This window comes from Bombina bombina, chromosome 7, assembly GCF_027579735.1.
Source record: "Bombina bombina isolate aBomBom1 chromosome 7, aBomBom1.pri, whole genome shotgun sequence".
Taxonomy (NCBI): Eukaryota; Metazoa; Chordata; class Amphibia; order Anura; family Bombinatoridae; genus Bombina; species Bombina bombina.
Window position 1 is genome coordinate 462,658,726 of NC_069505.1, and position 72,089 is coordinate 462,730,814.

Consider the following 72,089-nt stretch of genomic DNA (forward strand, 5'->3'; position numbering starts at 1 on the left):
CTGTACTGTGTATCAGGGTCGAACAAGCTGTCTTATGATCGTACAAGTATACACCAAGCACTATTAATTTCCTTATGTCTAATTTATACACACCGAGAAATCCTACCAAAAGTCATCCACTGTTATTTTAGTTGATAATTCCTATTTGAATCTATGGACCACAATAGCCTCAGTCCATTATCTAAGACTTAATATAAGTTATATGATAATAGCAGCATGACAATTACTGTTCAAAATAATAACTTATATAATTTACTGATTTAAGTTTCTAATCAGCCAGACTGATTTGGTACAGTGCAACTGGTACACCTATAGTACTGATTATTTCTATCTAGTATTTTCAGTTACTTTAACATTATTGTGCTAATATGCAGTATTAGGAATAAGGGATTAAATGCTTACCGGATCCTTCTTCACAGAGGAGAGGATTAAACATAACTTAATTAAATAACTATGTACATGAGAATGTAGTGCGAAATAACCACAGACAAACTTTTTATGGGAAAATTTTGTGACCGTCACAGGCCATAAAATTTTATTAACCTAACAAACTAGATAGAACTGATAGAACTGAAAATATATATGGCAGCATAGAGATCAGCTACCCAGAACAGCAGGAGATCACCGGCCCAACGGGAACAGCAGCAGAGGGGTCTCTGCCCTAAGGAGATGACGCTGAGGGGTTGCAGAGATCACATGACCATCCCTCAAAAGGGAGGAAGGAGGGTTACCGTCACGTGCACGTGAGGGCCTACCCTCCTCCCCGGAAGTCTGGCCATCACTCACCCCTAGCGACCTTCTCCTGCGCAACCGGACCGAGGATCTCCCGCCGCCAGGGTGAAAAGAAGATCTTCCACCTAGATAAGGATTCCCTGTTACCAAGCCGTGTAAACCGCATAACAGGGAGAGGAGATCCATATCCTACAGTAATGGCTTATTGGGCCTAGGGTGAGTAGCCATAGCCCTGCCATTAAGGTGCCGTCGAAAATACAACATCATTAAAACATTACAAAAGGGGAAGGGAGGGAGGGGAAAAACTGCTTCAGCCAGGATCCGGAGAAGAAGAGGAAGTTGCAAGGGAGAACTTGGCTTATCTACTGGTAAGGAGGGGCCTACCCTAAATTGCAACAATGTTGCACCCAGCACCTTCCCTCTCTCTTCTAACCCACTCTCCTACAGGCTTAACCCTTAGACTGCTCCAGGCTTATACTAAGCCCTACACTGCATTAAGGGATTAAATGCTTACCGGATCCTTCTTCACAGAGGAGAGGATTAAACATAACTTAATTAAATAACTATGTACATGAGAATGTAGTGCGAAATAACCACAGACAAACTTTTTATGGGAAAATTTTGTGACCGTCACAGGCCATAAAATTTTATTAACCTAACAAACTAGATAGAACTGATAGAACTGAAAATATATATGGCGGCATAGAGATCAGCTACCCAGAACAGCAGGAGATCACCGGCCCAACGGGAACAGCAGCAGAGGGGTCTCTGCCCTAAGGAGATGACGCTGAGGGGTTGCAGAGATCACGTGACCATCCCTCAAAAGGGAGGAAGGAGGGTTACCGTCACGTGCACGTGAGGGCCTACCCTCCTCCCCGGAAGTCTGGCCATCACTCACCCCTAGCGACCTTCTCCTGCGCAACCGGACCGAGGATCTCCCGCCACAAGGAAGCATTTTAATGGTACCCTTGCCGCCAACCCACAACCCGATTTACAGGAGGGGTAACAGAGCTCTCTGAATGTCCCCTATGAATAAATCCAGCCCCACATCTGAAAGGTGAACTTTATCCCTTCTATATAGCTCGGTTCTATCAGCCGAAATGGCTTCGTGCCGTACCACGAAGCCACCTGACCCAGTGACGGTTTTCGCTACAGATGCATTGATCTTCTTCCTAACCCGGTATGCCGCCGTATGGGCCGACATATGCCTCCAGTGGAGACGGGGTATTATATGGGACCACCCTATCATGACCCCCGGAATGCGTACTCTTAGCCACCCAATGTCTGCCTGCATAACCTTAATCAACTGTAAAACTGGTATGGCCCCCACATCGTTACCCCCTAGGTGAAGAATAATAATGTGAGGCTTCCCCCAGCGTACCAGGGCCTCAGATATGGTTCCTGCTAATTGGGGCCAGCACATCCCCCTATCACCCAACCACCTAACGGATGCCTTGTTGGGAGGGAGACCTAGGGATTGGCCAAATGGGAGGGACGCACAGCGTAGGGAGGCCCAGTGGACAAAGGAGTGGCCCACAATCCAGATTCGCTTCACCCCGGGGGTAGTGCCTGTGGAGACAAACATTTTAGTATCCTGAATTAACATCTAAACATTAAACAATTGGACGGACATAGGTTCTGAAACAATTGGACCGCCAACGCCCAATACGTTTTATGTCCTCGCACGAGGAGGCCGCTTGCGCAGCGTTAGTCGCGGCCCCTATGCGAAAAGAGTGCGGGGCCAGTCTGCTAGCGTCCAGCCCCGCCTGGACTGCCGCCAATTTTAGGACCCTACCGAACTGAAATTTGGAAAGGGATCTGCCGTCCGCATGGACCAGAAATTGCCCCGGGCCAGGCGGCCTTTGAGCCAGGTAAAGGTTAACGCAGTTAACCGCGCAGCATGCGCTGTTCACCTGAGGGTGAACGGGGATCCAGGTTCCCTTTCCCTCCTGATCTGTCTTTGATCGCGGCAGAAAAAGAAGTAAGGAATCAGGGGCAGCTCTAACGTGCTGCAGTTGTATACCTGCCCCTGACGCCTGCTTGGAGGGTGCTACTACCTCACTAACTCTAAGAGCGACGGCAAAGGCCAGATTAAACGCAGTTTTGAAGAGTAGGGCTTCAAAATCTGATCTACAGACCACGTCGAGCGCCAAGAGCAATCGCTCCAGGCGGTCGCGGGTGATGGGTTCGCGCGTGTCTATTTTCCGCTGCTGCGATCTGCCCCAACCCTTGATCACCTGCCTAATAAAAAAGGAATTGGTTGGGTCAGGAATGGCTAATGCCCTATAGAAAAATGAGAGGGCGGCCAATTTGGATTGTATTGCCCCCTGACGGGCCCCAGAGGCATGCAAACTCACCAGCCAATCATGTAAGTTGTCCCTAGACCCCTGAGCAGCGTCGGCTCCCCTGGACGCACAGAAATTGTCCCATTCAGACCACATGCGGGCATAGGCGTGCCAAGTGGATGGTGCTAAGGAGGAGCGGACCAACGGCAGTAAGGCTATCCAGGAAGGACGAGCTGCCAAAGGAAATCAGGACAGCGTAAACCCACGGCTGCAGCTTTGGGGGCTAACTTGCGAAATGTCACCCATTCGAATCGTGACAGGGCGTCAGCTACAACATTGTTAACGCCTGGGACATGACGGGCCTGGAACTGGATGTTAAGGTCCAGACAGCGCAACACCAGGTGGCGCAGCAAGGTAATGACCTTTGCTGAGGTGGCTGACAAGTTATTGATCGCAAAAACCACACTGATGTTGTCTGTCCAGAACACAACAGTCCCGTTCGACAACTTCCCACCCCACAGCTCGACCGCCAAGACCACGGGGAATAGCTCCAGGAGAGTCAGGTTTCGAGTAAGGCCTGCTGGGGCCCAGGACTCCGGCCAGGGCTCCGCGCTCCACTCTCCCTGGAAATAGGCCCCGTAACCGTGCGATCCAGCTGCGTCAGTGAAAAGGTGCAGTAACTGGCTAGACATGGGAGGGGTACGCCACACCCGAATCCCGTTAAATCGCGTGAGAAACTGTTCCCAGACTACTAGGTCAGCCAGCAATTCACTCCCTAGGGTTATCTTTGATTTCGGGTTTGACCTACCACTAAGCTGTCTTTCCAGTCTACGGTTAAAAACCCGACCCATGGGGATAACTCTGCAAGCGAAATTAAGCAAACCTAACAGGGATTGTAACTGTTTCAGGGAAATAACTGCATTAGAGACTGCCGCTCTGACCGCCTCAAGCATGCCCTGAACTTTATCAGGTGGCAACCTACAGAGCCGAGCCTGGGTGTCGATTTCGATTCCCAGGAAAACTAAACAGGACGCGGGGCCTTGCGTTTTGTCCTCTGCCAGGGGCACCCCGAAATGTCTCATGACGCTGCGCATGATGTTCATTGTGGATAAACAATCATCGGAGCCTGCTCTCCCTACAATGAGAAAATCATCCAGGTAGTGTGCTATGGGATCGCTGCCCACTTCTGAAGCTACGACCCAATGAAGGAAACTACTGAATGCTTCAAACAAGGCGCATGACAAAGAGCAGCCCATGGGCAGGCAGCGATCCACGTAGTACACACCTGCAAACTTACAACCCATTAGATGGAAAACTGAGGGGTGGAGTGGAAGAAGCCTAAATGCCGACTCAATGTCTAGTTTCGCCAATAGAGCACCATGACCCGCCCTCCTGACCAGGTCTAGTGCGCTATCAAAGGATTGATAGCGCACTGAGCTGAGTTGGGGGTCAATGGCATCATTGACTGAGCTACCTTTTGGGTACGACAGGTGCTGAATGAGGCGAAACTTCCCTGGCTCTTTCTTGGGAACCACCCCCAACGGGGAAATGACCAAATCAGGTAAAGGTGGGGCAGCAAAGGGGCCAGCCATTCGCCCTAAAGTCACTTCTTTATTAATTTTATCCCTCACTACTTCGGGGTGTTGGTATGCTGAAATAAGGTTCCTATTAAATCTCTTACCCTTGATTTGCCTAAATGTGGGGATATGAAAACCAAATGAAAAACCCTCCCATAACATACGTGCCGCCGCCTGGTCTGGGTAAGCCCACAACCATGGTGCCATGGCATGTACCTTAATTGGCGTTTCCGCCTTTCTGGCCCAAGTTTGCTGAAGGGGGCTTATTGGTCTGGTCCCTTCGCTTGATGCAGTCACTGCCAGGGTGTGGACCAGAGCAGTACCTGCAGACGTGTCTGAAGGTGCATGCGCTACCCTTGTCGCATTTTTTGTCCTGGAAGGGCCAGCAGGTTCCCCCCCGTTTCCTGCTTCTGGTATTGCGAAAGGACTGCTGCGCTGATTGCTGAGTTGAAGTTACAGCAGCGGGTGCACCCCCTTTTGGGTCCATTCGCTGCCACAACTGGTTATCAGTAGAGTCAAAAGTCAGGGAAGGATTTCCTGCCATTTTCCTCCTGAACTCAGCATCATATTCCCTCCACACACCTTCACTGTGATTACGCTGAATCCAGTGAATAGTGTCCGTGTATTTTAGGATAGGCAAACTCTGGGAGGGGTACTTTTCAATATAACAGGAGGAAAAAACCCTGAAGCACTGGAGCCACTCATCAAAAGTGTCTGGGCGTTTAAATTTTTTAGGCCCTGTTCCCTCAGCGCTCCTCTCTCTCTGCCTATACGCCTCCACCGAAAGGTCAAATATATTAACATATTTTCCACGGTGAATCCTACTGACCACCTTTTTGCGCAGGTGTCTATGCAATGAGTATATTTTTCCTGGGCTTGCGTCCCCATAAAGGGCTGCTCGCCTTTCGGAGATGGCCCTGGTAGGGAGAGGTTCAGCTGGCACCTCTGTAGATGGGTTTTGCGGGGCGGTGTTACTGGCGCTGTCCTGCTTATTATCTGGCTTGACCCCCCTCTTTAAAATTTTCTTAATCATTCTAAACATTTTCTTCTGACCTGCCCCTTGTAAACCCAAGGAAGAGTCAGTCTCAGACCCTGAGTCAGAAGAGGATGAGTCAGAGGAAGAATGGTCATTGTGTGTAAATAAAGCATTCTCACCGTGACTAATGGCAGGAGGTCCCTGACCCATGCTGGAAACGGGCTGGCCTGCTTGCTGGTTTTGGAGGGCGAGTCCTGAAGACCCTTGCTGTGCAGTGGAAGTGGTGGCTGCTGTAATGCTGCCTGCTACTCCTGCATCCGCCCCACTCATGACTGTGGCAGTGTTGGTCCGTGTTTTTGCTGCACTTTGTGATCCAATTGCCCCCTGCAAAAGAGAAAGAATTTGGCGAGCACTTTGCCCAATGGATGTGTCTGGATTATCAGTAGCAAGGGGTGGATGAGCTATATGAAGCGGTGTATGAAACCCCTGACTCGCTGACTGTCCATTCGCAGATGTCTGAGCATTCACACCCTGCTGGTCTACAATAGGGTTATGGCTTGCCTGGCTTATTGATTGTGCATGGTTTAATGAGTGTGCATGAGCGCCCTGCGTGGCTGCAATGGGGGAGTGGATACCCTGAGCAAGGGGTTGTACTCCATGTATGCCTAACATAATGGGATGTTGTAGCTGGCCTAAAGATTGCACATTTGCATTATGTATGCCAACCAGGGGTGTATTATATCCCTGAGGTGCTGCTTGTACGTTCACACCATTCAAAACCGCATTCACACCAATGGGGGATGGTAAATGATGAGACGGTAAATGATGCTCAATGTTTTGATTCACATGCATACTGCGATCATTGCCTTGATTCACATGCAGACTATTATCAGACATATGTGTATTAATGACCATATCATGCGGCTGAGCGGCCGCTTGTACTAAACCACTATCAGCCCTGTGTGGGTTAATAATATCGGGAGCGGCCTGCTGAACGGCATTTGCGTTATCTCCCATTTGTAAAAACTGTAATGGCCTCATTGCCCTGGAAGGGTTAACTCTGCGTGTCCCCCTACCCCCATCACTGGCTATCTGCCTGGTACTACCTCTTATGATGGAGCGACCCCTTTGATGCCCCTGAGGATTAACATTCAAATGTGCTGTTCGCTTGCGCTGTTTGCTTGCGCTGCTAATGCCCCTCCGACCCCCCACTGATAACCCGCCAACGGCCAAGGACGGCTCTCGGTGCTCACCTGCAAGTGGCGTTGCCCCGGGAGCCGATGCCCTTGCGACCGCGCGGGAATCTGCCAAGCTGGAAGTGCCCATGTCCGCTTCCGGTGACGTCACTAACATGGCGTTGACACCGGAAGTCGGACCCGGACCACGCGGCTGGCGAAGGAGATCGCTAGGCCCCGGGGGGAGCAGCATAGGCCCTGGGGTGGCATGGGCCTCGGGTATGGTGCGCCTAGGGGCAAGTCCGGGTGTTGAGGGCTGAGGGGCCGTTACAGAGGCCATGTTCCGGCCGGGCTGGGGATCGCGTGTTGCCACGTGTGGTGCCTCAATGAGAGGTGTGAAAGGGCGATGGCTGCTGGGGGTAGTTAAAGCAGGATCCGGATCCTGACTAGAAGGATCAGGAGGGAAAACAGCTGGTGTCACACTGGGCCCTGGGGAGGCTGCAGCCATTGCGGATATTATGTTTTTCAATAGGTCAGAAACTGCTGACATAGCAGCAGGGGGTACAGCACTAAGAAATGAGGCCTGTACACTATCAAGGGGTAAATTAACCTGCTGGGTCTGCAATGCTTGCGGTGTGGGGGATTCCTGAGCTAACTCAATATCAATAGGTCCCTGCTCTTCCACATTATGAACCTGGGCTGACACAACAGTAGTATATTGAGTTGGGGGAATGATATCTAAATCATCCTCAGAAATAGATTGAACACTTATCTTTATTTTTTCTTTTGCAGGTGCAGGAGGTTCCTGTTCCGACTGGTAACGTCTGGGAGGCAGAGTAGAACGCCTGGAACGATGCATAGCTGCACTGGTGATGACAGAACCGCTAAGGAAAAACTGCTTCAGCCAGGATCCGGAGAAGAAGAGGAAGTTGCAAGGGAGAACTTGGCTTATCTACTGGTAAGGAGGGGCCTACCCTAAATTGCAACAATGTTGCACCCAGCACCTTCCCTCTCTCTTCTAACCCACTCTCCTACAGCCTTAACCCTTAGACTGCTCCAGGCTTATACTAAGCCCTACACTGCATTTAGTGCTGCATTTGCTGAGATCATATATTTAGTTATACCACTATTGGTCTAAGTTTCTCTAGTGGCTGCTAATTATCCTTGTCGTTGGTAATTACCAGATCATATTATTAAGTGGTTCTAGTCTCCTATATTCAGTCGTTGTACTGGGAACACCAGCATTTTAGTTTTAAATCAACCCATATTTTAATATTTCTAATAAAGATTAATGTTTTAATTTGTGTGAATCTTTTTTCAACTCCAGAAACTTTGGGGTCATGTGAGTGCTTATATAGTATCTTTTTTTGTTAGTTTCTTTAACTAACATATTTGGAATGCACATTATTTTTATTATAATATACCTTGATCATGAATCAAGGTATATTATAAAATAAAATAATGTGCACAAATAATAGTTATGTAATGATGCTTTTGGTCCGTTTTGCTTTTCTTTTTTTAATATACCATGTCCAGAGAGAGACTAGTCCTGACTGACATGATGATCAAGGGATAGAATAATAAAATAAATGTGCACTGCAGAAATAATATAGCACTGTATTTAACTGCCTTTAATAGATTATATAATCTTTCTATACATATTTCTGTGAATTATGTAATATAAATGTGACCAGTTATGGCTCATGCATCTATAATGTAAAGAACATTGTCTTTTTAAAGACATCTTCCTTTTAGATGCAACTTCCTTTATGTGTTTATTTTCTGTTTAATGTTAACCCCATTACACACCTGCATTTTATAGGCAAATACCTAGGAGCTTAACCCTTACATTCTCAAAACTACAAATTGTATGAACATAGCGCCCTCTTGTGTACCAATGGGTATGAATGGAAAAAATTAAAAACAACTATTTAACGCACAGTAAGAGGTGTCCAACTTGGTAAGGAGACCACGAAGATAGCATTGTACGCGGATGACGTGACACTATTCCTAACAAACCCAATAGGCTCCTTGCCAGCTCTTTTTGATATCATTGACGAGTTTGGAGCTCACAGTTACTACAAAGTAAATGTCTCCAAAACGGAGGCCCTACCAGTATGCATTCCAACATTTGAATTGGATGTATTACAAACATCGTACTCTTTCAGATGGTCGCAAACCACTATTCGACATTTGGGGGTGCAACTTGGTCCAGACCCGAAAGTAGTGATTGCTGTTAACTATTCGGATCTTATCAGAGAAGTCACTGAGCTTACTTCCTCCTGGAGTCTTAAGGAGATCTCCTGGTTGGGCCGCATTGCATCTTTCAAAATGACGATCTTGCCTAAAATCCTATACTACTTTCGCTGTATCCCTCTCAATGTCCCCAAAGCTCTAATAGTTAAGCTCCAATCTCTTGGACAACACTACATCTGGGGCAGGTCTAAGTCTCGGGTTGCGGCGAAAATCCTCCAAAAAAAGTATGAACATGGAGGGGTTGCAATGCCTAGCATACGCGGATATTATGAGGCAGCCAGGCTTTCTCACATTACGGCATGGGCGAACAAAGGGGAACCGCAGGGATGGAAAAGCATAGAAGCCCTAGCCCTTCCTCTAGGCTTAAAACTGGCAGATCTACCCTGGATTCCTGATCATTGCCTTGACAATTTAGGACTAAAAAATGCCATTGTCAGAGATAATCTGAAAGTTTGGCATAGCCTTAGAAATCTACGCGACATTGCCCCACATCCATCTCCCATTCATTCCCTACCAGCCTTACTGGCAGCCCTACCTGACACACACATACAGCAATGGAGTGAATGGGACCTGCAATCGGTCTCTCACCTTTACCCCTCAGGCACCTTACTCACTCCCAAGAGTATTAACATAATCCTTCCAGAATCTCCCCCTTGGGCCGCTTTTGAATATTCGAGACTCTATGCCTTCTTGACATCCTGGGGATTCACCAAAACCCTAAATAGACCCCTGACTAACTGGGAAAAATTGTGGCAGCTTCCTATCAAGACTCCCAGACTCATATCGTTCCACTATGACCTCTTACAGATGTCTACTAACAGCGATAGACCTTGGCAGTTGAGGGCCTGGGAGGGAGACTTATCCAGACCAATTACAGATAGAGACCTACGTACAGCTATGACATTAACTAAAAAGACCGTACACTGTGCAAACACTTTAGAGGCCTACATGAAACTATTCCTGAAATGGTACTATACCCCCTCGAGATTGTCACAAATGTTCCCTACAACGTCTCCTTTATGCTGGAGAGAATGTGCGCAGAGAGGCTCGGATATTCATATATGGTGGGACTGCCCAAAACTCGCACCCATTTGGAGTCAGATAGCAGACCTCTGTACCCACCTCGGGCTCTCTATCCAACTCACCCCTGCAATTGCTCTCCTGCACATCTTCCCAAGAAGTGTCCCAGCCCACGTTTCTAAATTGATCATCTTTGTCCTAGCGGCCACGAAGTTGGCGATAGCAAGAGCCTGGAAGCAGGCCTTACCCCCATATATTATGACCATTACATCTGTAATACAGGTATACGCCAAAATGGAACAAAGTTTCTATTTTAACATGGATAAAGAGGACCTATACTGGCAGATTTGGGAGCCTTGGTTTAACTACCAGGGTAACCATAGCTAAATATGTAGACATGATAGAGCCCCTGACTATTTCCATTCACATAATTAAACTTTCGTACTTAATTAGACTGTGCTAAGTAACTGATGGCTCCTGCCTCTCTAAATTTATGGTCAAACTCTGTTTCTCTCCTCCTATCTCTGACCCTATTCCCCCCCCCCTTACTCCCCTACCCTCCCCTCTTCCCCCTTCCCCCCTCCTACTACATGTGACCCACCCTCTGCCCTAGCCCGTACCTTTTCCTCTCCTTCACCCTCTCAGAAAAAGCCTCCCCTGCCTGGAGATGCGCACTACGTTTATTGGAAGAAGTGTGTTGACAGACATTTCTGAGCTGGCTTTCTGAAGTCTCTAGAAAGTTATGTCCATGTGTGGGACTGGAGTATTACCCTAGTCCCTATATTTAAAGTTTGTTTACAATAACAGAAAATGAGGTTTACGTAGTTGTTATTTTACTTACTTTTGATATGTTTGATTTATATGCTTTGCATCATCATCAATATCTATGCACACTATGTAATGGTAACAAAATAATGTATATATACATGTGAACTTATTGGTCATTCATGCTGTAACATGTGTTGTGATGCATAACCCTCAATAAAAATATTTACAAAAAAAAAAAAAAAAAGGGAAAGTATTTAGAAATCTCTGCTGTTTAGTAAAACAATAATTACAGAACGCATAACAAAATCCTAATTTCATAAAGCTGTAATTTGGAGGCAAATTAAGACATGGATTTCTTGTAACAAAAAATTCTATTGCCTGTTAGGTCTTACAATTATTCCACTATAAAAGGTTACTGAATATAATTGCAGTTGTTTATTCTTTAGTACACTTTGTTGATGTTTAAAATGTTTATATTTGGGAACATTTCTAATGGAGGGTTTGTCATATAAATATACATATTTTTATGGAAAAAAAAGCAAAGTTAGGGCAACACTATTGCATTCAATCAGTTTTAAACAGAATGAAAAATGCAAATAGCTTGAGTTTTTTAATTTTGAAAAAAGTTGCAATTTGAAGTGGATGCATTTTTACTTAATACTATTAAAAGGGCATGCTACCAAAAACAAACAAACAACTATTTAGAGGCCTCAAGCACCTGAAATATACTCAAATTTATATACTTAATATTGAATTAATAATGTATATTGCAATGTTGTAAACAAAATCAACATTGGTGAATTTACATAAATTGATGTTATAAAGAATGGCTCATTATTACAGCTGATAACATGAATAACCAACAATAAAGGCAAAAAGCAGACAAAAAAATACACACAGGGTCAGTAAATGGAGTCACTGTGCCCTGACACTGTATAATATCACATTCCCCAGCAGTGTCACCTCTCCGATCAGCTGCTGTGTGATAATTTTACTGAGAACATGCAGAGACACAGACAGAAGGTAGGAAATACACAAAGGTTCAGATGGGTCAGTAAAGGGGGTCACTGTGTCCTGAAACTGTATAATGTCACATTCCCCAGCAGTGTCACCTCTCCGCTCAGCCAGTGACTGCTGCTGTGTGATAATGTTACTGAGAACACGCAGAGACACAGACAGAAGGTAGGAAATACACACAGGGTCAGTAAAGGGAGTCACTGTGCCCTGACACTGTATAATGTCACATTACCCAGCAGTGTCACCTCTCTGCTCAGCCGGTGAGTGCTGCTGTGTGATAATGTTACTGAGAACATGCAGAGACACAGACAGAAGGTAGGAAATACACACAGGGTCAGTAAAGGGAGTCACTGTGCCCTGACACTGTATAATGTCACATTCCCCAGCAGTGTTACCTCTCCGCACAGTCAGTGAGTGCTGCTGTGTGATAATGTTACTGAGAACATGCAGAGACACAAACAGAAGGTAGGAAATACACACAGGGTCAGTAAAGGGAGTCACTGTGCCCTGACACTGTATAATGTCACATTCCTCAGCAGTGTCACCTCTCCGCTCAGCCGGTGACTGCTGCTGTGTGATAATGTTACTGAGAACATGCAGAGACACAGACAGAAGGTAGGAAATACACACGTGGTCAGATGGGTCAGTAAAGGGAGTCACTGTGCCTTGACACTCTATAATGTCACATTACACAGCAGTGTCACCTCTCCGCTCAGCCGGTGAATGCTGCAGTGATGTGCGGTGACTTCAGAGGCTGGTGAGGCAGTGGCTAGGAATCGGATACGCCTTCATTCTTTAGATATCCTTTGAAGAAATAGCAATGTACATGGGCGAGCCAATCGCATGAGGTATCTATATGCAGCCACCAATCAGTATCTATTGAGCATATCTAGATATGATTTTCAACAAAGGATATCTGATTTTCTTCATTCTTTTGATATCCTTTGTTGAAAATCATATCTAAATATGCTCAGTAGCTACAGAGCATATTTAGATATGATTTTCACCAAAGGGTATCTGATTTTCTTCATTCTTTTGATATCCTTTGTTGAAAATCATATCTAAATATGCTCAGATGCTACTGAGCATATTTAGATATGATTTTCAACAAAGGATATCTGATTTTCTTCATTCTTTTGATATCCTTTGTTGAAAATCATATCTAAATATGCTCAGTTGCTTCTGAGCATATTTAGATATGATTTTCAACAAAGGATATCTGATTTTCTTCATTCTTTTGATATGCTCAGTAGCTACTGAGCATATTTAGATATGATTTTCAACAAAGGATATCAAAAGAATGAAGAAAACCAACAATGTAAGAGGACAGTGACTCTAGGTGTGCAGGGTCCTACTGTGTTATGGTTTAGAAAATAGCATGAGAGGGGATGAAGCAGATGTCAGATTTGTATCTGGTCAGACAGTAAGTAGGTGGGTTAGGCAGGCTTTATATTTATGGTTTTGAGGCATGAAGTTCTACAAAATGTCTGGAAAAGAGAGGCATCCAAATAGCTTATGGTGAGTAAGTAGTGAGAGAAAAGCCTACACAGTATATATCAGATATAATACAGTGGCATATTTAGGTTTTGTGCTGCCCTAGGCACTAAAAATTCTGCTGCCCCACCCCACAGGTTTTAGGCTTTTTTTAGCCATAATACTTTTTGGTCAGGGTGCAACATGCTTTTTTTATTTTTCATGCTATTTTTAAACTAAATCAGAATAAAAGAGGGAGAGCAAGGAAGAGAATGAAGACACTCACACACACTAAGACACACAGACATAAAGACACATTCACACACAAAGTTACACACACACAGACACAGACATAAAGACACTGACATTCACACACAGTTACACAGACATAAAGACACTTACTTTCACACACACAGTTACACAGACATAAAGACACTTACATTCACACACACAGTTACACAGACATAAAGACACTTACATTCACACACACAGTTACACAGACATAAAGACACTTACATTCACACACACACAGTTACACAGACATAAAGACACTTACATTCACACACACACAGTTACACAGACATAAAGACACTTACATTAACACACACAGTTACACAGACATAAAGACACTTACATTCACACACACAGTTACACAGACATAAAGACACTTACATTCACACACACAGTTACACAGACATAAAGACACTTACATTCACACACACAGTTACACAGACATAAAGACACTTACATTCACACACACAGTTACACAGACATAAAGACACTTACATTCACACACAGTTACACAGACATAAAGACACTTACATTCACACACAGTTACACAGACATAAAGACACTTACATTCACACACAGTTACACAGACATAAAGACACACACACACACAGTTACACAGACATAAAGACACACAGTTACACAGACATAAAGACACACAGTTACACAGACATAAAGACACACATAGTTACATAGACATAAAAACACACACAGTTACACAGACATAAAGACACTTACATTCACACACACAGTTACACAGACATAACGACACTTACATTCACACACACAGTTACACAGACATAAAGACACTTACATTCACACACAGTTACACAGACATAAAGACACTTACATTCACACACAGTTACACAGACATAAAGACACTTACATTCACACACAGTTACACAGACATAAAGACACACACACACACAGTTACACAGACATAAAGACACACAGTTACACAGACATAAAGACACACAGTTACACAGACATAAAGACACACATAGTTACACAGACATAAAGACACACACAGTTACACAGACATAATGACACACACACAAAGACAGACATAAAGACACACACAGTTACACAGACATAAAGACACACACACACAGTTACAAAGACATAAAGACACACAGTTACACAGACATAAAGACACACAGTTACACAGACATAAAGACACACATAGTTACAGAGACATAAAGACACACACAAAGACAGACATAAAGACACACACACAGTTACACAGACATAAAGACACACACAGTTACACTGACATAAAGACACACAGACACACAAAGACACAAACTCTCTCACAAACACACACTGGGCATTATCCATTTGGCACCATCACAGTTTAACTTGTGTAACAGAAAATAGTGCTATACTATTCTTTCTTTTCTTTTTTTTAAGAAAGGGAAACAGTGCACACTTATAAGTCCCTTATGCTCACAGTATCAGTTATCTGCAGCGGAGAAAGGCCATAAAAAATGGCACGGGGAAAAAAAAAAAAGATAATTTTTAAAGTCATAAACTTACCTTGCCTGACGGTGTGGTCTTCTCCGTCCTGAAAGCCCCAACCCCCGTTGTCTCTTCACTGCTACATTCCAGCAGTTAGGGAAGTTAGACAGCATGTCATAAACAAGCCCAGCTGTCAAAGGTCCCACAGCACCGGCAGAAGTATCACTCTGATCCCTGCACTTAGTGCCTAAAGTTTAATCATAGCTGAGTCATGGCACATGGGGCAGAATAAAAAATACAGCCTTTTTAATGTGCTCAGTTTGTGTGGCTAATATACAGCTGCAGCCTGCAGTATATAAGCCACGCAAACTGAACACATTAAAAAGGCTGTACTTTTTATTATAGAGCCAGCCAGGATGTATGTTACCTTATGTTTCTCTGCAGGTTGCGCCCTGTGTACCCGTTGCTCCCCAGGCTAGCGGCTACTGCCGGTTTGCCCGCCACTATGAGGCCCTGATTTCAACACAGTCAGAGTGAGGTTCCATTCCCACCCATCCGTAGCAGCCGCTGCCTCATGCATTAGTGTGGCAAGTTTTTGATCTGCTTGTTGTGTGTCTGCGGCTATGATGTGGATGTGTTGCCCCTGCCTAGACTCAGACACCAATAAAGGGCCAATTCTTGAGTGCCCCGGCCCCAAAAAGTGCCGCCCCCTCAAATCTGCCGACCTAGGCCATAATATGCCCATGCGCCCGGCACTCAGCACAACAGACTCAGACTTGCTGTCGTCTGATTGGCTGAGAGGCGGCAATGGCTCCCGAGGCTTTCAGAGTCAAGCCTCCGGTGGGAGCAGTATGGGCCGCAAGAGAGCACTGCAATGGCACCTATTCTCCTCCTGGTGGCAGTGTCTCAGCGGCCCATAGACATCCATAATACCTTGCATTCATATTGCGCAATAGAAGGATAGCTGGCAGGACTCTAGTTGCGCAATATGAATGTCAATGTATTTCTGTTACGTTTTTTTTTTACAGTAACACATCAAAATAATAAAGTACTGATTTTGGTGGAGGGGTGGGGGGTAGACGGGGTCACCTTTTTATTAAAAAAAAATGAAAAAAAAAAAAGATTTTTTTTATTTTTATATAAAAAAAGGCTGTAATACCTAGATTGGCCAAGGGAGGCACTGCCTCACCTGCCTCCTATGAGTGCACGTCACTGCATTACCCAGCAGTGTCACCTCTCCGCTCAGCCAGTGACTGCTGCTGTGTGATAACGTTACTGAGAACATGCAGAGACACAAACAGAAGGTAGGAAATACACACAGGGTCAGTAAAGGGAGTCACTATGCCCTGACACTGTATAATGTCACATTACCAAGCAGTGTCACCTCTCCGCTTAGCCGGTGACTGCTGCTGTGTGATAATGTTACTGAGAATATGCAGACACAAAAACAAAAGGTAGGAAATACACACAGGGTCAGTAAAGGGAGTCACTGTGCCCCAGGGACGTGCACTCATAGGAGGCAGGGAAGGCAGTGCCTACCCTGCCATATGTGGCCAAACCTTAATTTTAATTAAAACAAAAAAAAATGAAAAAAAAATATATTTTCCCCCCATGTAATGCTATGGAGAGGCAGGTACAGGAACGCTTCTCTCCATTGCAGTACATAGGTCAAAGGAAAAGCTGTGCTGCAGCGCCACCTTTGTTCTGTCAACATATTAGCAGCAAAAATTGGGACCAATAGGAGGCACCCCTCTTGATGCCTCCTAGCAAGTGAAGGATATCTAGATTAATCAGAAGGAGGATGCAGTATCTATTTTTATTTTTCTCTGTGTCTCCATTTATTTAAAGACTGCTATTAACTTGTAATTCACAAATCAATTGAAAGATGTTGCATTGTGTTTTTAATATGTGCTGCTTTTATACAAGTTTATATTAATAAAAGGAGATAATGAGTCATTTAAAAAATTTATGTAATTATTGCAGTTGTTAAATGTTTTTAGAAATAATGCCACTGTAAAGTAACTGGTTAAACACACAGTCAAAGGGAGACATTTAAAATTAAACTTTCATGATTGAGGTAGAGCATGCTATTTTAATAGACTTCTAGTTATTTATATTTTGAGAATTAACATCAACTGTTACTGGCCCCATGTCAGCAAATCAAATTAGTTTTTGAAAGGAACATGAAAGTCATAATTACATTTCCATCATTCAGAAAGAAATTGCACAAAAAAATAAATAAATAAACTTTCTATTTTACTTTTATTATTATGTACTTCATTCTTTTGGTATCCTTTGTTGAAGAGCATACCTAAGTGTGATGTGCACGTGCATTTCTTGAACACCATATTGCAGCAGCTGTGTTGGCAGTATTGATAACTTGTCCTTTGTGTAAAACTTGTATGGTAAATTATTTCTATTTTTACAATACAGTAGTGAGTATAGAAGAGATTGTGTATCATTCTAATTGCTTAGTAACTGGCACTGTGCCACAGAATTGTGTGAGTGTGTATGTGAGCAGAGTGTGTGTGGGTGTCAGTGAGCAGAGTATGTGTGCTTAATTCTCCAGGTAATCAATACATTTCCGATGAGCTAGTGCTTTAGTGCAGTGTTTCTCAACAATGGTCCTCAAGTGCCCACAACAGGCCAGGATTTCAATATAGCTGAATCAGTGCACAGGTGAAGTAATCAGCTGATCAGTAACTCTGTGGTTACTAACTTGCTCTCACCCATCACCTGATTATGTCACATGTGCAGTGGTTTAGCTATCATTTAAACCTGCCCTGTTGGGGGTACTTGCGGCCCTCTGTACATGTGTTTCTCCGGCGTATCATATCTAGTGCCTCACCAGCCTCTGTCCTCACTGCACGTCACTGGGGTAATGTGACATTATACAGTGTCAGGGCACAGTCACCTAGATTTAGAGTTCTGCGTTAGCCATCCAAACCAGCATTAGGGGGTCCTAACGCTGGTTTTGGCCGCCCCCTGGTATTTAGAGTCAGTCAGGAAAGGGTCTAACGCTCACTTTCCATCCGCGACTTTTCCATACCGCAGATCCCCTTACGTCAATTGCGTATCCTATCTTTTCAATTGGATCTTTCTAACGCCGGTATTTAGAGTCTTGGCTGAAGTGAGCGTTAGAACTCTAACGACCAAACTCCAGCCGCAGAAAAAAGCCAGGAGTTAAGAGCTTTCTGGGCTAACGCCGGTTCATAAAGCTCTTAACTACTGTGCTCTAAAGTACACTAACACCCATAAACTACCTATGTACCCCTAAACCGAGGTCCCCCACATCGCCGCCACTCTAATAAATTTTTTTAACCCCTAATCTGCGACTGCACACCGCCGCAACCTACATTATCCCTATGTACCCTTAATCTGCTGCCCCTAACATCGCCGACCCTATATTATATTTTTTACCCCCTAATCTGCCCCCCCCTCAATGTCGTCGCTACCTTACCTATACTTATTAACCCCTAATCTGCCGACCTGACCTCGCTGCCACTATAATAAATGTATTAACCCCTAAACCGCCTCACATTCCTTCCTCAAAAACCCTATAATAAATAGTATTAACCCCTAATCTGTCCTCCCTAACATCGCCGACACCTAACTTCAAGTATTAACCCCTAATCTGCCGACCGGACCTCGCCGCTACTATAATAAATTAATAAATGTATTAACCCCCTAAAGCTAAGTCTAACCCTAACACCCCCCTAAGTTAAATATAATTTAAATCTAATATAATAAAATAAATCTTATTAAATAAATTATTCCTATTTAAAGCTAAATACTTACCTGTAAAATAAACCCTAATATAGCTACAATATAAATAATACTGCTGTGTAATGTGACATTATACAGTGTCAGGGCACAGTGACTCCCTTTACTGACCCTGTGTGTATTTCCTGCCTTCTGTCTGTGTCTCTGCATGTTCTCAGTAACATTATCACACAGCAGCAGTCACCGGTGAGCAGAGAGGTGACACTGCTGGGTAATGTGACATTATACAGTGTCAGGGCACAGTGAAACCCTTTACTGACCCATCTGACCCTGTGTGTATTTCCTACCTTCTGTCTGTGTCTCTGTATGTTCTCAGTAACATTATCACACAGCAGCAGTCACCGGCTAAGCGGAGAGGTGACACTGCTGGGGAATGTGACATTATACAGTGTCAGGGCACAGTGACTCACTCTACTGACCCATCTGACCCTGAGTGTATTTCATACCTTCTGTCTGTGTCTCTGTATGTTCTCAGTAACATTATCACACAGCAGCAGTCACCAGCTGAGCGGAGAGGTGACACTGCAGGGGAATGTGACATTATACACTGTCAGGGCACAGTGACTCCCTCTACTGACCCTGTGTGTATCTCCTACCTTCTGTCTGTGTCTCTGTATGTTCTCAGTAACATTATCACACAGCAGCAGTCACAGGCTGAGCGGAGAGGTGACACTGCTGGGGAATGTGACATTATACAGTGTCAGGGTACAGTGACTCTCTTTACTGACCCATCTGACCCTGTGTATTTCCTACCTTCTGTCTGTGTCTCTGCATGTTCTCAGTAACATTATCACACAGCAGCATTCACCGGCTGAGCGGAGAGGTGACACTGCTGTGTGATGTGACATTATACAGTGTCAGGGCACATTGACTCCCTTTACTGACCCATCTGACCCTGTGTGTATTTCCTACCTTCTGTCTGTGTTTCTGCATATTCTCAGTAACATTATCACACAGTAGCACTCACCGGCTGAGCTGAGAGGTGACACTGCTTGGGAATGTGACATTATACAGTGTCAGGGCACAGTGACTCCCTCTACTGACCCATCTGACCCTGTGTGTATTTCCTACATTCTGTCTGTGTCTCTGCATATTCTCAGTAACATTATCACACAGTAGCACCCACCGGCTGAGCGGAGAGGTGACACTGCTGAGGAATGTGACATTATACAGTGTCAGGGCACAGTGACTCCCTTTACTGACCCTGTGTGTATTTCCTACCTTCTGTCTGTGTCTCTGCATGTTCTCAGTAACATTATCACACAGCAGCAGTCACCGGCTGAGCGGAGAGGTGACACTGCTGGGGAATGTGACATTATACAGTGTCAGAGCACAGTTTCTCCCTTTACTGACTCATCTGACCCTGTGTGTACTTCCTACCTTCTGTCTGTGTCTCTGCATGTTCTCGGTAACGTTATCACACAGCAGCATTCACCGGCTGAGGGGAGAGGTGACACTGCTGGGGAATGTGACATTATACAGTGTCAGGGCACAGTGACTCCCTTTACTGAGCCTGCGTGTATTTCCTACCTTCTGTCTGTGTCTCTGCATGTTCTCAGTAACATTATCACACAGCAGTATTCACTGGCAGAACAGAGAGGTGACACTACTGGGGAATGTGACATTACACAGTGTCAGGGCACAGTGACTCCCTTTACTGACCCATCTGACCCTGTGTGTATTTCCTACCTTCTGTCTGTGTCTCTGCATGTTCTCAGTAACATTATCACACAGCAGCAGTCACCGGCTGAGCAGAGAGGTGACACTGCTGGGGAATGTGACATTATACAGTGTCAGGGCACATAGACTCCCTTTACTGACCATGTGTGTATTTCCTACCTTCTGTCTGTGTCTCTGCATGTTCTCAGTAACATTATCACACAGCAGCAGTCACCGGCTGAGCAGAGAGTTGACACTGCTTGGTAATGTGACATTATACATTGTTAGGGCACAGTGACTCCCTTTACTGACCCATCTGACCCTGTGTGTATTTCCTACCTTCTGTCTGTGTCTCTGCATGTTCTCAGTAATATTATCACACAGCAGCATTCACCGGCTGAGCGGAGAGGTGACACTGCTGTGGAATGTGACATTTGACATTATACAGTGTCAGGGCACAGTGACTCCCTTTACTGACCCATCTGACCCTGTGTGTATTTCCTGCCTTCTGTCTGTGTCGCTGCATGTTCTCAGTAACATTATTACACAGCAGAAGAAACCGGCTGAACGGAGAGGTGACACTGCTGAGTAATGTGACATTATACAGTGTCAGGGCGCAGTGACTCCATTTACTGACCCATCTGACCGTGTGTGTATTTCTTACCTTCTGTCTGTGTCTCTGCATGTTCTCAGTAACATTATCACACAGCAGCACTCAGCGGCTGAGCGGAGAGGTGACACTGCTGGGGAATGTGACATTATACATTGTCAGGGCACAGTGACTCCCTCTACTGACCCTGTATGTATTTCCTACCTTCTGTCTGTGTCTATGCATATTCAAGGTAACATTATCACACAGCAGCAGTCACCGGCTGAGCGGAGAGGTGACACTGCTGAGGAATGTGACATTATACAGTGTCAGGGCACAGCAGTGACGTGCAGTGAGGACAGAGGCTGGTGAAGCACTAGATATGATACGCCGGAGAAACACATGTACAGAGGGCCGCAAGTACCCCCAACAGGGCAGGTTTAAATGATAGCTAAACCACTGCACATGTGACATAATCAGGTGATGGGTGAGAGCAAGTTAGTAACCACAAAGTTACTGATCAGCTGATTACTTCACCTGTGCACTGATTCAGCTATATTGAAATCCTGGCCTGTTGTGGGCACTTGAGGACCATTGTTGAGAAACACTGCACTAAAGCACTAGCTCATCGGAAATGTATTGATTACCTGGAGAATTAAGCACACATACTCTGCTCACTGACACCCACACACACTCTGCTCACATACACACTCACACAATTCTGTGGCACAGTGCCAGTTACTAAGCAATTAGAATGATACACAATCTCTTCTATACTCACTACTGTATTGTAAAAATAGAAATAATTTACCATACAAGTTTTACACAAAGGACAAGTTATCAATACTGCCAACACAGCTGCTGCAATATGGTGTTCAAGAAATGCACGTGCACATCACACTTAGGTATGCTCTTCAACAAAGGATACCAAAAGAATGAAGTACATAATAATAAAAGTAAAATAGAAAGTTTATTTATTTATTTTTTTGTGCAATTTCTTTCTGAATGATGGAAATGTAATTATGACTTTCATGTTCCTTTCAAAAACTAATTTGATTTGCTGACATGTGGCCAGTAACAGTTGATGTTAATTCTCAAAATATAAATAACTAGGAGTCTATTAAACTAGCATGCTCTACCTCAATCATGAAAGTTTAATTTTAAATGTCTCCCTTTGACTATGTGTTTAACCAGTTACTTTACAGTGGCATTATTTCTAAAAACATTTAACAACTGCAATAATTACATACATTTTTTAAATGACTCATTATCTCCTTTTATTAATATAAACTTGTATAAAAGCAGCACATATTAAAAACACAATGCAACATCTTTCAATTGATTTGTGAATTACAAGTTAATAGCAGTCTTTAAATAAATGGAGACACAGAAAAAAATAAAAATAGATACTGCATCCTCCTTCTGATTAATCTAGATATCCTTCACTTGCTAGGAGGCATCAAGAGGGGTGCCTCCTATTGGTCCCAATTTTTGCTGCTAATATATTGACAGAACAAAGGTGGAGCTGCAGCACAGCTTTTCCTTTGACCTATGTACTGCAATGGAGAGAAGCGTTCCCGTACCTGCCTCTCCATAGCATTACATGGGGGGAAAATATATATTTTTTTCAATTTTTTTTGTTTTAATTAAAATTAAGGTTTGGCCACATATGGCAGGGTAGGCACTGCCTTCCCTGCCTCCTATGAGTGCACGTCCCTGGGGCACAGTGACTCCCTTTACTGACCTTGTGTGTATTTCCTACCTTTTGTTTGTGTGTCTGCATATTCTCAGTAACATTATCACACAGCAGCAGTCACCGGCTAAGCGGAGAGGTGACACTGCTTGGTAATGTGACATTATACAGTGTCAGGGCATAGTGACTCCCTTTACTGACCCTGTGTGTATTTCCTACCTTCTGTTTGTGTCTCTGCATGTTCTCCGTAACGTTATCACACAGCAGCAGTCACTGGCTGAGCGGAGAGGTGACACTGCTGGGTAATGTGACATTATACAGTGTCAGGGCACAGTCACCTAGATTTAGAGTTCTGCGTTAGCCATCCATACCAGCATTAGGGGGTCCTAACGCTGGTTTTGGCCGCCCCCTGGTATTTAGAGTCAGTCAGGAAAGGGTCTAACGCTCACTTTCCAGCCGCGACTTTTCCATACCGCAGATCCCCTTACGTCAATTGCGTATCCTATCTTTTCAATTGGATCTTTCTAACGCCGGTATTTAGAGTCTTGGCTGAAGTGAGCGTTAGAACTCTAACGACCAAACTCCAGCCGCAGAAAAAAGCCAGGAGTTAAGAGCTTTCTGGGCTAACGCCGGTTCATAAAGCTCTTAACTACTGTGCTCTAAAGTACACTAACACCCATAAACTATCTATGTACCCCTAAACCGAGGTCCCCCACATCGCCGCCACTCTAATAAATTTTTTTAACCCCTAATCTGCGACTGCACACCGCCGCAACCTACATTATCCCTATGTACCCTTAATCTGCTGCCCCTAACATCGCCGACCCTATATTATATTTTTACCCCCTAATCTGCCCCCCCCATGTCGTCGCTACCTTACCTATACTTATTAACCCCTAATCTGCCGACCTAACCTCGCCGCCACTATAATAAATGTATTAACCCCTAAACCGCCTCACATTCCTTCCTCAAAAACCCTATAATAAATAGTATTAACCCCTAATCTGTCCTCCCTAACATCGCCGACACCTAACTTCAAGTATTAACCCCTAATCTGCCGACCGGACCTCGCCGCTACTATAATAAATGTATTAACCACTAAAGCTAAATCTAACCCTAACACCCCCCTAAGTTAAATATAATTTAAATCTAACATAATAAAATAAATCTTATTAAATAAATTATTCCTATTTAAAGCTAAATACTTACCTGTAAAATAAACCCTAATATAGCTACAATATAAATAATAATTACATTGTAGCTATTTTAGGATTTATATTTATTTTACGGGCAACTTTGTATTTATTTTAACTAGGTACAATAGCTATTAAATAGTTAATAACTATTTAATAGCTACCTAGTTAAAATAATTACAAAAGTACCTGTAAAATAAATCCTAACCTAAGTTACAATTAAACCTAACACTACACTATCAATAAATTAATTAAATAAACTACCTACAATTATCTACAATTAAATCAAATAAACTAAATTACAAAAAAAACAAAACACTAAATTACAAAAAATAAAAAAAATTACAAGAATTTTAATAATTACTAATTATACTAATAATTTAACTAATTACACCTACTCTAAGCCCCCTAAAAAAAATAACAAAACCCCCCAAAATAAAAAAATTCCCTACCCTAATCTAAAATAAAAAGTTTACTTTACCTTACCAGCCCTTAAAAGGGCCTTTTGCGGGGCATGCCCCAAAGAAAACAGCTCTTTTGCCTGTAAAAAAACAATACCCCCCAAGATTACAACCCACCACCCACATACCCCTAATCTAACCCAAACCCCCATTAAAAAACCTAACACTAAGCCCCTGAAGATCTTCCTACCTTGTCTTTACCACGCCGGGTATCACCGATCCGTCCAGAAGAGGCTCCAAAGTCTTCATCCTATCCGGCAAGAAGAGGAGATCCGGACCGGCAAACATCTTCATCCAAGCGGCATCTTCTATCTTCATCCATCCGACGAGGAGCGGCTCCATCTTCAAGATCTCCGGCGCGGAACATCCTCTTCTCCCGACGACTAGACGACGAATGAAGGTTCCTTTAAGGGACGTCATCCAAGATGGCATCCCTCGAATTCCGATTGGTTGATAGGATTCTATCAGCCAATCGGAATTAAGGTAGGAAAAATCTGATTGGCTGATTGAATCAGCCAATCAGATTCAAGTTCAATCCGATTGGCTGATCCAATCAGCCAATCAGATTGAGCGCGTATTCTATTGGCTGATCAGAACAGCCAATAGAATGAGAGCTCAATCTGATTGGCTGATTGGATTTTAAGATCAGCCAATCCAATTGAACTTGAATCTGATTGGCTGATTCAATCAGCCAATCAGATTTTTTCCTACCTTAATTCCGATTGGCTTATAGAATCCTATAAACCAATCGGAATTCGAGGGACGCAATCTTGGATGACGTCCCTTAAAGGAACCTTCATTCGTCGTCTAGTCGTCGGGAGAAGAGGATGTTCCGCGCCGGAGGTCTTGAATATGGAGCCGCTCCTCGTCGAATGGATGAAGATAGAAGATGCCGCTTGGATGAAGATGTTTGCCGGTCCAGATCTCCTCTTCTTGCCGGATAGGATGAAGACTTCAGAGCCTCTTCTGGACAGATCGGTGATACCCGGCGGGGTGAAGACAAGGTAGGAAGATCTTCAGGGGCTTAGTGTTAGGTTTTTTAAGGGGGGTTTGGGTTAGATTAGGGGTATGTGGGTGGTGGGTTGTAATGTTGGGAGGGTATTGAATGTTTTTTTACAGGCTAAAGAGCTGTTTTCTTTGGGACATGCCCCGCAAAAGGCCCTTTTAAGGGCTGGTAAGGTAAAAGAGCTGTAAACTTTTTATTTTAGATTTGGGTAGGGCATGTTTTTATTTTGGGGGGCTTTTTTTATTTTTTAGGGGCTTAGAGTAGGTGTAATTAGTTTAAAATTTTTGTAATCTTTTTTTATTTTTTGTAATTTAGTGTTTGTTTTTTTTGTAATTTAGTTTAGTTGATTTAATTGTAGATAATTGTAGGTAATTGTAGGTAGTTTAATTAATTTATTGATAGTGTAGTGTTAGGTTTAATTGTAACTTAGGTTAGGATTTATTTTACAGGTAATTTTGTAATTATTTTAACTAGGTAGCCATTAAATAGTTATTAACTATTTAATAGCTATTGTACCTAGTTAAAATAAATACAAAGATGCCTGTAAAATAAATATAAATCTTAAAATAGCTACAATATAATTATTACTTATATTGTAGCTATATTAGGGTTTATTTTACAGGTAAGTATTTAGCTTTAAATAGGAATAATTTATTTAATAAGATTTATTTTATTTCGTTAGATTTAAATTATATTTAACTTAGGGGGGTGTTAGGGTTAGACTTAGCTTTAGGGGTTAATACATTTATTATAGTGGCGGCGAGGTCCGGTCGGCAGATTAGGGGTTAATAAGTGTAGGTAAAGTAGCGGTGATGTTGGAGGGGGCAGATTAGGGGTTAATAAATATAATATAGATGTCGGCGATGTTAGGGGCAGCAGATTAGGGGTACATAGGGATAATGTAGGTTGCGGCGCTGTCCGGAGCGGCAGATTAGGGGTTAAAAGTGTAATGCAGGGGTCAGCGATAGCGGGGGCGGCAGTTTAGATTTTAATAAGTGTAAGGTTAGGGGTGTTTAGACTCGGGGTTCATGTTAGGGTGTTAGGTGCAGACTTAGGAAGTGTTTCCCCATAGGAAAAAATGGGGCTGCATTAGGAGCTGAACGCTGCTTTTTTGCAGGTGTTTTTTTTCAGCTCCAACTGCCCCATTGTTTCCTATGGGGGAATCGTGCACGAGCACGTTTTTTAAGCTGGCCGTGTCCGAAAGCAACGCTGGTATTGAGAGTTGCAGTGGCGGTAAATTATGCTCTACGCTCCCTTTTTGGAGCCTAACGCAGCCCTTTAGAGAACTCTCAATAACAGCGTTATTTAAAAGGTGCGGGGGGAAAAAAAACACGCGTAGCTAACGCACCCCTTCTAACGCAAAACTCTAAATCTAGGTGAGTGACTCCCTTTACTGACCCATCTGACCCTGTGTGTATTTCCTACCTTCTGTCTGTGTCTCTGCATGTTCTCAGTAACATTATTACACAGCAGCAGTAACCGGCTGAGCGGAGAGGTGACACTGCTGGGGAATGTGACATTATACAGTGTCAGGGCACAGTGACTCCCTCTACTGACCCATCTGACCCTGTGTGTATTTCCTACCTTCTGTCTGTGTCTCTGCATGTTCTCAGTAACATTATTACACAGCAGCAGTAACCGGCTGAGCGGAGAGGTGACACTGATGAGTAATGTGACATTATACAGTGTCAGGGCACAGTGACTCCCTTTACTGACCCATCTGACCCTGTGTGTATTTCCAACCTTCTGTCTGTGTCTCTGCATGTTCTCAGTAACATTATCACACAGCAGCACTCAGCGGCTGAGCGGAGAGGTGACACTGCTGGGGAATGTGACATTATACAGTGTCAGGGCACAGTGACTCCCTTTACTGACCCATCTGGCCCTGTGTTTATTTCCTACCTTCTATTTGTGTCTCTGCATGTTCTCAGTAACATTATCACACAGCAGCACTCACCGGCTGAGCGGAGAGGTGACACTGCTGGGGAATGTGACATTATACATTGTCAGGGCACAGTAACTCCCTCTACTGACCCTGTGTGTATTTCCTACCTTCTGTCTCTGTCTCTGCATATTCAAGGTAACATTATCACACAGCAGCAGTCACCGGCTGAGCGGAGAGGTGACACTGCTGGGGAATGTGACATTATACTGTGTCAGGGCACAGTGACTGCCTTTACTGACCCATCTGACCCTGTGTGTATTTCCTACCTTCTGTCTGTGTCTCTGCATGTTCTCCATAACATTATCACATAGCAGCACTCACCGGCTGAGCGGAGTGGTGACACTGCTTGGTAATGTGACATTATACAGTGTCAGGGCATAGTGACTCCCTTTACTGACCCTGTGTGTATTTCCTACCTTCTGTCTGTGTCTCTGCATGTTCTCAATAACATTAAAGGACCAGTCAATACAGTAGATTTGCATAATTAACAAATGCATGATAAGAAGACAATGCAATAGTACTTAGTCTGAACTTCAAATGAGTAGTAGATTTTATTTAAAATAAATTGCAAAGTTATGTCTATTTCCACTCCCCCTGTATCATGTGACAGCCATCAGCCAGTCACAAATGCAACGTATATGCTGTGAACTCTTGCACATGCTCAGTAGGAGCTGATGACTCAAAAAGTGTAAATATTAGAAGACTGTGCACATTTTGTTAATGGAAGTAAATTGGAAAGTTGTTTAAAATTACATGCTGTATCTGAATCATGAAAGTTTAATTTTGACTTGAGTGTCCCTTTAACACACAGCAGCACTCACCGGCTGAGCGGAGTGGTGACACTGCTTGGTAATGTGACATTATACAGTGTCAGGGCATAGTGACTCCCTTTACTGACCCTGTTTGTATTTCCTACCTTCTGTCTGTGTCTCTGCATGTTCTCAGTAACATTATCACACAGCAGCAGTCACCGGCTGAGCGGAGTGGTGACACTGCTTGGTAATGTGACATTATACAGTGTCAGGGCACAGTGACACCCTTTACTGACCCTGTGTGTATTTCCTACCTTCTGTTTGTGTCTCTGCATGTTCTCAGTAACATTATCACACAGCAGCACTCACTGGCTGAGCGGAGAGGTGAAACTGCTTTGTAATGTGACATTATACAGTGTCAGGGCACAGTGACTCCCTTTACTGACCCATCTGACCCTGTGTGTATTTCCTAGCTTCTGTCTGTGTCTCTGCATGTTCTCAGTAACATTATCACACAGCAGCACTCACTGGCTGAGCGGAGAGGTGAAACTGCTTTGTAATGTGACATTATACAGTGTCAGGGCACAGTGACTCCCTTTACTGACCCATCTGACCCTGTGTGTATTTCCTAGCTTCTGTCTGTGTCTCTGCATGTTCTCAGTAACATTATCACACAGCAGCATTCACCGGCTGAGCGGAGAGGTGACACTGCTGTGTAATGTGACATTATAGAGTGTCAAGGCACAGTGACCCCCTTTACTGACCCATCTGACCATGTGTGTATTTCCTACCATCTGTCTGTGTCTCTGCGTGTTCTCAGTAACATTATCACACAGCAGCATTCACCAGCTGAGCGGAGAGGTGACACTGCTGGGGAATGTGACATTATACAGTGTCAGGGCACAGTGACTCCCTTTACTGACCAATCTGACCCTGTGTGTATTTCCTACCTTCTGTCTGTGTCTCTGCATGTTCTCAGTAACATCACACAGCAGCAGTCACCGGCTGAGCGGAGAGGTGACACTGCTGTGTAATATGACATTATACAGTGTCAGGGCACAGTGACTCCCTTTACTGGCCCATCTGACCCTGTGTGTATTTCCTACCTTCTGTCTGTGTCTCTGCATGTTCTCAGTAACATTATCACACAGCATCATTCACCGGCTGAGCGGAGAGGTGACACTGCTGGGGAATGTGACATTATACAGTGTCAGGACACAGTGACTCCCTTTACTGACCCATCTGACCCTGTGTGTATTTCCTACCTTCTGTCTGTGTCTCTGCATGTTCTCAGTAACATTATCACACAGCATCATTCACCGGCTGAGCGGAGAGGTGACACTGCTGTGTAATGTGACATTATAGAGTGTCAAGGCACAGTGACCCCCTTTACTGACCCATCTGACCATGTGTGTATTTCCTACCTTCTGTCTGTGTCTCTGCGTGTTCTCAGTAACATTATCACACAGCAGCATTCACCAGCTGAGCGGAGAGGTGACACTGCTGGGGAATGTGACATTATACAGTGTCAGGGCACAGTGACTCCTTTTATTGACCAATCTGACCCTGTGTGTATTTCCTACATTCTGTCTGTGTCTCTGAATGTTCTCAGTAACATTATCACACAGCAGCAGTCACCGGCTGAGCGGAGAGGTGACACTGCTGTGTAATGTGACATTCTACGGTGTCAGGGCACAGTGACTCCCTTTACTGACCCATCTGACCCTGTGTGTATTTCCTACCTTCTGTCTGTGTCTCTGCATGTTCTCAATAACATTATCACACAGCAGCAGTCACTGGCTGAGCGGAGAGGTGACACTGCTGGGGAATGTGACATTATACAGTATCAGGACACAGTGACACCCTTTACTGACCCATCTGACCCTGTGTGTATTTCCTACCTTCTGTCTGTGTCTCTGCATGTTCTCAGTAACATTATCACACAGCAGCTGATCGGAGAGGTGACACTGCTGGGGAATGTGATATTATACAGTGTCAGGGCACAGTGACTCCCTTTACTGACCCTGTGTCTATTTCCTGCCTTCTGTATGTGTCTCTGCATGTTCTCAGTAACATTATCACACAGCAGCATTCACCAGCTGAGCGGAGAGGTGACACTGCTGAGGAATGTGACATTATACAGTGTCAGGGCACAGTGACTCCCTCTACTGACCCTGTGTGTATTTCCTACCTTCTGTCTGTGTCTCTGCATGTTCTCAGTAACATTATCACACAGCAGCAGTCACCGGCTGAGCGGAGAGGTGACACTGCTGAGGAATGTGACATTATACAGTGTCAGGGCACAGTGACTCCCTTTACTGACACTGTGTGTATTTCCTACCTTCTGTCTGTGTGTCTGCATATTCTCAGCAACATTATCACACAGCAGCATTCACCAGCTGAGCGGAGAGGTGACACTGCTGAGGAATGTGACATTATACAGTGTCAGGGCACAGTGACTCCCTCTACTGACCCTGTGTGTATTTCCTACCTTCTGTCTGTGTCTCTGCATATTCAAGGTAACATTATCACATAGCAGCAGTCACCGGCTGAGCGGAGAGGTGACACTGCTGGGGAATGTGACATTATATAGTGTCAGGGCACAGTGACTCCCTTTGCTGACCCATCTGACCCTGTGTGTATTTCCTACCTTCTGTCTGTGTCTTTGCATGTTCTCAGTAACATTAACACACAGCAGCACTCACCGGCTGAGCGGAGAGGTGACACTGCTTGGTAATGTGACATTATACAGTGTCAGGGCATAGTGACTCCCTTTACTGACCCTGTGTTTATTTCCTACCTTCTGTCTGTGTCTCTGCATGTTCTCAGTAACGTTATCACACAGCAGCAGTCACTGGCTGAGCGGAGAGGTGACACTGCTTTGCAATGTGACATTATACAGTGTCAGGGCACAGTGACTCCCTTTACTGACCCATCTGACCCTGTGTGTATTTCCTACCTTCTGTCTGTGTCTCTGCATGTTCTCAGTAACATTATCACACAGCAGCATTCACCGGCTGAGTGGAGAGGTGACACTTCTGGGGAATGTGACATTATACAGTGTCAGGACACAGTGACTCCCTTTACTGACCCATCTGACCCTGTGTGTATTTCCTACCTTCTGTCTGTGTCTCTGCATGTTCTCAGTAACATTATCACACAGCAGCATTCACCGGCTGAGGGGAGAGGTGACACTGCTTTGTAATGTGACATTATAGAGTGTCAAGGCACAGTGACTCTCTTTACTGACCCATCTGACCATGTGTGTATTTCCTACCTTCTGTCTGTGTCTCTGCGTGTTCTCAGTAACATTATCACACAGCAGCATTCACCGGCTGAGCGGAGAGGTGAAACTGCTGGGGAATGTGACATTATAGAGTGTCAGGGCACAGTGACTCCCTTTACTGAACAATCTGACCCTGTGTGTATTTCCAACCTTCTGTCTGTGTCTCTGCAAGTTCTCAGTAACATTATCACACAGCAGCAGTCACCGGCTGAGCAGAGAGGTGACACTGCTGAGGAATGTGACATTATACAGTGTCAGGGTACAGTGACTCCCTTTACTGACCCATCTGACCCTGTGTGTATTTCCTACCTTCTGTCTGTGTCTCTGCATGTTCTCAATAACATTATCACACAGCAGCACTCACTGGCTGAGCGGAGAGGTGACACTGCTGGGGAATGTGACATTATACAGTGTCAGGGCACAGTGACTCCCTTTACTGACCCTGTGTGTATTTCCTACCTTCTGTCTGTGTCTCTGCATGTTCTCAGTAACATTATCACACAGCAGCAGTCACTGGCTGAGCAGAGAGGTGACACTGCTGGGGAATGTGACATTATACAGTTTCAGGACACAGTGACTCCCTTTACTGACCCATCTGACCCTGTGTGTATTTCCTACCTTCTGTCTGTGTCTCTGCATGTTCTCAGTAACATTATCACACAGCAGCACTCATCGGCTGAGTGGAGAGGTGACACTGCTGGGGAATGTGTCAGGGCATAGTGACTCTGTGACGAGACCAGTCTCCCCACATTGCATTGGAGAAGCCTGGTTGCCGGCCTGCTGCCTTTAGACTATGGCCCCATGTTGAAACGCCCAAATTATCTCCTGGATAGAAGACTCTGTGGAACTGGTTTTGGGCAGAAAAGCCATGCTTCATTTGGTAACAACGGACTTCAACCTAACTTTTAAACCCCTGAACCTATTCTGCTGGGAAATGTGACATTATACAGTGTCAGGGCACAGTGACTCCCTCTACTGACCCTGTGTGTATTTCCTACCTTCTGTCTGTGTCTCTGTATGTTCTCAGTAACGCTATCACACAGCAGCAGTCACCGGCTGAGCAGAGAGGTGACACTACTTGGTAATGTGACATTATACAGTGTCAGGGCATAGTGACACCCTTTACTGACCCTGTGTGTATTTCCTACCTTCTGTCTGTGTCTCTGCATGTTCTCAGTAACGTTATCACACAGCAGCAGTCACTGGCTGAGCGAATAGGTGACACTGCTGGGTAATGTGACATTATACAGTGTCAGGGCACAGTGACTCCCTTTACTGACCCATCTGACCCTGTGTGTATTTCCTACCTTCTGTCTGTGTCTCTGCATGTTCTCAGTAACATTATCACACAGCAGCAGTACCCAGCTGAGTGGAGAGGTGACACTGATGAGTAATGTGACATTATACAGTGTCAGGGCACAGTGACTCCCTTTACTGACCCATCTAACCCTGTGTGTATTTCCTAACTTCTGTCTGTGTCTCTGCATGCTCTTAGTAACATTATTACACAGCAGCAGTAACAGGCTGAGCGGAGAGGTGACACTGATGAGTAATGTGACATTATACAGTGTCAGGGCACAGTGACTCCCTTTACTGACCCATCTGACCCTGTATGTATTTCCTTCTGTCTGTGTCTCTGCATGTTCTCAGTAACATTATCACACAGCAGCACTCAGCAGCTGAGCGGAGAGGTGACACTGCTGGGGAATGTGACATTATACAGTGTCAGGGCACAGTGACTCCCTCTACTGACCCTGTGTGTATTTCCTACCTTCTGTCTGTGTCTCTGCATATTCAAGGTAACATTATCACACAGCAGCAGTCACCGGCTGAGCAGAGAGGTGACACTGCTGAGGAATGTGACATTATACAGTGTCAGGGCACAGTGACTCCCTTTACTGACCCTGTGTGAATTTCCTACCTTCTGTCTGTGTGTCTGCATATTCTCAGTAACATTATCACACAGCAGCAGTCACTGGCTGAGTGGAGAGGTGACACTGCTGGGGAATGTGACATTATAAAGTGTCAGGGCACAGTGACTCCCTTTACTGACCCATCTTACCCTGTGTGTATTTCCTACCTTCTGTCTATGTCTCTGCATGTTCTCAGTAACATTAACACACAGCAGCACTCACCGGCTGAGCGGAGAGGTGACACTGCTGTGTAATGTGACATTATAGAGTGTCAAGGCACAGTGACTCCCTTTTCTGACCCATCTGACCACGTATTTCCTACCTTCTGTCTGTGTCTCTGCGTGTTCTCAGTAACATAATCACACAGCAGCATTCACCGGCTGAGCAGAGAGGTGACACTGCTGTGTAATGTGACATTATAGAGTGTCAAGGCACAGTGACTCCCTTTACTGACCCATCTGACCACGTGTGTATTTCCTACCTTCTGTCTGTGTCTCTGCGTGTTCTCAGTAACATTATCACACAGCAGCAGTCACCGGCTGAGCGGAGAGGTGACACTGCTGGGGAATGTGGCATTATACAGTGTCAGGGCACAGTGACTCCCTTTACTGACCCATCTGACCACGTGTGTATTTCCTACCTTCTGTCTGTGTCTCTGCATGTTCTCAGTAACATTATCACACAGCAGCACTCAGCAGCTGAGCGGAGAGGTGACACTGCTGGGGAATGTGACATTATACATTGTCAGGGCACAGTGACTCCCTCTACTGACCCTGTGTGTATTTCCTACCTTCTGTCTGTGTCTCTGCATATTCAAGGTAACATTATCACACAGCAGCAGTCACCGGCTGAGCAGAGAGGTGACACTGCTGAGGAATGTGACATTATACAGTGTCAGGGCACAGTGACTCCCTTTACTGACCCTGTGTGTATTTCCTACCTTCTGTCTGTGTGTCTGCATATTCTCAGTAACATTATCACACAGCAGCAGTCACTGGCTGAGTGGAGAGGTGACACTGCTGGGGAATGTGACATTATAAAGTGTCAGGGCACAGTGACTCCCTTTACTGACCCATCTTACCCTGTGTGTATTTCCTACCTTCTGTCTATGTCTCTGCATGTTCTCAGTAACATTAACACACAGCAGCACTCACCGGCTGAGCGGAGAGGTGACACTGCTTTGTAATGTGACATTATACAGTGTCAGGGCACAGTGACTCCCTTTACTGACCCATCTGACCCTCTGTGTATTTCCTACCTTCTTTCGGTGTCTCTGCATGTTCTCAGTAACATTATCACACAGCAGCATTCACCGGCTGAGCGGAGAGGTGACACTGCTGTGTAATGTGACATTATAGAGTGTCAAGGCACAGTGACTCCCTTTTCTGACCCATCTGACCACGTATTTCCTACCTTCTGTCTGTGTCTCTGCGTGTTCTCAGTAACATAATCACACAGCAGCATTCACCGGCTGAGCAGAGAGGTGACACTGCTGTGTAATGTGACATTATAGAGTGTCAAGGCACAGTGACTCCCTTTACTGACCCATCTGACCACGTGTGTATTTCCTACCTTCTGTCTGTGTCTCTGCGTGTTCTCAGTAACATTATCACACAGCAGCAGTCACCGGCTGAGCGGAGAGGTGACACTGCTGGGGAATGTGGCATTATACAGTGTCAGGGCACAGTGACTCCCTTTACTGACCCATCTGACCATGTGTGTATTTCCTACCTTCTGTCTGTGTCTCTGCATGTTCTCGGTAACATTATCACACAGCAGCACTCACTGACTGTGCGGAGAGGTGACACTGCTGGGTAATGTGACATTATACAGTGTCAGGGCACAGTGACTCCCTTTACTGACCCTGTGTGTATTTCCTACCTTCTGTCTGTGTCTCTGCATGTTCTCAGTAACATTATCACACAGCAGCAGTCACTGGCTGAGTGGAGAGGTGACACTGCTGGGGAATGTGACATTATACAGTTTCAGGACACAGTGACCCCCTTTACTGACCATCTGACCCTGTGTGTATTTCCTACCTTCTGTCTGTGTCTCTGCATATTCAAGGTAACATTATCACACAGCAGCAGTCACCGGCTGAGCGGAGAGGTGACACTGCTTGGTAATGTGACATTATACAGTGTCAGGGCATAGTGACACCCTTTACTGACCCTGTGTGTATTTCCTACCTTCTGTCTGTGTCTCTGCATGTTCTCAGTAACATTATCACACAGCAGCAGTCACCGGCTGAGCAGAGAGGTGACACTGCTGGGGAATTTGACATTATACAGTGTTAGGGCACAGTGACTCCCTCTACTGACCCTGTGTGTATTTCCTACCTTCTGTCTGTGTCTCTGCATATTCAAGGTAACATTATCACACAGCAGCAGTCACCGGCTGAGCGGAGAGGGGACACTGCTTGGTAATGTGACATTATACAGTGTCAGGGCACAGTGACTCCCTTTACTGACCCATCTGACCACGTGTGTATTTCCTACCTTCTGTCTGTGTCTCTGCGTGTTCTCAGTAACATAATCACACAGCAGCATTCACCGGCTGAGCGGAGAGGTGACACTGCTGGGGAATGTGGCATTATACAGTGTCAGGGTACAGTGACTCCCTTTACTGACCCATCTGACCCTGTGTGTATTTCCTACCTTCTGTCTGTGTCTCTGCATGTTCTCAGTAACATTATCACACAGCAGCAGTCACCGGCTGAGCGAAGAGGTGACACTGCTGAGGAATGTGACATTATACAGTGTCAGGGCACAGTGACTCCCTTTACTGACCCTGTGTGTATTTCCTACCTTCTGTCTGTGTCTCTGCATGTTCTCAGTAACATTATCACACAGCAGCAGTCACCGGCTGAGCGGAGAGGTGACACTGCTGGGGAATGTGACCTTATACAGTGTCAGGGCACAGTGACTCCCTTTACTGACCCTGTGTGTATTTCCTACCTTCTGTCTGCGTCTCTGCATGTTCTCAGTAACGTTATCACACAGCAGCAGTCACCGGCTGAGCGGAGAGGTGACACTGCTTGGTAATGTGACATTATACAGTGTCAGGGCATAGTGACACCCTTTACTGACCATGTGTGTATTTCCTACCTTCTGTCTGTGTCTCTGCATGTTCTCAGTAACGTTATCACACAGCAGCAGTGACTGGCTGAGCGGATAGGTGACACTGCTGGGTAATGTGACATTATACAGTGTCAGGGCACAGTGACTACCTTTACTGACCCATCTGACCCTGTGTGTATTTCCTACCTTCTGTCTGTGTCTCTGCATGTTCTCAGTAACATTATTACACAGCAGCAGTAACCAGCTGAGTGGAGAGGTGACACTGATGAGTAATGTGACATTATACAGTGTCAGGGCACAGTGACTCCCTTTACTGACCCATCTGACCCTGTGTGTATTTCCTAACTTCTGTCTGTGTCTCTGCATGTTCTTAGTAACATTATTACACAGCAGCAGTAACCGGCTGAGCGGAGAGGTGACACTGATGAGTAATGTGACATTATACAGTGTCAGGGCACAGTGACTCCCTTTGCTGACCCATCTGACCCTGTATGTATTTCCTACCTTCTGTCTGTGTCTCTGCATGTTCTCAGTAACATTATCACACAACAGCACTCAGCAGCTGAGCAGAGAGGTGACACTGCTGGGGAATGTGACATTATACATTGTCAGGGCACAGTGACTCCCTCTACTGACCCTGTGTGTATTTCCTACCTTCTGTCTGTGTCTCTGCATATTCAAGGTAACATTATCACACAGCAGCAGTCACCAGCTGAGCAGAGAGGTGACACTGCTGAGGAATGTGACATTATACAGTGTCAGGGCACAGTGACTCCCTTTACTGACCCTGTGTGTATTTCCTACCTTCTGTCTGTATGTCTGCATATTCTCAGTAACATTATCACACAGCAGCAGTCACTGGCTGAGTGGAGAGGTGACACTGCTGGGGAATGTGACATTATACAGTGTCAGGGCACAGTGACTCCCTTTACTGACCCATCTTACCCTGTGTGTATTTCCTACCTTCTGTCTGTGTCTCTGCATGTTCTCAGTAACATTAACACACAGCAGCACTCACCGGCTGAGCGGAGAGGTGACACTGCTTTGTAATGTGACATTATACAGTGTCAGGGCACAGTGACTCCCTTTACTGACCCATCTGACCCTCTGTGTATTTCCTACCTTTTGTCTGTGTCTCTGCATTTTCTCAGTAACATTATCACACAGCAGCATTCACCGGCTGAGTGGAGAGGTGACACTTCTGGGGAATATGACATTATACAGTGTCAGGGCACAGTGACTCCCTTTACTGACCCATCTGACCCTGTGTGTATTTCTTACCTTCTGTCTGTGTCTCTGCATGTTCTCAGTAACATTATCACACAGCAGCATTCCAGTGACGTGCATTCATTAGAGGCAGGTGAGGCAGTGCTTCCCCTGGCCAATGTGGGAATTACATCTATTTTTTAATATTAAAAAAAAAAAAAATGTTTTTTTTCTTCTTAATTTTTTTTTAACATATGAAAAGGTGACCCCCCACCCCTCCACCAAATTATGCTTCTTATTGCAATTTTATTGTTTCCGTAATATTAACTTTACCACATTCATATTGCGCAAGAAGGTAAGAGGCCAGCTGTCCTTCCATTGCGCAATATGAATGTAATAGTCTGTTATGTTATGGGCTGCTTTAGAGACTGCCACCCAGTGGGGAATAATAACTAATGCAGTCTCTAATGCAGCCCATAACTGCTCCCACCGGAGGCTAGCCTCGGGAGCCCTGAGCACTGCCTGCCCGGCCGCTCAGCCAATCAGGCATCAGTATGTCTGAGTCTCTAGGCTGAGTTGCCGGGCGGGAAATAGTTGCGCAGCCGCATTGGTGGTCAGGATGTGCAGTCAGTGTCACGTGCGACCGGCATGCTGCTGCAGTTCTCCCAGTCTCTGTCTCAGAGCATGACCTAGGCCAGCCCAGTTGTTGTTTGGACTGGAGGAGTGAGTCGGTCGGTGACGGTCAGGAGCGGAGGAGTGGAGCAGGAGTGTTCTGTTGGAGGTGTCAGCCGGAGGACTAGGAGCCCAGCCGGACGTAGCTACTAGCCAGGTAGGTGAGCTGAGGGCTGAGCTCAATGCAGCAGTGAAATTGCTCTAGTGGCTGGCTGGTCAGGAGGACTCAGGAGGTGTGAGGGTGACAGTTCAGACGACCGTCGGTCAGTGCCAGTGAGTGGTGGGTCGGGTGGCTAATAACAGGAGTGTAGTTATTAGCCACCCGACCCACCACTCACTGGCACTGACCGACGGTCGTCTGAACTGTCACCCGCCGTCAAGTCATCATCACCAGACAGATCAACAAAGTGAGGTGAGACGTGCTCACTGTGCTGAGTGCTCAGTCAGAGTCAGTGTGTCAGAGTCTACTGTCTAAGTGTCAAGAAGATTCTAGTTGACGGCGTTGTGTGTTGTTTGTGACAGTCAGAGTCACTGTGTCACACTGTCTCTCAGCCCTGACCGATCAGGACAGGAGGAGTCCAGGAGTCGAGTCAGGCTCAGCTGCTCAGTAGACTGGTAATTCTGATTTCGACTTGGGACTCTCAGTGATTTTGTGGCTGCAGAGCTCTGCTATACATAATGATAGAGATCGGCTTGCTGCGATTCTGCTCCTGTGCTGCTGCTGACTAATCTGTGAGCTGAAAGGGTGAACGTTTTGAAAATACATCAATATTTGTGTGATTTTGCTTAAAACTTTTTATTTAACTGAACTTTGCTGCTGTTTTACTTTAAGGTTTTCTATACATAAAACGCTGGAAAACTTCAAAGTAAAACAGCAGCAAAGTTCAGTTGAATAAAAAGTTTTAAGCAAAATCACACAAATATTGATGTATTTTCAAAATGTAGCAGCAGCAGCACAGGAGCAGAATTGGAGCAAGCCGATTCTATCAGGGACGGATTGGGCAGCAGCAAAATTGTGAAACTTAGGAGGGAGTCGGCCTGCAGAGCTCAAGTAGATTAGTAGCAGCAGTGTTAGGGATTGGTGGGGAGTGGAGATCGGCTGCTGTGTGTTGCCTGTATTTTATTTATGCAGCAGAAGTTTTATATGTGTTGTGCAGTGATCCACCTTAAGAGTCCACCTTAAGATTAAGATAAAGCAGGAGGCAGTGACAGGGGAAGGGAGGGGTTTATAGCACATACTGGTTCCACTTCCGTGTTCATGGGAGAGAAATTCAGGTTTGATCTGCTGCTGGGGATAAGGAATGTGCTATGTGATAAATCATACAAGGCACTCTGCTCACTTGCAATGCCCCGGAGCTGCACAGACACAAGGGAAGCAGGAAAGCAGTGTGTTTATTTTCTGCACAAATATCTTGCTTTTTGGCTGCACTTGCATCTATGTTTATGTAAATGAAATCCCACATTCCTTTACTCAAGGATTAAACTCTTGACTGCTAGAGAGGGAAGCATATAATATACATAACATTGTTTTTATAAATAAACCTATATGAAACTTATTTGTTAGTGCATATTTTTAATGTTTGAAGAAGGCATTTAGTGTAAAAATGTAATATGAGTTTTAGTTACAGTCCAGTCCCCTAAAGAGACATTCTGATGTTATAATTACAATATTACATGCCCTAATTGCCAGACATCAAACAGTACACTTACTGGCAGTGGCAGCTGGTTCAATGTGAGAGGTGATCTAATAGTTTATAAGGATCAGTTTTCATTAGCCCCACAGGTACCAACCCTGTGCTGGGTGACGTTGTTCAAGTGTGGGTATATGGGCAAGTGTATACTTGCTCACAATTCTGAAAGGGATTGGTGTCCTTGTGAGACACGCTGTTAAACCTGTGGTACAGTAATAAGAGGAATACAAAAATAAATAAATTATTCTATGCTTTATAAAACATAAAATAAAACTATACTTATCTGTCTGCTAAGGGGATAAAAGAAAAAAGCCTATAACGGTCTGACTCTGCTTAATAAAAAAAAAAAAAAAACTATACCTGTCTGCTAAGGGGAGAAAAAAAGCTATAACTGTCTGCTAAGGGGAGAAAAAAGCTATAACTGTCTGCTAAGGGGAGAAAAAAGCTATAACTGTCTGCTAAGGGGAGAAAAAAAGCTATAACTGTCTGCTAAGGGGAGAAAAAAAGCTATAACTGTCTGCTAAGGGGAGAAAAAAAAGCTATAACTGTCTGCTAAGGGGAGAAAAAAAAGCTATAACTGTCTGCTAAGGGGAGAAAAAAGCTATAACTGTCTGCTAAGGGGGGAAAAAAGCTATAACTGTCTGCTAAGGGGAGAAAAAAAAGCTATAACTGTCTGCTAAGGGGAGAAAAAAAAGCTATAACTGTCTGCTAAGGGGAGAAAAAAAGCTATAACTGTCTGCTAAGGGGGGAAAAAAGCTATAACTGTCTGCTAAGGGGAGAAAAAAAAGCTATAACTGTCTGCTAAGGGGAGAAAAAAAAGCTATAACTGTCTGCTAAGGGGAGAAAAAAAAGCTATAACTGTCTGCTAAGGGGAGAAAAAAAAGCTATAACTGTCTGCTAAGGGGAGAAAAAAAGCTATAACTGTCTGCTAAGGGGAGAAAAAAGCTATAACTGTCTGCTAAGGGGAGAAAAAAAGCTATAACTGTCTGCTAAGGGGGAGAAAAAAGCTATAGGTTTTTCGGGTATATCATAGCAAGTGCCTCACCAGCCTCTGACCTCACTGTACGTCACTGGTGCAGTGGTTTAGCTATCATTTAAACCTGCCCTGTTGGGGGTACTTGCGGCCCTCTGTACATGTGTTTCTCCGGCGTATCATATCTAGTGCCTCACCAGCCTCTGTCCTAACTGCACGTCACTGCTGTGCCCTGACACTGTATAATGTCACATTCCTCAGCAGTGTCACCTCTCCGCTCAGCCGGTGACTGCTGCTGTGTGATAATGTTACCTTGAATATGCAGAGACACAGACAGAAGGTAGGAAATACATACAGGGTCAGTAGAGGGAGTCACTGTGCCCTGACAATGTATAATGTCACATTCCCCAGCAGTGTCACCTCTCCGCTCAGCCGCTGAGTGCTGCTGTGTGATAATGTTACTGAGAACATGCAGAGACACAGACAGAAGGTAAGAAATACACACACGGTCAGATGGGTCAGTAAATGGAGTCACTGCGCCCTGACACTGTATAATGTCACATTACTCAGCAGTGTCACCTCTCCGCTCAGTCGGTTTCTTCTGCTGTGTAATAATGTTACTGAGAACATGCAGCGACACAGACAGAAGGTAGGAAATACACACAGGGTCAGATGGGTCAGTAAAGGGAGTCACTGTGCCCTGACACTGTATAATGTCACATTCCCCAGCAGTGTCACCTCTCCGCTCAGCCGGTGAGTGCTACTGTGTGATAATGTTACTGAGAATATGCAGAGACACAGACAGAAGGTAGGCAATACACACAGGGTCAGATGGGTCAGTAGAGGGAGTCACTGTGCCCTGACACTGTATAATGTCACATTCCCAAGCAGTGTCACCTCTCAGCTCAGCCGGTGAGTGCTACTGTGTGATAATGTTACTGAGAATATGCAGAGACACAGACAGAAGGTAGGAAATACACACAGGGTCAGATGGGTCAGTAAAGGAAGTCACTGTGTCCTGACACTGTATAATGTCACATTCCCCAGCAGTGTCACCTCTCGGTCAGCCAGTGACTGCTGCTGTGTGATAATGTTACTGAGAACATGCAGAGACACAGACAGAATATAGGAAATACAAATGGGTCAGATGGGTCAGTAAAGGGAGTCAATGTGCCCTGACACTGTATAATGTCACATTACACAGCAGTGTCACCTCTCCGCTCAGCCGGTGAATGCTGCTGTGTGATAATGTTACTGAGAACATGCAGAGATACAGACAGAAGGTAGGAAATACACACAGGGTCAGATGGGTCAGTAAAGAGAGTCACTGTACCCTGACACTGTATAATGTCACATTCCCCAGCAGTGTCACCTCTCCGCTCAGCCGGTGACTGCTGCTGTGTGATAATGTTACTGAGAACATACAGAGACACAGACAGAAGGTAGGAGATACACACAGGGTCAGTAGAGGGAGTCACTGTGCCCTGACACTGTATAATGTCACATTCCCCTGCAGTGTCACCTCTCCGCTCAGCTGGTGACTGCTGCTGTGTGATAATGTTACTGAGAACATGCAGAGACACAGACAGAAGGCAGGAAATACATACAGGGTCAGTAAAGGGAGTCACTGTGCCCTGACACTGTATAATGTCACATTACACAGCAGTGTCACATCGCCGCTCAGCCGGTAAGTGCTGTTTTGTGATAATGTTACTGAGAACATGCAGAGACACAGACAGAAGGTAGGAAATACACACAGGGTCAGATGGGTCACTAAAGGGAGTCACTGTGCCCTAACAATGTATAATGTCACATTACCAAGCAGTGTCACCTCTCTGCTCAGCCAGTGACTGCTGCTGTGTGATAATGTTACTGAGAACATGCAGAGACACAGACCGAAGGTAGGAGATACACACAGGGTCAGTAGAGGGAGTCACTGTGCCCTGACAGTGTATAATGTCACATTCCCCAGCAGTGTCACCTCTCCGCTCAGCCGGTGAATGCTGCTGTGTGATAATGTTACTGAGAACATGCAGAGACACAGACAGAAGGTAGGAAATACACACAGGGTCAGATGGGTCAGTAAAGGGAGTCACTGTGCCCTGACACTGTGTAATGTCACATTCCCCAGCAGTGTCACCTCTCTGCTCTGCCAGTGAATACTGCTGTGTGATAATGTTACCGAGAACATGCAGAGACACAGACAGAAGGTAGGAAATACACGCAGGCTCAGTAAAGGGAGTCACTGTGCCCTGACACTGTATAATGTCACATTCCCCAGCAGTGTCACCTCTCCGCTCAGCCGGTGAATGCTGCTGTGTGATAACGTTACCGAGAACATGCAGAGACACAGACAGAAGGTAGGAAATAAACACAGGGTCAGATGAGTCAGTAAAAGGAGAAACTGTGCTCTGACACTGTATAATGTCACATTCCCCAGCAGCGTCACCTCTCCGCTCAGTCGGTGAGTACTGCTGTGTGATAATGTTACTGAGAATATGCAGAGACACAGACAGAAGGTAGGAAATACACACAGGGTCAGTAAAGGGAGTCACTGTGCCCTGACACTGTATAATGTCACATTCCCCAGCAGTGTCACCTCTCCGCTCAGCCGGTGAGTGCTACTGTGTGATAATGTTACTGAGAATATGCAGAGACACAGACAGAAGGTAGGAAATACACACAGGGTCAGATGGGTCAGTAGAGGGAGTCACTGTGGCCTAATACTGTATAATGTCACATTCCCCAGCAGTGTCACCTCTCCGCTCAGCCGGTGAATGCTGCTGTGTGATAATGTTACTGAGAACATACAGAGACACAGACAGAAGGTAGGAAATACACACAGGGTCAGATGAGTCAGTAAAGGGAGTCACTGTGCCCTGACACTGTATAATGTCACATTACCCAGCAGTGTCACCTCTCCGCTCAGCCGGTGACTGCTGCTGTGTGATAATGTTACTGAGAACATACAGAGACACAGACAGAAGGTAGGAAATACACAAAGGGTCAGTAAAGGGAGTCACTATGCCCTGACACTGTATAATGTCACATTCCCCAGCAGTGTCACCTCTCCGCTCAGCCGGTGACTGCTGCTGTGTGATAATGTTACTGAGAACATCCAGAGACACAGACAGAAGGTAGGAAATACACACAGGGTCAGATGGGTCAGTAAAGGGAGTCACTGTGCCCTGACACTGTATAATGTCACATTCCCCAACAGTGTCACCTCTCCGCTCAGCCGGTGACTGCTGCTGTGTGATAATGTTACTGAGAACATGCAGAGACACAGACAGAAGGTAGGAAATACACACAGGGCCAGTAAAGGGAGTCACTGTGCCCTGACACTGTATAATGTCACATTCCCCAGCAGTGTCACCTCTCCGCTCAGCCGGTGACTGCTGCTGTGTGATAACGTTACTGAGAACACGCAGAGACACAGACAGAAGGTAGGAAATAAACACAGGGTCAGATGAGTCAGTAAAAGGAGTCATTGTGCCCTGACACTGTATAATGTCACATTCCACAGCAGTGTCACCTCTCCGCTCAGCCGGTGACTGCTGCTGTGTGATAATGTTACTGAGAACATACAGAGACACAGACAGAAGGTAGGAAATACACACAGGGTCAGTAGAGGGAGACACTGTGCCCTGACACTGTATAATGTCACATTCCCCAGCAGTGTCACCTCTCCGCTCAGCTGGTGACTGCTGCTGTGTGATAATGTTACTGAGAACATACAGAGACACCGACAAAAGGTAGGAAATACATTCAGGGTCAGATGGGTCAGTAGAGTGAGTCACTGTGCCCTGACACTGTATAATGTCACATTCCCCAGCAGTGTCACCTCTCCGCTTAGCCGGTGACTGCTGCTGTGTGATAATGTTACTGAGAACATACAGAGACACAGACATAAGGTAGGAAATACACACAGGGTCAGATGAGTCAGTAAAGGGAGTCACTGTGCCATGACACTGTATAATGTCACATTCCCCAGCAGTGTCACCTCTTCGCTCAGCCGGTGACTGCTGCTGTGTGATAATGTTACTGAGAAAATGCAGAGACACAGACAGAAGGTAGGAAATACACACAGGGTCAGATGGGTCAGTAAAGGGAGTCACTGTAACATAACACTGTATAATGTCATATTCCCCAGCAGTGTCACCTCTCCACTCAGCCGGTGACTGCTGCTGTGTGATAATGTTACTGAGAACATGCAGAGACACAGACAGAAGGTAAGAATTACACACAGGGTCAGATGGGTCAGTAGAGGGAGTCACTGTGGCCTGACACTGTATAATGTCACATTCCCCAGCAATGTTACCTCTCCGCTTAGCCGGTGACTGCTGCTGTGTGATAATGTTACTGAAAACATGCAGAGACACAGACAGAAGGTAGGAAATACACACAGGGTCAGATGAGTCAGTAAAGGGAGTCACTGTGCCCTGACACTGTATAATGTCACATTACCCAGCAGTGTCACCTCTCCGCTCACCGGTGACTGCTGCTGTGTGATAATGTTACTGAGAACATGCAGAGACACAGACAGAAGGTAGGAAATACACACAGGGTCAGTAAAGGGAGTCACTGTGCCCTGACACTGTATAATGTCACATTACCCAGCAGTGTCACCTCTCCGCTCACCGGTGACTGCTGCTGTGTGATAATGTTACTGAGAACATGCAGAGACACAGACAGAAGGTAGGAAATACACACAGGGCGAGTAAAGGTAGTCACTATGCCCTGACACTGTATAATGTCACATTCCCCAGCAGTGTCACCTCTCCGCTCAGCCGGTGACTGCTGCTGTGTGATAATGTTACTGAGAACATGCAGAGACACAGATAGAAGGTAGGAAATACACACAGGGCCAGTAAAGGGAGTCACTGTGCCCTGACACTGTATAATATCAAATTCACCAACAGTGTCACCTCTCCGCTCAGCCAGTGAATGCTGCTGTGTGATAACGTTACTGAGAACACGCAGAGACACAGACAGAAGGTAGGAAATAAACACAGGGTCAGATGAGTCAGTAAAGGGAGTCATTGTGCCCTGACACTGTATAATGTCACATTCCACAGCAGTGTCACCTCTCTGCTCAGCCGGTAAATGCTGCTGTGTGATAATGTTACTGAGAACATGCAGAGACACAGACAGAAGGTAGGAAATACACACAGGGTCAGTAAAGGGAGTCATTGTGCCCTGACACTGTATAATGTCACATTCCCCAGCAGTGTCACCTCTCCGCTCAGCCGGTGACTGCTGCTGTGTGATAATGTTATTGAGAACATGCAGAGACACAGACAGAAGGTAGGAAATACACACAGGGTCAGATGGGTCAGTAAAGGGAGTCACTGTACCCTGACACTGTATAATGTCACATTACACAGCAGTGTCACCTCTCCGCTTAGCCAGTGAATGCTGCTGTGTGATAATGTTACTGAGAACATGCAGAGACACAGACAGAATGTAGGAAATACACACAGGGTCAGATGGGTCAGTAAAGGGAGTCACTGTGCCCTGACACTGTATAATGTCACATTACCCAGCAGTGTCACCTCTCTGCTCAGCCGGTGACTGCTGCTGTGTGATAATGTTACTGAGAACATGCAGAGACACAGACAGAAGGTAGGAAATACACACAGTGTCAGTAAAGGGAGTCACTGTGCCCTGACACTGTATAATGTCACATTACACAGCAGTGTCACCTCTCCGCTCAGCCGGTGACTGCTGCTGTGTGATAATGTTACTGAGAACATGCAGAAACACAGACAGAAGGTAAGAATTACACACAGGGTCAGATGGGTCAGTAGAGGGAGTCACTGTGGCCTAATACTGTATAATGTCACATTCCCCAGCAATGTCACCTCTCCGCTTAGCCGGTGACTGCTGCTGTGTGATAATGTTACTGAGAACATACAGAGACACAGACAGAAGGTAGGAAATACACACAGGGTCAGATGAGTCAGTAAAGGGAGTCACTGTGCCCTGACACTGTATAATGTCACATTACCCAGCAGTGTCACCTCTCCGCTCACCGGTGACTGCTGCTGTGTGATAATGTTACTGAGAACATGCAGAGACACAGACAGAAGGTAGGAAATACACACAGGGCGAGTAAAGGTAGTCACTATGCCCTGACACTGTATAATGTCACATTCCCCAGCAGTGTCACCTCTCCGCTCAGCCGGTGACTGCTGCTGTGTGATAATGTTACTGAGACCATGCAGAGACACAGATAGAAGGTAGGAAATACACACAGGGCCAGTAAAGGTAGTCACTGTGCCCTGACACTGTATAATATCACATTCCCCAACAGTGTCACCTCTCCGCTCAGCCAGTGAGTGCTGCTGTGTGATAATGTTATTGAGAACATGCAGAGACACAGACAGAAGGTAGGAAATACACACAGGGTCAGATGGGTCAGTAAAGGGAGTCATTGTGCCCTGACACTGTATAATGTCACATTCCCCAGCAGTGTCACCTCTCCGCTCAGCCGGTGACTGCTGCTGTGTGATAATGTTACTGAGAACACGCAGAGACACAGACAGAAGGTAGGAAATACACACAGGGTCAGATGGGTCAGTAGAGTGAGTCACTGTGCCCTGACACTGTATAATGTCACATTACCCAGCAGTGCTCACCTCTCTGCTCAGCCGGTGAATGCTGCTGTGTGATAATGTTACTGAGAACATGCAGAGACACAGACAGAAGGTAGGAAATACACACAGTGTCAGTAAAGGGAGTCACTGTGCCCTGACACTGTATAATGTCACATTCCCCAGCAGTGTCACCTCTCCGCTCAGACGGTGACTGTTGCTGTGTGATAGCGTTACTGAGAACATGCAGAGACACAGACAGAAGGTAGGAAATACACACAGGGTCAGTAAAGGGAGTCACTGTGCCCTGACACTGTATAATGTCACATTCCCCAGCAGTGTCACCTCTCCGCTCAGACGGTGACTGTTGCTGTGTGATAGCGTTACTGAGAACATGCAGAGACACAGACAGAAGGTAGGAAATACACACAGGGTCAGATGGGTCAGTAAAGGGAGTCACTGTGCCCTGACACTGTATAATGTCACATTCCCCAGCAGTGTCACCTCTCTGCTCGTGGGTAAATGCTGCTGTGTGATAATGTTACTGAGAACATTCAGAGACACAGACAGAAGGTAGGAAATACACACAGGGTCAGATGGGTCAGTAAAGGGAGTCACTGTGCCCTGACACTGTATAATGTCACATTCCCCAGCAGTCTCACCTCTCCGCTCAGCTGGTGAATGTTGCTGTGTGATTATGTTACTGAGAACATGCAGAGAAACAGACAGAAGGTAGGAAATACACAGGGTCAGATGGGTCAGTAAAGAGAGTCACTGTTAGGTGTCCCCCCAGGGGGGTAAGTTTCAGGTCAGGCCGAAGCCACGGGGCCAGTGTACCACCTGAGGCATATGTAGATTATCTGATAAGGGCCCCTTAGAATGACTCAGACCACGCAGCATTATGATCGAAAGCCAATTCTGTTTATTGCACAGTGCAAGCCTTTCTTATAACAGCATACAGGGTTAAGGGGATGACACGTTAGGACCGCGTCATCTTACACAGTTATACAGAGCAAAATACAAGGTAAAGCTGGAACATGAGTTTCTCATAACAATACTTACATAGTCATAATAGGCTAACATCTGCGGAGACAGCAAGGTTTCTGAACCATCTTATTCTGGGCGTAGGGCCAGGGTACATTGACAAGGCCGAACAGCTAATGAAACTATCATAACATGCACATAGTTCTCACTACATAATAACCCAGTATAATAAAAGTCTAATCATTACAAAATGGCTGCGGGGAACAAGATGGCTGCCATCAGGTTCATATTACCCCTAACATACCATCCTTTTATTCTAACAGAATAACATAAAAATAGACAGGCATAGAAAATTAGTAAAGCCTTATATTATGGTAACAGAACTCTATAAGAATACTAAAGAGAAAAATATTCCTATGTCGTGATATACTTTTATAGGCTAATTGTCACTGCATATAGGTACAACCCCTCCAATACCCTCCATCTATCTTCCAGCCTTCCCAAAACTACCGGTCTACCAGCACAGAGACCCAACCAGCCCCCCATCTACCCCCAAACAACGCTGCATCTTCTATCTCTCCACCTGCATTGCTAGCACCCCCCAATATGTCCAACAGTTCCTTTTCCACAGTAAAGCATGACATAGCAACAGCACAACTGTCTCTAGGTGGCCTCTGATCACTTTAAGAACAGTCTTTGTCCATTTGAGAGCGCTGCACCTTGACACTTTGCTATAATACAGTTCTCCAACAGGTCATTTGCAGTAGGGGTGCTTATCCACGGTTCTTCCGCAGGGAGATACTGGAAATCTTTTTTTTTTTTTTTTTTTTTTAAAGTTTTTATTAATCCAGAAAAGAAAAGTATTACATTCATTTGAAATCACATAGATATGGGAAGTATCCATATCATGTCTAGACAGCATCCAAACAAGGCAAACAACAACAAAAAAAAATTACATATATCAGATATAAAGCATATATCTCGTAGAGAAAATAAGGTAACATTTCAGAGAAACCCCTTATATATCTATGGTAATATAAACTAACATCATATACCTCTGAGTTTAACGAGAGAAGAGCAGAAAAAAAAAAAAAAAAAAAAAGGAAAATAGAGGGAGGCTCTTCTAAAATCCCTTCATCAGTGTTATCATTCAAGATCTATTCAATTTTAGTTTAAAAATTAACTTCTTCTAACTTTGAATACACATTAGGACATTGAACTCAATTACTAATCGAAATAAATCAAAATAAATCTACTCTCTGGAGATTTAAAAACTGGCTCTAATACCTCCAAACACTAGGCTACCTAGGATATCTGAATCTAAGATCAGCAAAGTTTGTCTCTATATGTGCCTATTTCCGGGAACCCCTAACGGTACTTAATAGGAGGTGCCTTTGCCTGCATGAAGTCTATTTAGTATTCCTCAACAAGACTTAATCCTAATACGATAAATCACTAAGTAGTAGAGGGGAGAGAAAAAAAAAAAAAAGGGGGGGGGGATGGGGAAGGGGGAGGGATATATTACCCCTTCTCCGTCTTATACAGGACCTCTCAGATCTGTGGCTCTGAGAACCAGGACCTTGGGAGATTTCCCTTGTCAATTTGTTGTTGAATCCACGTGGACCCTTTCCAATAAGATAACAACTGACTCTGTGTTCCCGTGGAGAGGGAGCTAATAAATTTCTTCCATTTATTAAAGAACCTGGGTAACTGTTTAGAATTAATATCTCTTATATTATATTGTTCAAATACCATCTGGTGTTGTACTTCTTTTAAGAAATCTTTAAATCTAGGGGTTTTTCTACCTCTCCAATTTTTAAGAATTAGGTTTCGCCCTATCAGAATAAGTAGATTAACAAATCTATTGTTAGGAACAGCAGAGGTATATTTACACAGGAAAAAAATTTGTGGTGAGGTCAGTTTGAATCTTGTCCCTGTTATCTTGTTGCCCCAAAAGTTTATTTTCTGCCAGAATTGATATATTTTTGGACAAGTCCAAAAACAATGAAACAGATCTGCATTCTCAAAACAGCATTTAGGGCAATTTTGCCTTTCCAGGTTCCATTTTGCCAATCGGGCTGGTGTACAATACACCCTATTTAACAATTTAAGATGTGATTCTTTCCAGCTATGCATAATCGTAGCACCTGATACCAATGTTATACTCTGTAAAGTTATTGTGGTGTCTAAGGTAACCTTATCTCTAACCCACTTATTCGTTATTTCCAAAATATTACGCTTCCCCCCATTTTTCAAGATAATGTTATAGAGTGCACCCCCCCCTGATATTCTCTTAAAATTATTTTTAATTCTTTGCTATCAATTTCTAGTCCTGTGTCCTGTCTTAATTCCTCTATCCAATGTCTAACCTGTAAGTAGGCGAAAAAACTGGACCTAGGGAGATTAAATTGATGAGATAATTGCTCAAATGACTGTAGCCTTAGAATTTTACCTTCACATATCTGAACTACATAGTACACTCCTCTCTCCGACCATGTCTGAAATATAGAGGGGTCTAATCCCGGCAGGAAGCCCGGGTTACCCCGTAGAGGCAAGAACTCTGATTTACGAAAATCAATTCTTAGTTCACTATATATTTTTTGCCAAGCCTGTACTATAAATTTAAATATAGTCATTTGGTGTATTATTCCAGGCAGTCTACTTACAGGATGGTGTAAAACTGCCTTTAAACTAAAAGGCTTAATTATTAGTGATTCAATCTCAAAAAAGGAAACCAATTCCCTTTCAGAGATCCAATCTAACGCGAATTTAGCTAAGGCGGCATAATTATAAAATTTAACGTTAGGACATGCCATACCGCCATAGGCTTTCGGTAATGATAATTTAAAAAGGGAGATACGTGGTTTCTTTCCTTGCCAAATGAATTGGTTGAAGCTCCTCTGGAGAGAGATCAAGTTTCTGTTATATAGTAGCAAAGGGAGATTATGTAAGAAATATAAAAGCTTTGGGAACAAAACCACCTTAATCAGCATAATTCGGGCTGTAATTGATATCGGTAAATTGCCCCAATTCTTAAGGTTCATATCCATCCCTCTGATACATGGCTTAAAATTAAGATCATACCATAAATTAGGGTCTTTGCTCAGTGTAATACCTAGGTATGTAATTTGTGTTGTTTCCTTAAAGGGGTAATTCCCAAAGTCACGGGGTTTATGTATCTACATAATCTCAGATTTCTCATAGTTAATTTTATAGCCTGAAAAGGAACTAAATATATTAAATATCGCAATAAGCTGGGGGATAGAAGTAGTTGTGTTACTAAGGAAAAGCAGTAGATCATCTGCAAATAGTGAAAGGACCAATCTATGCCCTCCAATCTGAATGCCCTGCATTACGTTTCGTAAATAAATTGCCAATGGTTCAATTGATAGGTTGAACAGAAATGGAGATAATGGGCAGCCTTGTCGGGTTCCACACCTAAGAACTATCTTATTAGTAGGTTGCCCATTCACTATTATTGAAGAATATGGTTCTCTATACAGCTGTCTAATAAATTGTTGGAAAATACCCGTTATACCAAAGTTCTCCAACAAAGTGAAGAGATTGTCCCATATGATGGAATCAAACGCTTTTTCAGCATCAATTGTGAGGATAGCCTGATCAGGTTTGGCGTATTGTCTTTTCTTCTCTGTCTTATTCCAATAATAGTCCAATACTAATTGGACTTTCCGTAGATTTTTAACTGGGTTTCTGCCCATCATAAAACCTGTCTGGTCGGGGTGTGTCATAGATCCTAGGGGAGATTTTAATCTATTGGCTAAAATATATGTGAGAATTTTATAGTCCTGATTAAGGAGTGAGATCGGCCTATAAGAAGATGGAAGTTCTGGGTCCTTACCTTTCTTTAGTATTAAGACTATGTTGGATGCCGCAAATAAGGAAGATTGTGATTTGTTATCTATAAAATATTCATTAAATAGTTTACCCAAAATTGGAGATATATGTTCCGATAGTATTTTATAGAATTCGGCCGGTAAATCATCTGGTCCGGGAACTTTTCCCAATTTTAACTTTTTTATAGTACTAATTATTTCTTCCCCAGATATAGGTTCGTTAAGACGCTGGAGATCTTCTAGTCCGATTTGGGGTAGATTTATTCTTTGCCAGAACTGCTCCTTATTTACCATATTAACCTGTTTGGTTGCATAAAGCTGTTGAAAGGTTTGAAAAAAGGCTTCCCTTATTTCTACAGAGTCAGTCACTCTATTGTTCCCAATTTTCAGTGCAGAGATAAAATTCTTTTGTTGTCTAATCTTAATGATTCTCGCAATATACTTAGCCGAAACACCCTGTATCCCTGAATAAAAGGCCTTAAATTTTTGTTCTTCTGCATTTGATAGTTGTTTTAAGAAGAGATCATATACCGATTTATTATTTTTATATTTAGTCCATAGATCGATAGAGGGATTGCTAAGATATTTACAGTAGCTATTTCTCAATGTATTGGAAAGTTGCTCCTCTCTCTTGGCCCGGATCGCCTTAGTTCTTACTAAATACTCTTTAATCTCGCCTCTGAAGACAGCCTTTGCTGTCTCCCAGAATATTTCTGGCCTATCTAGATAATTTACGTTATCAGCCTGGAATAGATTCCATCTATTCTGCATCCATTTTCTGAAACTGACATTATTAACCAGATACTGCGGGAAGAATAACCTATTATTGCCTGCTAGAGGTTTATCAGTCAAGCTTATCTCTAATGAGATAATAGCGTGATCTGAGATCACAATATCCTGAATTGCAGACCCAATTTTCATTTTTACCATATGTTTCGCGATTAAAAAATAGTCAATTCGGGAGAAGGAAGAATGTACGCTTGACACACATGTGTATTCTCGTTGATCTGGGTTTTGTGTCCGCCAAATATCTTGCAAAGCCAATTTTTGACAGAATTTTTGTAAGATTACCGCTTCCCTAGCTTTTCTAGGGGTAAATCTGGGCTTTGATCTGTCCAAACTATGTGAGAAAGCCATATTAAAATCGCCAGCAACCACTATATTCTTCCCAATATGTAAAAACAACTTTAAACTAATGTCCTCCCAGAAATCTCTATCTATCGCGTTAGGTCCATATACATTACATAGAACAAAGATACAGTTGTTAATTTCTATCTCAAGAATTTGAAATCTCCCGTTAATATCGTTAAGGACTGAAATGATGTTGTAACTCAACTGCTTATTTATTAGGATAGCTAAGCCTCTTTTGGTCTTATCATAGGGGGTGTACACTACCTCCCCCACCCACTTACTTTTAAGTTTTATGGCCTCCTTGGGCCGAAGGTGGGTCTCCTGTATAAAAACTAAATCAGGTTTCTGTTTACCAAGATGTCTAATTAACAGTTTCCTTTTAATCGGAGATGAGATCCCTCCAATATTCCAAGAGAGAAAGTTAAGGTTAACCATTTAAATTATTATTAGGGGGGGCGAAACAAACAAAAAAAAACAAAAGGACTAAGAAACAGAGGAGGGGGGAAAAAAAAAAAAAAAGGGGGGGGGGAGGGGAAAACAAGAACTTATAAAAAAAAAACCCTCCTCTCTCCCCCTCGCCCCATGGCCACTCCACTCTCCTTCCCTTATCTATCTCATTCCTGCTCCAGCGGGAGAAAGAACAGGGCAGGAGGATAAAAATCCAAAAATTCATCTTATTGGTCACAAGTTTATTCAAACAATGCATTCCCCTGTCCAGTCAATTTTATACTACCCCTAGGCTCTGACAGTATAATTTAATTTGTTCAACTTTTGTAAAAGTATGTGTTTCTCCATCCTTATCTACTACAATCTTTGCTGGGTATACAAGTCTTGCTCTCAGATTGGCTCTGATTAATTGAGAACAAAATGGGGCCATTTCCCTACGTTTGTTTTGAGTCTCGTATGAGAAATCCTGAAACAATAATAATTTATTGGACCCCACCATGATATTATTATTTTTGCGATACAATCTAAGTATGTGAAACTTGTCCTGAAAATTTAGGAATTTAATAATTACTACCCTAGGTTTAATAGGGCCATCTAGATTCCTTCTGGGCGCTCCTATTCTGTGGGCTCTCTCTATGGGTAACCTTACATTCTCAACAGTACTCCCTACCAGCTTAGGAAGCTGAATAGATGCAAAATTTATCAAGTCATGGTATTCTGCCGTTTCTGGTAGGCCAACAACCCTCAGGTTGTTGCGCCTAGACCTGTCTTCAAGTTCCTCAATTTTGGATTGTATGAGGTTAAGTTTACTATCATGCGAATTAATCATCTGATCTTGTGCTACTGATCTATCTTCCATATCCGACACTCTGGTTTCTAACTCATTCATCCGTGATGTGAATTGTTTAATTTCATTTGTAGCTGCGGCCACTTCTTGTCTTAGAGACTCAAATTGTGGCATAATTAATTCTGAAATTTGCTGTAGTAGGGACGGATTATCTATACAACTTAAGCTTGTTTCGTTTTGTAAATGTGTTTCTGTACTACTTTCATTAGGCTTAAGTTTTTTCTCCTTCGATTTAGGCGGCATGTTAGGTGAAAGTGTTTTGGAGTGTGAAATGTATCTTTCCATATAGGTAACTAAATCTATCAAACAGAGGGACCAATTCTCAAATTCAGCCTTATTATAATACTGTCTTGTCAACTTAGGTTTTTATGCCCTCTCTACTTTATGAGTGTATATCGTGATATCAACAACAGGTGCCATGTGACTGTGACCCAAAAGAGAAAAATTGGGAAAAGAAGAACAAACACTTAAAGTCCCCTTCCTGCTGGTTAGAAACAAAAACCAGCCAGACAACAAATAGTGAAATTATGTGCAAAACTTGCCTACATACGCTCCAACCTCTTAATTAGTAGTAAAGATCAACAGTAACTATTTATCATTATAGACGTTCTGGTTACAGTAATACTTTTGTGTGAAAACTATAAGAAAAACAACAAAAAAAACACAGTGTATCTGCCGCTTTAAAGACCTTATTACAATTCCCAATAATGATTTTGTAGTTTGCCACAGTATCAAGAAACAAACATTTTTAGACCGCAGTCTGCTATGTACTTATGGAGAAAGAGAAAGGAAAAAAAGAGGAAGAGAAAAAAACAAACAAACAAAAAAAAAAACAGACCCTTAATATATATAAAACTTAACCAGTTAACTATTTCTGGTCTGTAAAGACAAGTACGCTTAAGAAAAACCTTGTGTACCCACAGCAAAACTGCAGCAGACTTGTTATGAAAAGTGTTGCATAGCAGAATAAGACCACTCTTTTATGCTTATATTTAAAGTATGCAACCCTAGGCGGACAAAAAGCAAATCACATTCAGCATATAAAGTTCTGGTGTTTAAGGTCCACCCTAATGCAGTCTTTATTCTAGAATTTTAAAGTCACTGGGTAGTTTTAATAACTCAGGCCTTATTCAAATGATATATCCTTCCTGCAGCCAGCTACGAGATATTTCCAGGGGAACTTTGCCTTCTGGGGGCCACACTTTCCTACCACCTCACCCCTCCTCGCATCTTAAAGCAATGGTCCTCTTGGGGTTACTTTAGGAAGTCCTGTACAATATTGCTTGATTTTTAGGTTTTGTGCCAGAAAGGTATTTGCAGATTAGGCTACTAGCTTACTCATTTAACCAGTTATCAGCTTTTAAGCCCTTTGTTTAATCCGTACCCTCAGCCCTCAGCTCTTGCCCGCTTAGAGTCCAGTTAACCAATTATAGTGTGGAAAGCATTTGGGCGATCTATGAGGGAGTTTTAAACTGTAACCTTCTAGCAACTAGCGGTAGTCAGTCTTCCCCTTTGTCCCTGGCCAATTAAGCTTATATTCCCAGCCTAATGTCCAGCTCTACATTCCAGGGAAACCTATCTTAGGTGACATTAAAGATTTGGGGCACTTAAAACAGTAAGGAGGAAATAAACAGAAAAGGATGAGCCTTGCTCGTTCTAATTGGAAGCACAGTACCTCGTTAATGTAAGCCGGTCTCCACCAGGCAGATCCTATTTGGTGCAACCGGGGCCTTTGTACTGCTGTTCCGTGGAGGGGGGGTCACCCAGGAGCGCTATGTGTAAAGGCCGCTGAACACAGACACCTCTGCGACTGCAGCCTTATCCTTAGCCTGCTCCTTCACCTTCGCTCCCCTATCGGCACCAGACAAATCAACACCGAACCAGGTGCTATCCTGTAATTTCCAGTAAGTGGGAAACTTGTCAGTCTTGGGCACCTCCAGGCGCACAGCACAAATCTGTAAAGCCGGGTCCACCGGCTCCGCTCCACCGCCAAACACTGCCACTACAGATGTCACCAAACAGGTAATCAGGGAGATTGTTATCCTTCTTCAAGTGTAACAGAACGCCCCTTGGCGTCGCGACTCTGCAGCTGAGTCTATCTGCCACCCGGCAGCCGGGCTCTGCTAGTGTATATCCGGGCCAGTATGTGTCAACCGGCCAAGGAATAACGCAGGTAGGTTAGATCTCTAGAGCTCAAAATCCCTGAGCTCGGTGCTAGCGTCCCACGATGCTGCTAGCTCCTCCCTTTCCGGCCGCCGATTTCTACTCTGGTGGAAGAGACAGTCAATCGGGAGATACTGGAAATCTGATGGTTTGTTCATGGGGTAGACAAGGCAACCAGTGGATACCCATGGCAAGCAAACGCTCGAGTCACAGGGAGTCTAGGAAGCAAACAGAAACAGTACAGGATGAGTACACACCGCAATACAATCACAATTATGTCCCAATAAAACGTCACTGTCATCCTATGTCATTTAAAATCAAACAAAACATTGTTGATATATAATACAAACTAAATACATTGATATTTCTCAGAGAATAATTTACAACTTCCCAATACACTTTTAAATGATACTTCATGAATACTAAGCAAGTGAAAACCTGTCAGACTTCATCAAGGGCCTGAATGGTTATGCCAAAACTTATGCTAAGGCCTGCCCTGTAGTAAGAATGGAAAAAAGAAAACAGTCAATAAAAATAAATGAATTTCTTTACACTGTCACTTTGAACTTCTAAAAAATAAAAGAACCTTGTGTTGCTTTATTCTGCATGGCTGCTCTCTATAATGTTTATAATTCTCCAACCATGATACTAATATTCAACAATCTCATCTGATATAAACACTACTAGTTTACTAATTATTTTATGCAACCTAAATTCTCTCACACTCCTGTATGAGGAAAGCATACAAACAGAACATCATTTAAAACTACAAACTCTTTTAAAGGTAAACACATCTTTATGGTAAGAATTACTCTCTTTGACAAACATCAGGAATGACCAAATTCACTTTGCAGATACCATACTAATTAATAAAAGGGAAAAATACATTTGCTTTCATAAACTATAATTATGCTATTCCCTGAACAAACATTTCTCTGTATATTTACTATAAACTTCTAGCTTAGACGTGTCTTCCTTATGTTCTAAAGGGTGAAGGGTCTAAAATATTATGCTATGTTGCAGCATTTTCCTTAAACCTATTTTCTATACTCAGTGGGCCATTCAATAGAGTACAATACTGCGAAGTTCACAGTTACATTTATCTAAAGGGTTACTTTGTTAAGCACATAAACTACCATGTGCACTAATACCAATGAAGCATATGATGTCTTATACCCGATATGATCAATAAAAATAAAACAAATACAAGAGAATACAAAATAAGGAATGGAGTTAAGACAATACTCCCCTAATTTAATTGGTTGACCCTGTAACAGCATAACAGGACCTCCATATCGAGCGGTAAGGCACAGTCCAGAGAAGGATAGTCTTTATGTCCTGACGACACACATCAGAGGAAACAGTCATGGATTACCCAGAGTCCAGTTCTGGGGCTGGTACCAGCATGCAAAGCAAAGAATGGATCCAAAGATAGTTCAGTAACTTTTACTGCAGTATGGTGGTTAAAACAAGCTTGACAAAAGGTCTTTCATCTTCATCTTTTCTTTCTTTAAAGGTTTACTTGCTTTCAATCTTTAATCTTTTGAAGAGTGCACTTATGGAATTTTGCCTGTACAGATTTGACCTAAATATGGGAACTCAGAAATAATTCAGTTAGTGTCTTTCAATCTCTGAATACAGCATACTCTCATCCTGCAAATACAAATATAGTGTTAAGAACCACATAGAAAAATAAAACATTTTAGGCATCTGAAATTAACACAGAAAGACAATAAAAAGATCTAATCCACCAGGGAGGGAAAAAAAAGGAGTGGGGTGTGGGTGTACAGGCTACGACCGGGGTGGCCATCAAGGTAGATGCTTTTCCGTGGCCAGATTCCCAATGAAGGAAAGTTCTAGACAATCCTAGGGACGTAGTGCATCCTGCATAGGGGTAAGACAAGGAAATTTAGGGCACAGCTGGTGGTTAGACAATAACATTGTACAAGGAGATTCAAAACGTTTTAGGTTCACCTCCTAAAAACAATCACCCCCATTACATAAAGATATTCATCAATACTCATCAATACTTCCCCCATGTTTGCGTGAAACATCTCATGTGACACGCAAACACAAGATACCAAGAAACTAAACGACAAATCATGAACTCCACTCATGCAGAGACAATTCTCAATAGCAAGCAAAATGAAATACACTTCACAATTCAATATGCTGTCCATACAGCACGCTTCCACACGTAGTCACAAAAGAGAAAAACATATCAAACAAACAGTGAAAACCAATCGTTGGCTGCTGACACAAATTTCAAACAACCACAATTAACTTAAAATGCAACACATATTCTGACAGTCACTGAAATGCAACACTCTCAGAACACTACAAACAATTAAAAACATCCACTATGTACAAAACTTTGATATCACACAAAGAAAACAATCACAGCAGATGCCCAAGAAACTTCAGTTGCAGATTGCACAAATAAAAACAGAATTTATGCTTACCTGATAAATTACTTTCTCCAACGGTGTGTCCGGTCCACGGCGTCATCCATTACTTGTGGGATATTCTCCTCCCCCACAGGGAAAGGCAAGGAGAGCACACAGCAAGAGCTGTCCATATAGTCCCTCCCAGGCTCCGCCCCCCCCAGTCATTCGACCGACGGTTAGGAGAAAAAAAGGAGAAACTATAGGGTGCCATGGTGACTGTAGTGTATAGAGAGAGAAATTTTTCAAACCTGATTAAAAAACCAGGGCGGGCCGTGGACCGGACACACCGTTAGAGAAAGTAATTTATCAGGTAAGCATAAATTCTGTTTTCTCCAACATTGGTGTGTCCGGTCCACGGCGTCATCCATTACGTGTGGGAACCAATACCAAAGCTTTAGGACACGGATGAAGGGAGGGAGCAAATCAGGTTACCTAAACAGAAGGCACCACGGCTTGCAAAACCTTTCTCCCAAAAATAGCCTCCGAAGAAGCAAAAAGTATCAAATTTGTAGAATTTGGCAAAAGTGTGCAGAGAAGACCAAGTTGCTGCCTCACATATCTGATCAACAGAAGCCTCGTTCTTGAAGGCCCATGTGGAAGCCACAGCCCTAGTAGAGTGAGCTGTGATTCGTTCAGGAGGCTGCCATCCGGCAGTCTCATAAGCCAATCGGATAATGCTTTTCAGCCAGAAAGAAAGAGAGGTAGCAGTATCTTTTTGTCCTCTCCTCTTACCAGAATAAACGACAAACAAAAAAGAAGTTTTGTCTGAAATCCTTTGTTGCTTCTAAATAGAACTTTAAAGCACGGACTACATCTAAATGGTGTAACAAATGTTCCTTCTTTGAAACTGGATTCGGACACAAAGAAGGGACAACTATTTCCTGGTTAATATTCTTGTTGGAAACAACTTTTGGAAGAAAACCAGGCTTGGTACGCAAAACAACCTTATCTGAATGGAACACCAGATAGGGTGGATCACACTGCAAAGCAGATAGTTCAGAAACTCTTCTAGCAGAAGAAATAGCAACCAAAAACAGAACTTTCCAAGATAGTAACTTGATATCTATGGAATGTAAGGGTTCAAATGGAACCCCTTGAAGAACTGAAAAAACTAAATTTAGACTCCAGGGAGGAGTCAAAGGTCTGTAAACAGGTTTGATTCTGACCAAAGCCTGTACAAAAGCTTGTACATCTGGCACAGCTGCCAGTCGTCTGTGTAACAAGACAGATAAAGCAGATCTCTGTCCTTTTAGAGAACTCACTGACAATCCCTTATCCAAACCTTCTTGTTAGAAAGGAGAGGATCCTGGGAATATTAATCCATGAGAATCCCTTGGATTCACACCAACAGATATATCCTTTCCATATTTTATGGTAAATCCTTCTAGTCACAGGTTTTCTGGCTTGGACCAGAGTATCTATCACTGAATCTGAAAACCCGCGCTTGGATAAAATCAAGCGTTCAATTTCCAAGCAGTCAGCTGGAGAGAAACTAGATTTGGATGTTCGAATGGACCTTGCACTAGAAGATCCTGTCTCAAAGGTAGCTTCCATGGTGGAGCCGATGACATATTCACCAGGTCTGCATACCAAGTCCTGCGTGGCCACGCAGGAGCTATCAGAATCACTGAGGCCTTCTCCTGTTTGATCCTGGCTACAAGCCTGGGAAGGAGAGGGAACGGTGGAAATGCATAAGCTAGGTTGAACGACCAAGGCGTCACTAATGCATCCACTAGAGTCGCCTTGGGATCCCTGGATCTGGACCCGTAGCAAGGAGCCTTGAAGTTCTGATGAGACGCCATCAGATCCATGTCTGGAATGTCCCATAATTGAGTCAACTGGGCAAAAACCTCCGGGTGGAGTTCCCACTCCCCCGGATGGAAAGTCTGACGACTCAGATAATCCGCCTCCCAGTTGTCTACTCCTGGGATGTGAATTGCAGATAGATGGCAGGAGTGATCCTCCGCCCATTTGATGATCTTGGATACCTCTCTCATCGCCAAGGAACTCTTTGTTCCTCCCTGATGGTTGATGTAAGCTACAGTCGTCATGTTGTCTGACTGGAATCTTATGAATCCGGCCTTCGCTAGTTGAGGCCAAGCCCGGAGAGCATTGAATATCGCTCTCAGTTCCAGGATGTTTATCGGGAGAAGAGACTCTTCCCGAGACCATAGACCCTGAGCTTTCAGGGAATCCCAGACCGCGCCCCAGCCTAATAGACTGGCGTCGGTCGTGACAATGACCCACTCTGGTCTGCGGAAACTCATTCCCTGAGACAGGTGATCCTGTGACAACCACCAACGGAGTGAGTCTCTGGTCATCTGGTCTACTTGAATCTTTGGAGACAAGTCTGTAAAGTCCCCATTCCACTGCTTGAGCATGTACAGTTGTAATGGTCTTAGATGAATTTGAGCAAAAGGAACTATGTCCATTGCTGCAACCATCAACCCTACTACTGCCATGCACTGAGCTATGGAAGGCTGCAGAATAGAGTGAAGAACTTGACAAGCTTTAGAAGCTTTGACTTTCTGACTTTTGTCAGGAAGATCTTCATTTTTAAAGAATCTATTATCATTCCCAAGAAGGGAACTCTTGTCGACGGAGACAGGGAACTCTTTTCTACGTTCACCTTCCACCCGTGAGATATGAGAAAGGCTAGAACAATGTCTGTATGAGCCTTTGCTTTGGAAAGAGACGACGTTTGGATTAGAATGTCGTCCAGATAAGGTGCCACTGCAATACCCCTTGGTCTTAGAACCTCTAGAAGGGACCCTAGCACCTTTGTGAAAATCCTTGGATGATCTTTGTGGATAGGAATATGTAGATACGCATCCTTTAAATCCACGGTAGTCATAAATTGACCCTCCTGGATTGTAGATAAAATTGTTCGAATGGTTTCCATTTGAACGATGGAACTCTGAGAAATTTGTTTAGAATTTTTAAATCCAGAATTGGTCTGAAAATTCCCTCTTTTTTGGGAACTACAAACAGATTTGAGTAAAACCCCCGACCTTGTTCCACAGTTGGAACTGGGTGTATCACTCCCATCTTTAACAGGTCTTCTACACAATGTAAGAATGCCTGTCTCTTTATTTGGTTTGAAGATAAGTTAGACATGTGGAACCTTCCCCTTGAGGGTAGTTCCTTGAACTCCAGAAGAAAACCCTGAGAGACTATTTCTAGTGTCCAGGGATCCTGAACATCTCTTGCCTAAGCCTGAGCAAAGAGAGAGAGTCTGCCCCCTACTAGATCCGGTCCCGGATCGGGGGCTACCCCTTCATGCTGTTTTGGTAGCAGCAGCAGGCTTCTTGGCCTGTTTACCCTTGTTCCAGCCTTGCATTGATTTCCAAGCTGGTTTAGTCTGGGAAGCGTTACCCTCTTGTCTAGAGGCTGCCGAGTTGGAAGCCGGTCCGTTCCTGAAATTGCGAATGGAACGAAAATTGGACTTATTCTTAGCCTTGAAAGGTTTATCTTGTGGGAGGGCATGGCCCTTTCCCTCAGTGATGTCTGAAATAATCTCTTTCAATTCTGGCCCAAAAAGGGTCTTACCTTTGAAAGGGGTATTAAGCAATTTTGTCTTGGAAGATACATCCGCCGACCAAGACTTTAGCCAGAGCGCTCTACGCGCCCCAATTGTAAACCCTGAATTTTTCGCCGCTAACCTCGCTAACTGCAAAGCGGTGTCTAAAATAAAGGAATTAGCTAACTTAAGTGCGTGAATTCTGCCCATGACTTCCTCATACGGAGTCTCCCTACTGAGCGACTTTTCCAGTTCCTCGAACCAGAACCACGCCGCTGTAGTGACAGGAATAATGCACGAAATAGGTTAAAGGAGGTAACCTTGCTGTACAAAAATCTTTTTAAGCAAACCCTCCAATTTTTTATCCATAGGATCTGTGAAAGCACAATTGCCCTCAATAGGAATGGTCGTGCGCTTGGCTAGAGTAGAAACCGCCCCCCTCGACCTTAGGGACTGTTTGCCATGTGTCCTTCCTGGGGTCGACCATAGGGAACAATTTCTTAAATATAGGAGGAGGAACAAAAGGTATGCCTGGCTTCTCCCACTCCTTATTCACTATGTCCGCCACCCGTTTAGGTATTGGAAAAGCATCAGGGTGCACCGGGACCTCAAGGAACTTGTCCATCCTGCACAATTTTTCTGGGTTGACCAGATTGTCACAATCATCCAGAGTAGATAGCACCTCCTTAAGTAATGCGCGGAGATGCTCTAATTTTGATTTAAATGTCACAACATCAGGTTCTGCCTGCTGAGAAATTCTTCCTGTATCAGAAATTTCCCCATCTGACAAACCCTCCCTCACTGCCACTTCAGATTGGTTTGAGGGTATGACAGAAAAATTATCATCAGCGCCCTCCTGCTCTACAGTGTTTAAAACAGAGCAATCGCGCTTTCTCTGAAATGCTGGCATTTTGGATAAAATATTAGCTATGGAGTTATCCATTACTGCCATCAATTGCTGCATAGTAACAAGCATTGGCGCGCTAGAAGTACTAGGGGTCGCCTGCGCGGGCATAACTGGTATAGACACAGAAGGAGATGATGTAGAACTATGTCTACTTCCTTCATCTGAGGAATCATCCTGGGCAACTTAACAATTTGTGACAGTACTGTCCTTACTTTGTTTGGACGCTATGGCACAATTATCACACATATTTGAAGGGGGAACCACATTGGCTACCATACATACAGAGCATGATCTATCTGAAGGTACAGACATGTTAAACAGGCTTAAACTGGTTAATAAAGCACAAAAACCGTTTTAAAACAAAACCGTTACTGTCTCTTTAAATGTTAAACAGGGCACACTTTATTACTGAATATGTGAAAAACTATGAAGGAATTATCCAATATTTACCAAATTTACACCACAGTGTCTTAATGCATTCAAAGTATTGCACCCCAATTTTCAAGCTGTTAACCCTTAAAATGTGGAAACCGGAGCCGTTTTTAATATTAACCCCCTTACAGTCCCAGCTACAGCCTTTGCTGCGACTTCACCAATCCCAGAGGGGTATATGATATCAAATGAAGCCTTCTAGGAACGTTTTTAGTGGATTCCAGACCCACACACATGCAGCTGCATGTACTGTACTCAAAAGTAACTGCACAATAATGGCACGAAAATGAGGCTCTGCCTACTACAGAGAAAGGCCCTTCCTGACTGGGAAGGTGTCTTAACAAGTGCCTGGTGCTAAAAAAACGTTCCCCAATGTTATAAAAGTGTGAAATTCAACTTCAAACTGCATATAATACTTAAATAAAGCAATCGATTTAGCCCTTAAGAGTGTCTACCAGTGTATAGCCCATAATAAGCCCTTTATTCTGTTTGAGACTAAGAAAATGGCTTACCAATCCCCATGAGGGAAAATGACAGCCTTCCAGCATTACACAGTCTTGTTAGAAAAATGGCTAGTCATACCTTGAGCAGAAAAGTCTGCAAACTGTTCCCCCCAACTGAAGTTCTCTCATCTCAACAGTCCTGTGTGGGAACAGCAACTGATTTTAGTTACTGTCTGCTAAAATCATAATCCTCTTTTAAACAGAACTCTTCATCTCTTTCTGTTTCAGAGTAAATAGTACATACCAGCACTATTTTAAAATAACAAACTCTTGATAGAAGAATAAAAAACTACAACTAAACACCACAAACTCCTCACCATCCCCGAGGAGATGCTACTTGTTCAGAGCGGCAAGGAGAATGACTGGGGGGGCGGAGCCTGGGAGGGACTATATGGACAGCTCTTGCTGTGTGCTCTCCTTGCCTTTCCCTGTGGGGGAGGAGAATATCTCACAAGTAATGGATGACGCCGTGGACCGGACACACCAATGTTGGAGAAATTGCGCTTATTTGGGAACGATAACCACGGTAGCCACTGTTAAAGGGACATTCTAGGATAAATGAAAATTTCATTATTCAGATAGGACTTTTAATTTTAACCAACCTTCCTAGATTTAAACCAAACATAGGTAGGCTGATATGCTAATTTTTAAGCCTTTGAGGGCTGCCTCTTATCACAGGCTGTATAAATCGCATTACAACACCGAGAGACAAAATACACGTAAGCCATATAAATAAAACTAAAACTGTGATCAGATAAATTAGCAAGTTATATAAATGCAGTAGAATCAGATAAAATGTGCATCATTTGTTTTAGGGGTGTTTATTTGTAGACACCTTATAGACCACGGCTTAACTGTTAAGCAGCAATCAAAGTCATTGCAATAATAGTGGTAGACTAGTTAATAACCAAATAACTATATATATTTTAAAGTGTCACTGAAATCACTTCATTAAATAATATCTCATTTATTTATTGAACGCAGTGGGGGTTATTTTAAATAACAAAGAGTTCTGAACTATCTGTGAGATACAGTTTGACAGCCACAGAAATAAAATTATCATTTTTAAGCTATATTCTGTGACAGAATATAATATAAATACTTGTTTCTTTGTAGTGAGCAAGTTATAGTTATCATTTTTATAACATAGAACACCATTACTGCCGCTTTCAATGTAAAGTGCAAATCGTTCTCTCTGCAACAAAGCCAAACAGAGAAACTTTTTTTTTTTTTTTTTAAAGAAAAGCAAAACATGCACAGTGTTATCATTCCTCTCAAAGATAGTGAGGCAAGCTCAAAGGTTAATTTTTACTTAAAGGAGAAACACTGTTTACTGCTTAAAAATATAAAATTCACACTAAAACTTGATCAATGCTAATTAGTTTAACCACAACAAAACGATTGGATTTAACGTTGTATATAATTTGATATTCACCATTCTGCAGCTCTCCAGCCATATATAACAACCGCATATAACACAAAAAATAAGCTTTCTACAAAAGAATACTAATACAATTTCCCCTTTAAATTATTCCCAATGATCCTTATAATAAAAAATGTATACTGACGTTCATTAAATAGCCTAAACAAGCATAAGCAGCATAAGAACGCACTCACAGCGGGATGCAGGCTAGTTAAAGGGACATTTTACCCAAACTAAAAATAATCTTTAATTGAAACTGCTAACACAGTGAAATATACTAGTGTTAGGCTTACAGTAAACCTCATCGTCTTTTATGCAAATATTCCCTTAAATTCTCAGATGTTATATCAGTTTGCCTGTATCCCTTTAAATATTTTCACTCCTCTGTTTTTTCTCGTTTTTTTTTTCCTGTCCGCTAGTCTCACGGATCCCTACACTAAAATTGTAGACAACTTATCACTTCAGTTTGCATTACAGAGAGAATTAAGTTATGCTGCAAAAAGAAATATCTGCTATCTAAACGGCAGATTTAAAATAAATATATACAAAGAAAGGTCTCTTAAAATACATTTTGCAAACTACTAATACAGTGTTATTGCACTGGTCCTTTAAATAAGAAAATGACAATTTTCTATTGCTCCGTCTACGCACTGAGCTCTGATTTTACAGACAAATATAACATAATGAGATATTCTTATTATCTAAAATTCAACCCATTGCAATCAACCGTGTTTTGAAAGCATAAAACCAGCTACTTCATATATATACAAATAAACTTGCAAATGCAATTTCTCCTATATGTTATACTATGCAGCTTGTATAACAAGTCATGGACAATACATTAATAGCAACACCTTGTTACAGTGAACTGTCCCTTTAAGGACTAACCATTCATCACGTAAATTACATATGTATATCCCAACCATAATTTAGGCTGCTTGTATGATTTACCACACAATTTTCACCTCTGTACTGTAGCATGACCTGCAGATTAATTTACTTGCAACAAAAACGGACGCACTTTTAGATAAATTTTCAACTACAGCCTACAACTATATCTCATTAGGTGCACTAACTCTGTGCACAGACCTTACAAATACAACATATGTTAACCCATTAATCATACCCGAAACAGTTTCATATTTACCAGAGCGTGACAAAAAATCACACACACCATCGCACTTTCAAAGCCACTTTCAAAGCCGTTACTTCACTTGCAAAAACAATATCATATCTTTACATGCCGAAAAACAATTATCACTTAAAACTAAAACTGCATATGAATACCACATACTTAAAACATGCTGGTGACTTTAAAATACAGGTATATAAAATAACATTTACCGAATATCTTCTAAAAACGTCTGATTTCCCAGCAGAGAAACAGAAAGAAACAGTTTTACATTTGTACAGCGATACAGACAAGCTAATTTCATCTCGCATACCAGAGATTCACTCCCTTTTTTCCTTTCTCAGAAAAGCATCTATTTCATAGCGTACGACATACATATAAAATTTAACAGATTAACTTGTCACCAAGTTCAAAATGTATTTTTTTCCAAAACCCCGCAAAATGGCCACTTTTGCACGGCTTGGGACAATCATTTTCAAATAACACATTCTGTTTTTGGTTTAAAGCAAATCTGTTACACCCATACCACAGTGAGAACTGACAGACCATCACACATTATGCATCTCAATATACAAAATTTCCTTACTGCAAGCAAACAAAAAGTCTTACAAACAGAGCTGCTGTACCAGTTTCTTCTCTCTCTTTTTTTTTTTTGATCTATGTGCGCGCTCAGTGGTGGCCCCCCTTCTTTGACTGCTACATTCTTTAACACAGAGATTTCTCTATTTATCACACAGCAGTACTCACTGACAGTGTTTTAAAAAAATATTTCTGTCTTTTGCAGAAACTATTAACTCTTCTTTTCTTTTACCTTATACATGTAATTTTCTCTGTGCATTCTTATCTATAAGCAGATCCCATTTCTCAACACAATAATAGCCACAATAATAACATGCACAGCCACTTAATATTTTCTACGCACAGCATCAAAAAACACAAACAAAACAAAGCAAAGCAAGCATCAGATATCAACATGAGCTTCAGGTGGGTAAAACTCTATTATGGGAATGAATATGGGAAACTTTAACATACGTGAGACTCACTCACTGCCACCTTGCCCGGAGGAGCTTATCTTAAAAGCTCTCTGTCAACTGGCATTCATATATTTCTTGCGCGCTTATCACAGACAGGACTCACAATACCTGTCGTATCCCAGCACAGGACTGATTACCTGTCTGGAGAGGTATCACAACTGCCGGCAGGACTATAACCTCCGCAAACCTGTTCTTCAACCACAGGAACCCCTTTAACCCTTTATCAAATATTATCAACACCTATTACCAGACTAAATTTAGGTTCAGATTCACAGAAGGAAAGCATGGTAAAAGCACTCATACTTACTCACTTCGAATCCCACAAACTGACGCCAAAATTGTTAGGTGTCCCCCCAGGGGGGTAAGTGTCAGGTCAGGCCGAAGCCACGGGGCCAGTGTACCACCTGAGACATATGTAGATTATCTGATAAGGGCCCCTTAGAATGACTCAGACCACACAGCATTATGATCGTAAGCCAATTCTGTTTATTGCACAGTGCAAACCTTTCTTATAACAGCATACAGGATTAAGGGGATGACACGTTAGGACCGCGTCATCTTACACAGTTATACAGAGCAAAATACAAGGTAAAGCTGGAACATGAGTTTCTCATAACAATACTTACATAGTCATAATAGGCTAACATCTGCGGAGACAGCAAGGTTTCTGAACCATCTTATTCTGGGCGTAGGGCCAGGGTACATTGACAAGGCCGAACAGCAAAGGAAACTATCATAACATGCACATAGTTCTCACTAGATAATAACCCAGTATAATAAAAGTCTAATCATTACAAAATGGATACTAATCATCACAAGATGGCTGCGAGGAACAAGATGGCTGCCATCAGGTTCATATTACCCTTAACAGTCACTGTACCCTGACACTGTATAATGTCACATTTCCCAGCAGTGTCACCTCTCCACTCAGCCAGTGACTGCTGCTGTGTGATAATGTTACTGAGAACATACAGAGACACAGGCAGAAGGTAGGAGATACACACAGGGTAAGTAGAGGGAGTCACTGTGCCCTGACACTGTATAATGTCACATTCCCCAGCAGTCTCACCTCTACGCTCAGCTGGTGAATGCTGCTGTGTGATTATATTACTGAGAACATGCAGAGACACAGACAGAAGGTAGGAAATACACACAGGGTCAGTAAAGGGAGTCACTGTGCCCTGACACTGTATAATGTCACATTACACAGCAGTGTCACCTCTCCGCTCAGCCGGTAAGTGCTGTTGTGTGATAATGTTACTGAGAACATGCAGAGACACAGACAGAAGGTAGGAAATACACACAGGGTCAGATGGGTCAGTAAAGGGAGTCACTGTAACATGACACTGTATAATGTCACATTCCCCAGCAGTGTCACCTCTCCACTCAGCCGGTGACTGCTGCTGGGTGATAATGTTACTGAGAACATGCAGAGACACAGACAGAAGGTAAGAAATACACTCAGGGTCAGATGGGTCAGTAGAGGGAGTCACTGTGGCCTAATACTGTATAATGTCACATTCCCCAGCAGTGTCACCTCTCCGCTTAGCCGGTGACTGCTGCTGTGTGATAATGTTACTGAGAACATACAGAGACACAGACAGAAGGTAGGAAATACACACAGGGTCAGATGAGTCAGTAAAGGGAGTCACTGTGCCCTGAGACTGTATAATGTCACATTACCCAGCAGTGTCACCTCTCCGCTCACCGGTGACTGCTGCTGTGTGATAATGTTACTGAGAACATGCAGAGACACAGACAGAAGGTAGGAAATACACACAGGGCGAGTAAAGGTAGTCACTGTGCCCTGACACTGTATAATGTCACATTCCCCAGCAGTGTCACCTCTCCGCTCAGCCGGTGACTGCTGCTGTGTGATAATGTTACTGAGAACATGCAGAGACACAGACAGAAGGTAGGAAATACACACAGGGCCAGTAAAGGTAGTCACTGTGCCCTGACACTGTATAATGTCACATTCCCCAACAGTGTCACCTCTCCGCTCAGCCGTTGACTGCTGCTGTGTGATAATGTTACTGAGAACATGCAGAGACACAGACAGAAGGTAGGAAATACACACAGGGTCAGATGGGTCAGTAAAGGGAGTCACTGTGCCCTGACACTGTATAATGTCACATTCCCCAGCAGTCTCACCTCTCTGCTCGTGGGTAAATGCTGCTGTGTGATAATGTTACTGAGAAAATGCAGAGACACAGACAAAAGGTAGGAAATACACACAGGGTCAGATGGGTCAGTAAAGAGAGTCACTGTGCCCTGACAATGTATAATGTCACATTACCCAGCAGTGTCACCTCTCCGCTCAGCCGGTGACTGCTGCTGTCTGATAATGTTACTGAGAACATGCAGAGACACCGACAGAAGGTAGGAAATACACACAGGGTCAGATGGGTCAGTAAAGGGAGTCACTGTGCCCTGACACTGTATAATGTCACATTCCCCAGCAGTGTCACCTCTTCGCTCAGCCGGTGACTGCTGCTGTGTGATAATGTTACTGAGAACATGCAGAGACACAGACAGAAGGTAGGAAATACACACAGGGTCAGTAAAGAGAGTCACTGTGCCCTGACACTGTATAATGTCACATTCCCCAGCAGTGTCACCTCTCCGCTCTGCCGTTGACTGCTGCTGTCTGATAATGTTACTGAGAACATGCAGAGACACAGACAGAAGGTAGGAAATACACACAGGGTCAGTAAAGGGAGTCACTGTGCCCTGACACTGTATAATGTCACATTCCCCAGCAGTGTCACCTCTCTGCTCAGCCCCTGAGTGCTGCTGTGTGATAATGTTACTGAGAACATGCAGAGACACAGACAGAAGGTAGGAAATACACACAGGGTCAGATGGGTCAGTAAAGGGAGTCACTGTAACATGACACTGTATAATGTCACATTCCCCAGCAGTGTCACCGCTCCACTCAGCCGGTGACTGCTGCTGGGTGATAATGTTACTGAGAACATACAGAAACACAGACAGAAGGTAAGAAATACACTCAGGGTCAGATGGGTCAGTAGAGGGAGTCACTGTGGCCTAATACTGTATAATGTCACATTCCCCAGCAGTGTCACCTCTCCGCTTAGCCGGTGACTGCTGCTGTGTGATAATGTTACTGAGAACATACAGAGACACAGACAGAAGGTAGGAAATACACACAGGGTCAGATGAGTCAGTAAAGGGAGTCACTGTGCCCTGAGACTGTATAATGTCACATTCCCAAGCAGTGTCACCTCTCCGCTCAGCCGGTGAGTGCTGCTGTGTGATAATGTTACTGAGAACATGCAGAAACACAGACAGAAGGTAAGAATTACACACAGGGTCAGATGGGTCAGTAGAAAGAGTCACTGTGCTCTGACACTGTATAATGTCACATTACCCAGCAGTGTCACCTCTCCGCTCAGCCGGTGACTGCTGCTGTCTGATAATGTTACTGAGAACATGCAGAGACACCGACAGAAGGTAGGAAATACACACAGGGTCAGATGGGTCAGTAAAGGGAGTCACTGTGCCCTGACACTGTATAATGTCACATTCCCCAGCAGTGTCACCTCTTCGCTCAGCCGGTGACTGCTGCTGTGTGATAATGTTACTGAGAACATGCAGAGACACAGACAGAAGGTAGGAAATACACACAGGGTCAGTAAAGAGAGTCACTGTGCCCTGACACTGTATAATGTCCCATTCCCCAGCAGTGTCACCTCTCCGCTCTGCCGTTGACTGCTGC

General features: G+C 43.7%; 1 protein-coding gene across 2 annotated transcripts; it reads right to left on the reverse strand.

Moving 5' to 3' along the window:
- Positions 1–743: 743 nt before the first annotated feature.
- LOC128666733 (uncharacterized) lies at positions 744–37,622 on the reverse strand. Of its 2 annotated transcripts, none has more exons than XM_053721484.1 (2): positions 5,750–6,570; positions 744–2,301 (listed from the first exon to the last, which is right to left on the reverse strand). In XM_053721484.1, the coding sequence occupies exons 1-2, from the start codon at positions 6,483–6,485 to the stop codon at positions 1,724–1,726; spliced, it is 1,314 nt and encodes a 437-aa protein (XP_053577459.1). In that variant the 5' UTR covers positions 6,486–6,570; the 3' UTR covers positions 744–1,723. The 2 variants fall into 2 exon arrangements, with proteins under 2 accessions (XP_053577459.1, XP_053577460.1); XM_053721485.1 differs by lacking the exon at positions 744–2,301 and adding an exon at positions 37,508–37,622 and having other exon boundaries at positions 4,666–5,954.
- Positions 37,623–72,089: the final 34,467 nt, after the last annotated feature.

Excerpts from the sequence above, each read along its gene's own strand:
- LOC128666733 (XM_053721484.1), bottom strand. The coding sequence starts at position 6,485 with ATGGTCATTAATACACATATGTCTGATAATAGTCTGCATGTGAATCAA. Across the intron at positions 2,302-5,749 it reads ACCTCCTGCCATTAGTCACG|GCACTACCCCCGGGGTGAAG; the intron begins GTGAGAATGCTT and ends TTGTCTCCACAG.